The sequence below is a fragment of the Pinus tabuliformis genome, chromosome 9 (assembly GCF_031772625.1).
Source record: "Pinus tabuliformis cultivar Carrire ecotype Pingquan chromosome 9, CPIR1, whole genome shotgun sequence".
NCBI classification, from domain to species: Eukaryota; Viridiplantae; Streptophyta; class Pinopsida; order Pinales; family Pinaceae; genus Pinus; species Pinus tabuliformis.
This window is the reverse complement of record NC_142307.1, coordinates 974561274-974633362: the sequence shown is the minus strand read 5'-3', so window position 1 is coordinate 974633362 and position 72089 is coordinate 974561274. Positions and strand designations below refer to the sequence as shown.

General features: G+C 35.7%; 4 protein-coding genes across 4 annotated transcripts; 2 read left to right on the top strand and 2 right to left on the bottom strand.

The window, feature by feature from the left end:
• The first annotated feature begins 38507 nt into the window (after positions 1-38507).
• Positions 38508-39032, top strand: LOC149151977 (uncharacterized). The gene has a single exon (XM_089443333.1). The coding sequence runs from the start codon at positions 38508-38510 to the stop codon at positions 39030-39032; it is 525 nt and encodes a 174-aa protein (XP_089299459.1).
• A 10056-nt stretch (positions 39033-49088) lies between these two features.
• Positions 49089-49604, top strand: LOC149151976 (uncharacterized). Its single transcript, XM_089443332.1, has one exon. It carries the CDS (start codon positions 49089-49091, stop codon positions 49602-49604), a length of 516 nt encoding a protein of 171 aa, XP_089299458.1.
• Positions 49605-63047: 13443 nt separating this feature from the next.
• LOC149151975 (E3 ubiquitin-protein ligase RHF2A-like) lies at positions 63048-64046 on the bottom strand. The gene is made up of 4 exons (XM_089446143.1): positions 63738-64046; positions 63536-63598; positions 63289-63397; positions 63048-63173 (listed from the first exon to the last, which is right to left on the bottom strand). Exons 1-4 carry the CDS (start codon positions 63863-63865, stop codon positions 63117-63119), a joined length of 357 nt encoding a protein of 118 aa, XP_089302269.1. The 5' UTR covers positions 63866-64046; the 3' UTR covers positions 63048-63116.
• Positions 64047-66381: 2335 nt separating this feature from the next.
• LOC149151974 (uncharacterized) lies at positions 66382-68572 on the bottom strand. The gene is made up of 4 exons (XM_089441387.1): positions 68344-68572; positions 68096-68250; positions 66679-67142; positions 66382-66517 (listed from the first exon to the last, which is right to left on the bottom strand). The coding sequence occupies exons 1-4, from the start codon at positions 68570-68572 to the stop codon at positions 66412-66414; spliced, it is 954 nt and encodes a 317-aa protein (XP_089297513.1). The 3' UTR covers positions 66382-66411.
• Between the last annotated feature and the right edge of the window lie 3517 nt (positions 68573-72089).

Sequence of the window (72089 nt, the reverse complement as noted above, 5' to 3'; positions counted from 1 at the left end):
GCCTTAATTCCACAATCTGCTCCTTTCATATCACCTGATAATGAATTGTGTGGACTGCCTGATCCGTCCAAGTGTTTGGATAGCTGCCGCATTTACATGCACTGTAATTAACAAGCAGTGATTGCACCCGCATCCGGGGATTTACGTGAGATATATTAGTGGACTCGTTTAGCATTAAATTATCTAATCTTTTCTTTATTGCAATAAGGTTGTGAAAATAAATCTTTAATAATCACATGTTATTATTATATTTAATTTATATTTTGTTAATTAAATTCCAAAATTTAGTGTGAAAGCTAGTTTTGATGACTCAGCAAATTAAAAATTTAATAAAATTGATTTAATATATATTATAACATTTTATTTCTCCTTATATTGAATGTCGTTCAGTTTTAACCCATTATTTTTTTTTTTAAATAATTAACAATAAATGTTGTTTTTTCATTTTTATATGTAGATTCCAAAATATTGCGGAAATTTTGCTGATACCGTTTAACTTCATTATTCATGAAATTTCTGAAATATTAAAAAATTTAACATCAATCATTAAAAAAAATTAATCCAGTTTCTAGTTTTTTAACTGTGATTATATTCACAAAATAATTTTACATTTTAATATATTTATCTCATTTTTATATAGCTAAACCAAAGATAAATATATCAAAATCATCTTAGGTATTAATTTGATTTAAATGGCAAATTTAATCAAACAAAAGTTTAACAGATTATGACGAGCTTAATCAACCTGGGCCAATCTAAACCGAAGATAAATATATCAAAATCATCTTATGAATCTGATCGCGCGAAGCCAGTAATAATTTTAGGTATTAATTTCACCTCTATGGTAAACTAAGTCAAGCAAGAAGTTCAACCGGTTCTGACAACCTTATCGCCCGAAGGCAGTAATGATTTTAGCTACTAATTTCACCTCTATGGCAAACTAAGTCAAGCAAGAAGTTCAACATGTTTGGACAACCTTAGTCGTTAATCTTCTAAAGTTAACCCGCACTAGCTTGTTACTGTAACTAATTTGAATATGGCAATGGTATAGAAGTTTATTATTTCATATGGCAATGGTATAGAAGTTTATTATTTCATGTTAAGTTATCTGTTCCATTAAAATCATTAGGTATTAGTAAATTTTCAAATTATAAATTATTATGGTTGTTTGTTTTAGTGAGTTTTTTTTGGACTTTAAACTATAAGGTATTTGTATAGGGATTACTTATCAAATTTGTGATTTTAACAAATTTTTGCCAATTTTAAAAAAATTAAACAGGAAAAACCAAATTGAAAAACTTCCAAAAAAATATTACTAATAACAATCCTATACTCAAAATAATCTATTCCCAACCAGATAGATGTGAAAATCCAACCCCTCAAAACAAACATAGCATGTCAAACATAGCGTGTCAGATTAATTGGTTCAACTTTGATGTTGAAGTATCACTATGAAAAAGAAAGGAAGAGTGTCTTATGATCTTCATTCCTCTTGGAGCTCGGAGTTTGGACCATCCAGGTGTAATCTCCATTTTCTCGCATTGCACTTCCTTTTTTCATGCTTGTACAGGTTCCATCATGATCATGAATGCCCAACACAAAGCGCTTGACTCATTACCTTAATATTTCCATTGGGACGATATCTTAATCTGCCACTTGACACAGGTCCTCTGAACTGAGTTAAGATTAATGGGTTTAATTACGTCATGTTAATTCGAGTCGAGAATAAGGCAGCATCTGAATACTGAAAAAGTTGAGAAGTACGCTGAATAGAGATTTAGCTGGGAGAGACGAGCGTTCAAACCCGAACATATGATTGATGAACCCCAAATCGGAATTGGACCAACTACTAGCTTTAAAACGATTCCTCATGTGTTGTGTTTTTAATTGAGAAAAATGGATACAAGTGTGACGGATATAGAATGAAGGGTAAAGTTAGAGTTGAGATTAGGCATCCAAGTAAACGGATAAAATTTTCTCCGATCTCTGCACAGACACTGCTTATATTAAAATTCTCAGCACAGACACTGCTTATATTAATATTCTCAGGGTTTAAGCCTTTGATCTCCTTTACTCAAATCAATTCTCGGGCTTCGATCCTTTGGCCTCCTTTACCCTAATCATTTCAAAAGCTTTGGCAGGGATTTTGTTAGGCATTTTAGTATATATCGATGGATGTTATCTTACTGTACTTCTGTGTTGAGTAGGTTGATTTTGAAAATAAATTTAAATTCTCTATCATTATTCACATATATGTTTACATATTATTTATAAAAATTAATTTAGATTTATTTAAATCTGGATTTATTATACACATAGAGATCAAATTTCTTGAAATGCAATCTTTTTCCTCAAAATATTAATCCTACTTTATTAAATCTAATAATATTAATATTATAATATAATATTAATAATAGTAATATTAGATTTAATAATGTTTTCTACATGGTATGATAATAAATTGATAATAAAATTACATTAAATTAATATTTTCAAATATTACAATTTTAATGTGAAAATATTTATCTTTAAATATTTTGATATATCTATAAGCTATGTTTTTTTTAAGATTCAATTTAAGAATATTTAATTAAAAGAAATATTAAAAGATATTAGAACATAACTTATAGTTAAATTATATTGTAGTTTTATTTATTTACATGATTAATTTCACTTTATATGGAAAAGAGCTTAAATTTTTTATTTTTATTATTATTTTATTTAAAACATAACATACTTACACATCCCTTTATATTAATTTATATGATAAACCATTGTGCCGAATCAAATATAATATATTTTATATTTATATATATATATAAAATAAAACTTTCAAGCGCCTAACAACAAAAGTTAACCAATAAAATATAACGAGTAATCCTTACTTATTAAAAGAGAGTGGAACTTCGAAGTCTACAACAACACGTTGGCTACTACATAACATGCAAATGGAAATGATAGCAATAGAGGATATTCATAGGTGGGTTTCTGTCCAGCAATTTTCTGGAAGCGGCCCCCATTCATAAGTTTGGAAAAACCAGTTTCACAATCACCATTTATGTAGTAATAATCTGATGTAACCCAACCAAGCACTGGCGATGGTTTGGCGAATCATCTCCTCCCACTTGTCCGCTCCTAAGATTTTCATTGAGCTCCCCTGTCATGTCATAAAAATGAACTTTCATTGTTATTGTTAATCGAAACAATCCGACCGATTATATATATGTTTTATTCCAATGAATGCATTATAATATCTTTCTATCGTCAAATTCGACTCATGAAGTCGATTCTGGTTACTTACGTTGAGAGTGAGTGTGGAGTGAAAGGCTTCATCTAAGCAGAAGAAGTTTGAATTCATGATATGCAGTGGAAGAGATTCCATAGCTCGCATCAGCTTCACCAATAAGCCAGCCTCCTTGACCATCCATTCGCACGTGATATATTCCCCCTTCCCCAGCATTACAGATATCTGCCTGTTCTCTTCCCAACGGCATCAACCATCAATCAACCAAACTCCTTTCAAAATTCAATATAATTGTTGAATTAAACTATTGCCGGAAGAACAAGAAAGAAAATCGAATTTCGGTTAGCCAAAATCAGTTCAAGAGCTGCAAAAAGACCAGATAGTTTTGTTTTGTTGGTTTGTGTTGCCTTTTTTTTGGGGGGCACCATTCTGGGAGGACAGGCAGCGTCTCTCTCAAACTGAAGGCAAAAGTGGGAGACGTAGCAGTATTAAAGTTATTTTAGAAGTTATTTTATTCTAAAACATCAATATTTCAAGCATAACAAAGTTTATTTCACACTGTTAATATTTCAAGTTTAACAATGTTTTCTATAGAGTCAATATGTCAACTTACCACATTGTAGAGAGAATAAAAACTATTCTAGCTAATCACTCAAATTAAACTCAATTGACTTGAAAAATTTAGACATTGGGCAAGGGAAGAAAGTCTGTCTCTTTCTCAACCCTACAGCAAGAGAAAAGTTGTTGGTACTAGGTCAGCCTTCAATATAGATTCCAGAGCATTAATATGTCAACTTACTAAACTTGAACCTGGGTGAGGAGGATAAAAACTAACAACTATTTGGCCAGACAACCTAGAGTAAATTCAACGGAAAATCTAAATATCAACAAAATAATTTCACTTCTATAAATAAAATGGTTTTAACTAATCAATATCCAGTAATTCCCAATAATTAATCAATATTCAGTAATTCGCAATAGGTAATCAATATTCCATAATTACCACAATTATTAATAATACATTATAAAAAATTTAACCTCAAATTTTTTGGTATCTAACACTTTATTTTCACAACATTCAATAATTGCCACAATTATTAATAATACATTGTAAAATATTTAACCTCACATGTTTTGGTATATAACGCTTTATTTTCAGAACGCTAAGAGACCACCGAAACTTGTGCAAAATTAACTATAATTTCATTGCTCTCTCCATAATTTTCTAAATATTAAAAAATCCACAAATTAAACTATAATTTCATTGCTCTCTCTAAAATTTTCTAAATACTAAAAAAATCCACAAATTAAATTCAGCAGTGTAAACATGACTTCCATGCAAAGAGAGCAGATGTTTTCAAACAAGAAAGTGCTGCGTGTGAACACGAAGTTCATACAAGAAAACCGCAATTTCAAATCATTTCAGTTAATAATTTTCGCTCTTACCGTTGGTCAAGAGTTCTCAAATAATCATAATTTTTCAACCGACGGGCTCTATTGCTGTTGTGGGCTACGCAGTTGAGAATGGATTCCAATGGGGATCCATTTTTGAAAAAGTGAATCGTGTCTTTAAAGATTTGAACGCATTAAGATACGAAACGCCCAGCTTTACTAAGATACATATTTATTCAATTTTCTATTCTAATAAGTTACTATTCACGGAAGTGGCGTGGAAAATTTCTTACAAAACGAGACTTCGCACAGCTTATGTTGGAAAAAAAATAATAAGGAGAATGGACTAAGGAGAGCATAAATAGTGAGGATAATCATTGACGAATTTTTATTATAGACTTGGATTGGTAATATGATTGCATTGCTCGGGATTATTTTAATTTAAAATTGTTTTAATATTATTTGAAATTTGGTCAGAAGTATAGGTTTTTTAACTCAAGGAATTGTGTTTCAAGTGTACTCAGACTTTTAATCAATTCAAGGTGGAGATGCGCACTTGCTATTAGATACGATGCATGTGATAAGTATGTGATCGATCGATAGGTGGATTCGTTATGATGGCCTGCTACTACTTGGTTGTGCATGAATAGGTTAGGTCTATGCTGCTTCATACTCTTTACCGCTCTAGTTTGTGTATCCCATAGCTTGTACCTTGCTGTTTAGAGGCTCTTATTGGTCATGTGCAAGTTAGTTTACTTTTTTTTGTTAGGTCTAAGTGTCAATTTGATCTCCACCGGCCTTGTTAGAGATCGTCTGCTTCTTAGGCTCGTCCCCCGTACAAATCTCAGAGAATCGACCTAGCCCCAGGAGGGACAAGCGGCTTTGCACCTTGTTTTATAGTGCTGAAGGGCGAAGACCCCAGTTGTGCTCCCAGCATCTAGGCTCTTAATTGTCATCTAAATATTGAAGTTTTTTATGTTTGTGCTCCTGCCATAACAGCTTGGAGTCCATATCATGGTTCAGATCACGCTGCGGTACTATTGATTGTTATTGCTCCAAGAACTGACCGAACGCTAATAGGGCATTTTCTTTTATAAAGGCCTCTCAGACGCTTTCTATACGTCTGCCTTGAATTAAATGACCTTTTCTACCTACGCGACACTTCTCCTCTTTTTGGTGCTCGGCCGGTTGTACCTTTCCATATAGATTTGGCCCGTCAACCGGCTTTGAGGAGACATGCTTAAGAGCCCTTACTGATGCCCACGAAGTGAGGGAATGAGCTTGGTGCCGAACGAAGTGAGATCCACCTCGATAGCTAGTCTGCGGGCTGGTAATCATCCAGAGCTAGTTCGTTGGCTGCTTCCTTGACCAGACCATTAGGCCGGCTCTTAATAGTATTGGTGTGGTGGCCGTAATAGCTACTGTACATCTTTGTGGCCGCCTCCAAAGCCACCTGTACCACATAATGAAATTAGTTTCTTTCACCTTCAGCTCCTATACACGCTTAGATAAGGAAGTATACTTACTTATGCTAATACAAAAGCTGGTAAACCTACTAAGCAATAGTTGGTGCGCTAGCAATGCTTCAAAGTTCCCACCCAATAAGAAATTGATTCCTTCTATGAATCTTCCTCTCAAGCAGTTGGTAAGACTGAATCGTATTCTGGAAAGGCTCGGCCGGACCGGATCTGAGTACGGGTATGTCTGACTTCAACTTCATAAGTAATTGAGAAGAAGAGCAATCTCATGAAATAAAGAGTCTCCGCCCCCACCCCATTGTAGTCAGTTAGTTGGTTCTGGGGATTAGATTCTATACGTCAAATTCATGCCCCACCCCCAACTATATAAAGAAAGCCCAATGGTGTCTGCCCGGGATGACATTGAATATATTCGTGCCGGGGCTTTTGGCTCTTCCTAAATGGCACGTGTGGATAGCTAGCGGACAATGCCGCTATTATAGCAGTCAGTAATTATGCGCTTTTCTGCCCTCGCCGACGAAGTAAATAAGTAAGCGACTGCTGGTCATGATGCGCAAGCAGGCTCGACCATAAGGCCCGTAGGGATTTATCGCTCACCTTCCCCAAAGAAGTGAGGGACTCGGCCGAGGTTACGAGGTCGAGGAGAGGAATTATATATACGTAATTACGCATCGAGAAACGGAGTAAATCGAGTAAGTGTTAGAGATTGATTGATTGAATGGCTGGCATCGTATGCATGATACAACGTTCTTACCCTTAGACCTTACTTCATTTGGTGTTTACTTACTACCTGCCTACCTGTCCGACCTATTACCCTACCTTGGATCAATTTAGCGCTTAGTAGGTACCACTATTTGACCTCTTAGAAGCAGAAGCAGGACGGAATCTGACTTACCCTTACCTTTAGACCTTCACCCCAGACCCCAGTACCAATCAGCCTGAATCAATACCTACTAGTCTTGGTTCCTTCACTGGAACTAGGCTGATCTGAATCTGATTTCCTCTGTTATTTTGGATCAGCAAGCAGACATCAAACCTTTCTTTACCTTACCTCTTTCTTCACTTAAGTGTTTCCTAATTACCCTATACCAATCGGATGATTCGAGCGCTTAGGCAAGTACGGGACAGCTAAGCTCCGGTAAGGTTGCTTGCTTGTAGGTTAGCTAGTGTGGTTTGTAGTGGACGGTTAGATTGTTTGGCTGTATGGTTTATTTCTTTGTTCCCTTACCTCATGAACAACCTCTTTCCAGCGCACCTACGTTCGCCTTCAGACATTCATTAGAAAGAAGGAAACATATGTTCACCTCCCGTTGGTCATTCTTTATATATGTCATTATTGACCGATAAGATGGCAGAGGTTTTCACATCTTTCTCTCCTATTCTTGCCATTTTAGGAGGCGGAGGTTTTTGAACTTTTAGCTCCTATTTTTCCATTTTTAGGACTGGAGGGACAGAGTCACTCACTATTCCGATGGTGAGGGGCTCGACTGATAAGGACCGGCAACGGGGCTCGACTGATAAGGATCGGCAACGGGGCTCGACTGATAAGAACCGGCAATGGGGCTCGACTGATAAGGAGAGGAGAGGAGAGGAGAGGAGAGGAACTTTAGTTGCTCGACTGATAAGGATCGGCAACGGGGCTCGACTGATAAGGACCGGCAATGGGGCTCGACTGATAAGGAGAGGTCCGGCAGGGTGAGGTAACGAACGCTCGACTAAAAGGCCGCCATTGCCCTTTTATTTACTTATTTGAGAGGGGACACCCAATAAGTAAATTGAAACTTTAGTTACTCGACCATAAGCCCCCCCACCCAATAAGTAAACCCAAGAGGAACTTAAGTTGCTCGACCATAAGGTCCATCAGGGGCTCGACTGATAAGGAGAGGATGCGCAAGCAGGCTCGACCATAAGGATGCGTAAGCATGCTCGACTGTTAAGGATGCGCAAGCAGGCTCGACTGTTAAGGAGAGGACCTTTAGGTGCTCGACTGTTAAGGAGAGGAGAGGGAGAGGTGCCGTTAGGCCGCTCGACCATAAGGGACGGAGTCACTCACTATTCATATGGTGAGGGATTTATCGCTCGACCATAAGGACCGGCAACGGGGCTCGACCTTAAGCCCCCCCACCCAATAAGTAAATTGAAACTTTATTTGCTCGACCATAAGGGAGAGGGAGAGGGCTGCCATCGAGAGGAGAGGGGTCACTCACTATTCATATGGTGAGGGAGGTCGATCAACTTCTCTCTTCGCAAGCAGAGATAGATATCAAGAGGTTTCTATCTACCTCAGTCAGATGGATAAGGAAAGACGTTGGGAAGGAGTCATCTATATGCATGCAAATCCGTCAATATGAAGAGCATGCCGTGTCCGCGATCCTTCCTTGCACTAGGAAGCGCAAGCCCCTCCGAGACCTTTCCGGGACACTAAGAGAAGTCCCCTCCTAGTCTATCATAGTGACTTTTTCAACAATAGACGCAAGATCTGCATCTTTATCGAACATATATTCCAGCTCCGATTTGATTAAGGAGTAGGCTTATTTCCCATGGATCAAATTAGTTTTCATTATAAAGAAAAGGTAACAAAGATAGAATACGAGCTCGTTTAATAGCGTTAGTCATTAGACGTTCTTGTTTTGAAGTTAATCTATTCACTCGGCCGGATAATATTTTTCCTTGCTCACTAATAAATCGACTAATTAGGCTCATATTTTTATAATCGATCCGATCTCCCGACCTAATAGGTGACAAATGTCTACGAATTGGTTTCAAATATCTACGAATTGGTTTCAAACGTCTGCGAATTGGTTTCAAATGTCTATGAAAAGATTTCTTGGGTTTATCCATAGTTTGTTTCATGAACCTTTTGAATACTATCTATTCCAAATCTTTTAAAATATTGTTCCATTAAAGATCTTGTTGAAATACCATTTCTTTTTATATTTGTGATTTATTCCTATCCATGGGTAGGAGTAGTACGTTTAATCTCTTTTTTTTTATCTCTCCATGAATGGTATGCTTGTAACAATAGGGACAAAATTTATTTGATTCCAATCGAATAGGTGTATTGCGTCGATTTTTCCGAGTCGTATATCTAGAAATCCCCGGGAATCTTTTATAAACACTATCTTGGGTACAACTAGTGCACTCCAAAGTAATTGTTACTCTTATATCTCCGCTCTTGGCCATAAACTTACTCTGAATATTGGTTTTGCTTTTCGACCTCAAAAATAAAAAGGGAAAAATGGATAGAAGTTGATAGCCGGAGATCCTACGGTGAAACATTTGAAAGTAAAAAAATGATTGATCAGGAGTGAGTTTTCAGTTTTACTTACAAAATTGAATGTGGAAAGAATCTTTAGATCGATATTTCTACTTGAATTCTACCCCCTTCCAGTCCTAAACTTAGATCCTTTTTGGGGCTGAATGCACTAATTTCTCCAAGAGGAAGGAGAAGTCAATCTAGCACAATCTTTTTTACCTTGGCTTTAAGGGGAGGAAAAAAATTTTAAAAAGGAAAGAATAAGAGCATCTGGAAAAAAACGATTGATTTCTATCAATAGGGTGGCTAAAAAACTGACGCATAAAATAGCTAACACAGGCGCTGTGGAAAGATAGGTCTTTAGATCTTGCATTGTAAATTCTCCTTATTGATCATAATGTGTAAGTGATTCAACCGTATCAATAGTTATGAATCCTAGAGAAAACTTAGAACTGATGAATATATATATATATATAATGTGATCCGGGCTGTGGTCCTATTTATAGAAAAGGAAAAAGATGTTTCATCACCATAATTAATAGCGATATTCTAGATAATAGACCTTACATGTATAAAGTCTTTTCACTCACGAGACCGAAGAGAAATGAAGGTGGAAAAATGTGGGAAACATATTTCGAATTCTATAAAATAAAATTAAAATAACATTGTCTAATGATTAGAAGCGATGTAGTGCAGCTTGGTAGCGTGTTTGTTTTGGGTACAAAATGTCGCAGGTTCAAATCTTGTCATCCCTACCTTTCCCTTCTTTTCTATGAAAAGAAAGGAATGAAAGATCATTTGATATCGATTCGACGGGAACATAAAATAATTGAATCGTATCAGATGTGAAAGTGTTTTTCTCTAAGAGTATCAATTAAAGGTATTTTTCCTTCATCTCCGAATATTAAAGAAAGCGCTCTTAGTTCAGTTTGGTAGAATTTAGGTCTCCAAAACCTGATGCCGTAGGTTCAAATCCTACAGAGCGTGATTCTGTTCCTATCAAATCCAACCCTCAAAATTATCGATAATTCATTCCAACTGGAACGAGCAATGGAATCTGACCTCCCAGGAAAAGTAGGAGGCCAATGAAATTGGATGATATTCCAGGATCAAATATCCAATTGATCACCACGTCGGTATTGTGAATATGCAGTTACGAATAATCCGACCAAAGTTATAGGAATAAGGCCTAACACAATTCCGGATGGCAAAGCCTCAATCATTTCTATTCAACGGAATAAGTAGGGATAATAGCTATATTAGATAGTACCCTTAATTTGCTATGAATCTCAATGATCAGAAATTTATATAGAGGGAATAAACAAAATTATTGAAATTGAAATAGTGAACTGAGAGGGTTTCCCCTTCCTTCATTTTGAATAAGTTGTATCTTGCTCGAACTAATGAATAGGACTAGGGTGAAAATTATAGAAGCCAATAAGAAACCGAAATAACTAATTATAGTTATAGTACGCGTGGAAGGACTGAATGAAATATGGTTTATACATATCTTCATGAGACAATTACCTAAATTTTTCTTTTCGTAACCTTGAGATCAGAATACAAAATATCAATTGTCCCAATTCGTACCAATTATCCTATATCTACTATAGGATATGTATGAATGAACATGGATGAGAGGAGATCTATAGTAGAAATCTGTTCATTATCCTAGAAATCATTCATCGAGCAACTAATGAATAGCACCGGCAAACCCCTTCACAAATTGTCGAATGTAATCTTCTTACAAGGTGAATGAATTCTCAATCAGTATGATTGGATCACCTGGCATTATCTTTTTACTAGTAGCTATCGGTCCAGAGACTGGACAGGAAGAAAACTCTCCACAGACATAGCCAAATTTTTGTAAATTTCACGTTTAGGTGTAAGAAAGAATATGAATATCCAGTTTTTCCTTTCATCTCTCGATCTTATTGATCCAATCATTCGACCCTCTAGACGGATTAGGTTTTTCCAATATTAGTTATTAGAGCGAGTAGAGCCCGATACTACAGAAATTCCACCTATTGAAAAGAGTAACTTGTAATTTCACATACCTAAAATTGACTAGGTTCTATTGCACTATCCACTTGGTTTTATCTAATAAGTAACACCTACTCGTTAATACAAGGTACTATATAATAAGTCTGTGGCATAACTCCATCTGTGTCGGATACTATTGGAAAAGCAACATACATCTACGTAGCACCAATGATCCCCGTACAATTTGAATTACTAGGTTCATCTACACGGGCATAATGTCATGTCGGAATGAAAAAGGAAGAATATAAAAGAATAATATTCTGGATGAGTTTTATTGATAGTGATTGATGTCATTTGCAAGCGGCACTCATCCTCTTTTTCGGTTCTAAATCCACCCGTATGCAGAAGCTAATTCCAATCGAAAATTTCCACTATGCTATTGTTACAACATCGATTGAGGGAGTTGGGGTTCCTTACGCCCGGACGGACCTCGGAACATGCAATATTCTCTTCTTTCTGTTGGGATTTAGTTGACCAAACAGAGATAGAATAACTGCTGGCAGGAACAGAATCATTCTATCTCGTTCCTTCTCGATACTCATCAAAATTGTATTGATGTGTCAGAAGAAAGCTAGCTATACTGGTCCAGTAAACTTTAAAGATACCCTTGGTATAACATTGACAATCAAACAAGGATTGGAGAAGATATCAGTAGTTTTCCGTTCCCTGATCTCTATCTTTCATGGGATCAATTCTCCCTTGACTGACTTTACAATAATATATGGAGCTGAGCATGTCTGGGAATACGGGAGAACGCTCCTTTGCTGACATTATTACTAGTATTAGATACTGGGTTATCCATAGCATTACCATAACTTCTCTATTCATTGCAGGTTGGTTATTTGTAAGCATGGGTTTGGCTTATGATGTGTTCGGGAGCCCCCGACCAAATGAGTATTTCACAGAAAGTCGACAAGAGGTTCCATTAGTAACTGGCCGTTTCGATCCGCTATAGCAACTCGATGAATTTACTAGATCTTTTTAGGAGGCAATAATGACTATAGATAGAACTTATCCAATTTTTATAGTTAGATGGTTGGCCGTTCACGGGCTAGCTATCCCTACAGTTTTTTTCTTGGGATCAATATCGGCAATGCAGTTCATCCAACGATAAACTCTATACTAAAGGAAGAGGAAGTATGTAGATATGACACGACTGAACCCGAACGACCAAAATGTTGAATTGAATCGTACCAGTCTCTACTGGGGGTTGCTACTAGTTTTTGTACTCGCTGTTCCATTCTCCAATTATTTTTTCAATTAGGAACAATGATAATATTCTCACTCCATTCGAAGAGATCCAATATGCATAATTATCTATGCTATGACTGTTTATGTCTCGAGTATGACCACTTAAGAAAATGTGAAAGGGAGTAAGAGAAATGGCCGATACCAGTAGAAGGATCCCTCTTTGGTTGATAGGTATTGTAACTGGTATTATCGTGATTGGTCTACTGGGTGTCTTTTTCTATGGTTCATATTCCGCATTAGGGTCATCCCTATAGTAGGGGAAATGCACTTACTGTCTGTGGGAAATAGTATACATGCGAAAGTGAAAAATCGATAAGGCCTTACCCTTCTTTGAAGGGTAAGGCCTTATCGAAATCTCTTTTTGAGATTCTTTCTATATTAATCTGAATTAGAAGAGAAGATTCGTACAAATAAAATGACTCTGTCGTTTACTTCATTCAATACCTTTCAGTCAAGTGATGAGCCAATCTATTCTTCCGCTATATGATCAGAAAATTTGGATCGATCAAATTTAAATATCTGTCGAAGGAACAACAGAAAAACGGATAATATTAAGTACTAAATATTTGCTCATTTATCTGATGGAAGATTATGCGAAGTTTTTGTAAAAACCCGAACTATGAGAATCTAAATGTGCATATAGAATATTTTCTTCTATTTTTTTGGCTTACAAAATAAAAGAGGAGGAAAAACACCTTTTATTCATTTCCTCTCATTAGGAACAAACCCTATCAAAAGTTTTATAGGTTTTTTTTTATGAGTGATATTGCCCCTTACTTCTCTATTCTTCCTTCTTTAGGAATTTTCAGTATAACGTAAAAAATAATCTTCAAATTACGAAGGAATTGACCAATAGGACAAGATCGGAAACCCAATTAGTTCTTCGAATAATGAAATAGGAGAATGGGATCAGAGAAAATAGGAATCTTCTCCAAGATTGCTTAGTTATTCTCCTCATCTCTCCTCCCTACGAGCTATCTCTATTTTCCGGATCGTTTGGACAAGGAAAGGAGGGAATGGCATGTATATAGTACACGATATAGCATATCGGGGATCGTTCAACAAGTTGATATGTTCCAGTGCTTATGGAGTCACTCCCCATTTCAATTTTATTCCAATTTAGATCTAAATGAACATTTTATCAAGAATAAATAAGGGAGAAGAAGGATAAAAGGCTCCGAAGGGGTATTAATTTTTGAATCAATAAGTAAACTTCATGTTAAAAAATCTATGGACCTAAAGATTCATCTCAGCCAATTGAACTTTCTCAAATTGTTTCTTCTTAAGGACCAAAAATATCTGTGCCAGAATGACAGATGCTAAGAATAATAAAAGACCTTTAACACGTAATGGATCTTGAAGTACTATCTCTGCATCTCCTTGACCAAATCCACCCAAATTAGGGTTATTCGTTAATGGCTGATCGACCTTGATCAATTTGCCTTCTGAAATAAGAAGCTCTGGTCCTGGACGTACAATCTCAACCACTTGCCCACCGTCTGATGTATTATCGATAATTATCTCATATCCACCCTTTTCTTTACGTAAAATTTTGCTCACTCTTCCTGTTGTTGAAGCACTATAGACCGTATTGTTGCTCTTACTCCCGTCGGGATAAATTTGTCCTCTTCCTCTATTACCACCCACATATATGGGATATTTCAGGAAGTGAGCTTCTTTATCAGTAGAAGGATCTGGTGAAAGGATGGGGAACACAAGTTCACTATATTTTTGACTGGGAACAGGACCTATTACAATAATGTTTTTTTTATTGGGACGATAGTTCTGAAAATAAAGATTACCCGTCTTTTGTCTAATCTTAGGGGAAATACGATCCGGAGGGGCTAATTCAAAGCCCTCGGGTAAAATTAGAACAACTCCTACATTTAAAGCCCCTTTCTTGCCATTAGCAAGAACTTGTTTCATCTGCATATCATAGGGGATCTTAACAACTGCTTCAAATACGGTATTGGGAAGCACGGACTGTGGAACCTCAATATCCACAGGTTTTTTTGCCAAGTGACAATTGGCACATACAATACGTCTAGTGGCTTCTCGGGGATTTTCATAACCCTGCTGTGCAAAAATGGGATATGCATTCGAAATGGATGTCCGAGTTATGATATGTATCATGACCAGGATGGAAATTAACCGAGTCATATTTTTCGCCCATTCATAAGTATTTCTATTTTGCATGGTTCAATTATTGGTTCCAAATCATTTTTGGGGTGAGAGTAGGTAGCTATCATAGTTACCTGTCAAAAATTCTGCTACTATATTGATTCAACCAAACCTAAAAATAAGAAATCGGAATTCTCGCACCAGTAGAAGAATGAAGGGGAGGAATAGCTAATTCCTGAACACAGAAAACACTTTATTATTCTGTTTCAATTGTTTCGGTCGGAGAAAGCAACCTACGTATTCTTTATTCATTCATCGAATGATAAATTACTACAAGTGAAGGAGATATACGATTGAAACGACAAAAGATCCAATATTTAAGAATCGTATCTAAGATGACTAGAAAAGTTGAAACAAGACCAGATATGATTCATTCATTATTGGCAAATCCATAACTTTCGGAGATCGAATCGATCATCAGTTCCCAACCGTGGGGTGAATGAAACCCAATACATAGATCGGTTACTAAAAGAATTAGAAAAGATTTCATTGTATCGCTCAGACTATAGAAGAATTCTTGGATCCAAGAATTGATAATAGCGAGTTTATTCTTACCCAGAATGATATAAGCACTTATAAAAGCAAAACCTATTAGATTTGTTAATAAATGTGATATTATCTGGATACAATCTTCATTGTACATTTTGACCAATTGGATCGTTTCTTTGTGAATCTCTATATGAAGAGATTGTGAATGTGTTCCCAAAGAATCTTGCACCATTCTTTCTAACAAGAATAGTTCTTCTATTTTCTCAAATCTTCCCAGAGCATTTTGTTCCTGGAGATAATCAAAAAAATTCTGAGATTTAACCATATTCCACCAATTTGTAACCCAAGGCTCCAAACCCTTTCGTAATGAAATAGGAATTACCCAGGCAGTACTACTAAACATGTGAGATATCGTACGGAAGCTGATGCTTTATATTCGGACACTTGAAATTCGTGAATCGCTAACGAACCTGATTCACTTGTCAGTTCTGTCCGAAATCTAGACAAAGTACGAGTGATAGAATGAGGTATGGGATCCATAGATTGATCTATTGCGTAATTGTTTGATCCCGATCAAAAAAATATACTCGGGAAAAAAGTAAAAGGTTTGTTCAAAATGGGTGAGACGGAGCATAAGGAGATCATTCCAAATCATTTATATATGGACCAATTATCTATTAATTTTTTTCATCTTCTTCTTTTTTAGAAGAATAACTTGAAGTAACATAAGTCTTATTCATTGCCAAGATCTTTTGAATCTGATCACTAGATCCTTTACGAATATTTCCCCAGTTATCTCCAAAGATGACAAACGCTCTTGAAAAATGAGAGAACGACAAAAAGTCATAATTGGATCGTGATGAGAGGAAAAAAGCGTTTTAGTTTTAGGGAAACCGGACCACTCTATCTAGTAATTGTTGTTTCTGAGACATCATATTCATCTACTGGTACCAGTTCTATTTTAACTTATTGCTTTTTCTATATTACCTCTTTCTATACTATTTCATAAAAATAGTATATTGTTCGTAAAGATCCTATATCGTTCCATTTTCATACAATGAAATATTTATTGAAATTTCCTGATTGGATATTTATTCATGTTCCTTTATCCTCGACATATATTCAAATTTTTTTACATTTGAATGTATGTCGAGGATAAAGACACCCCCGATTTCAAAACCCTTCAATGGATACACGCAAGAAACGGGCTGATTCAACGGCTTTCTGTTCGATCTCCCTTAGGTTCACATTATCACTAGTACGAGTTAAAGGAATGTCTTGTCGGCCCTTTATTTCCATATAAAGAACACGACGAGGGGAAATACCTTCTTGAATTTCCATTTTGATCATCTGAATATCCTTCATAAGAAATCGTGGGAAAATACGACGATTTATTCCGGGAAATCCCCAACGAAAAAGACATACAATTCCTTTTTTTTTTTATCAAACTTATTATAGCCACTACCCACATTGAACAAAACTGTGCACCACAGATAAGAGCTAATGAACAGACCTGTGATACCATAAAAACACATTACAATTCCTTGTGGAACAAAGAGTATTTGCTGAGATGATAATAGGGGTATCAGGTTCTCACCAAAATAACTCGAGATCCCGACTAGGAAAAATCCTAGTGAACCCAGAAAGAGGATACAAGCCCAAAAGAAATTACTTCTTTTTCACGACCCTGTTATAGGTTCTATCCAGAGCCATTAGGAATTGATGATCTTTTAACAATGCCTTCCAAAGGATGGCTTGTCCAAGATGCGGAGCAACAAGGTTCTGTTTCGGAGAAACATAATCATTATGGGAATGTACACGCAGTGGAAAAATTACGTCAATCGATTGAGATATGGTATGCTACCAGTGAATATTTGAGAAAAGAAATGAATTCAAATTTTAGCATGACTGATCCCTTAAATCCAGTACATGTGATGTCCTTCTCTGGATCTATGGGAAGTACATCTCAGGTTCACCAATTAGTAGGTATGAGAGGATTAATGTCAGATCCTCAAGGACAAATCATCGATCTACCCATTCGACGGAATTTACGCGAAGGGCTCTCTTTAACAGAATATATTATTTCCTGTTATGGGGCTCGTAAAGGAGTTGTGGATACTGCCGTACGAATAGCAGATGCTGGATACCTCACACGTAGACTCGTTGAAGTAGTTCAACACATTGTAGTACGTAGAACAGATTGTGGCACTATCCAAGGTATTTCCGTAAGTCCCATTCGAGGTTGAGAGAGGGACAGAAATGAAATTGTTGTACGAACACAAATACCGATTGGCCATGTGCTAGTAGACGATGTATATATAAATAGGAGATGCATTGCCACGCGCAATCAGGATATTGGAGTTGGACTTGCCAATCAATTAATAAACCTTCAAACACAACCAATATATATACGAACCCCCTTTACTTGCAAGAGTATATCTCGGATTTGTCAATTATGTTATGGTCAGAGTACTACTCACAGTCACTTGATTGAATTAGGAGGAGCAGTAGGTATTATTGCGGGCCAATCCATTGGAGAACCAGGAACCCAAATAACACTAACGACTTTTCATACCAGAGGGGTATTTACTGGTGATATTGCAGAACATATACGAGCCCCTTTCAATGGAAAGATTGAATTCAATGAAAATTTGGTTTATCCCACACGTACACGTAATGGACATCCTGCTTATCTATGTCATAATAACTTATCCATTACAATTGATGGTTAGGATCAAGTACAGAACTTAACCATTCCACCACAAAGTTTGCTTTTGGTTCAGAATGATCAATATGTGGAATCGGAACAGCTTATTGCCGAGGTTCGTGCTAGAACATCTTCCTTCAAGGAAAAAGTTCGCAAAAATATATATTCTGACTTAGAAGGAGAAATGCACTAGAGTACCAATGTGTGTCATGCACCTGAATATGTACAGGGTAATGTTCATCCTATACTCAGGACGGGTTATCTATGGATATTATCGGGAGGTATATACGGATCCCGTGTAGTACCCTTTCCATTTCATAAGTATCAGGATCAAGTATATGTTCAACCTTTTGTTGCCAAACATCAATCACTTTTTGATTCTTACGTGGATCAAGTGGAACATAGATCAGGTGAATCAAATTGCTATGAGAAGGAAGAACAAATCTTTAGTTATTCAGAAACTGAAACTGATCAGACCATATCCAACAAGCATCGAGACTCTATTTATGTCTTTTTACCCTAATAATTACAATATTAAGGGGAAAAAGCAAATGAATCGATTCATCGTCTCATTGCAGTGTGATAAAGAATGGGAAAAAAGAATAATACCTTGTCCTGATGCGATTCTTAGAATACCCAAAAATGGTATTCTACAGAGAAATTCCATTTTTGGATATTCTAACGTAGAACATGGAATACCTGATGGGTCGAATATGACAACACCATTTTCCCTAGATTTATCGAGGGAAGGGGACAACTTGCAGATTCAAATTAGCTATTCTATTTCGTATGAAGATGGTGAACGAATCCAAGTAATGAGTGATATAAGTATTCCATTGGTTCGAACTTGTATAGGATTTGATTGGGAACAAATAGATTCTATAGAATCTGAGGCTTATGTTTCTCTTATTTCAGTAAGAACAAATAAGATCGTTAACAATATGGTTCAAATTAGCTTGATGAAATACCCCCCTTTTTTCATGGGGAGAAGGGACAATAAAACAAGTCCAAATTTGATGTTCCATAACAATTTGGACCACACTAATCTTTTATCTTCCAATGGGGCGAGTCAATTATCTAGTAAGCATCAAGGAACTATTTGTTCATTATCTAATGGGGAAGAAGACAGTGGATCTTTTATGGTTCTATCACCATCCGACTATTTTCGAATCGTTCTATTCAATGATTCTAAATGTTATGATACGGGAAATCAATCAAATAGAAAGGATCCTATGAGAAAAATCATTGAATTTTCAGGTCTCTTGGGTAATTTACATAGTATAACCAACCGTTTTCCATCCTCCCATTTTCTAACTTATAAAAAAGTATTATCAAAGAAACATTCCATTTTCCACAATTCTTTCAATACTTTCCAAGTACCTAAATATTATTTCATGGACGAAAATATGATAATTTATCATTTCGATCCGTGCAGGAACATCATTTCCAATCTATTGGGTCCAAATTGGTGCTCTTCCTCATCCGAATCCGAATTCTGCGAAAAAACATTTCCACTAGTTAGTCTTGGACAATTGATTCCTGAAAGTGTATGGATATCCGAGGATGAACCACTCCCCGAATCTGGTCAAATTATAGTAGTTGATAAGGAATCTTTAGTCATTAGATCAGCTAAACCTTATTTGGCTACTCGAAAAGCGACTGTCCATAGTCATTATGGAGAAATTCTTGACAAAGGAGATACATTGATAACATTGATATATGAAAGGTTCAAATGTAGTGATATAATTCAAGGTCTTCCTAAAGTTGAACAATTGTCAAAAGCCCGTTTGAATAATTCAATATCGATGAATCTGAAAGAAAGTTTTGAAAATTGGACCGGAGATATGACAAGATTTTTTGGAAGTCTTTGGGGGTTATTCATAAGCGCTAGGATAACTATGGAACAAACTCAGATTCATTTGGTCAATTAGATTCAAAAAGTTTACCGATCCCAAGGGGTACGAATTGGTGATAAGCATATAGAGGTTATTGTATGCCAAATGACATCGAAAGTCTTAATTTCAAAAGATGGAACGGCTAACGTTTTTTCACCGGGGGAACTCATTGTGTTATCATCAGCACAGAGAATGGATCGTGCTCTGGAAGAGGCAATCTACTATCAAACCATGTTATTAGGAATAACAAGGGCATCTCTGAATACTCAAAGTTTTATATCCGAAGCGAGTTTCCAAGAAACTGCTCGGGTCTTAGCTAAAGCTGCTCTATAAGGTCGCATCGGTTGGTTGAAAGGCTTGAAGGAAAATGTTATTCTCAGGGGGATGATACCTGCCAGTACTGGGCAACATATTCACCGTTCAGGGAAATGAAATGGAATAGATCCAAGAATAGGGAATAGGAATCTATTTAGCAACAAAGTGAAGGACATTTTATTTCATCATGACAAAGTAGATTTTTTTTCCTTTCAAGGCAATTCTCACAAATATCACAATATATTAAAACAACAATTAAAATAGTCTTGAGAAATAGATTTCTTGTTATGTTCATGAATATCTCTTCTATAATAGGAAGAATATCAAATATTCTATGAGTGAGAACGTTTCTATCACGTACTAGACAGACAAGGAATCTTTGAGATGTAATTGATTCCGTTGGAATAATTAGATATTACGATACATTTTATTTCGCTATTTGGGGAGGAAAGCGAACGAGAATGAGCAAAAAATATTGGAACATTGATTTGGAAGAGATGATGGAAGCAAGAGTTCATTTAGGGCATAAAACTAGGAAATGGAACCCTAAGATGGCACCTTACATTTTTATAGAGCGTAAAGATACTCATATTATAAATCTGGCTAAAACTGATCATTCTTTATCAGAAGCTTGTGATTTTCTGTTTGATATAGCAGGTAGAGGAAAACAATTCCTGATAGTCGGTACGAAATATCAAGCAACTGATTTATTAGCATCAGCTGCTACAGAAGCTCGATGTCATTATGTAAATAGAAAATGGCTTGGTGGTATGTTAACTAATTGGTCTACTACAGAGACGACACTTTAGAAGTTCAAGGATTTAAAAAAAGAACAAGATACGGGACGATTCAATCAACTTCCAAAAAAAGAAGCAGCTATGCTTAAGAGACAATTAGACCAATTGCAGAAATATCTAGGTGGGATTAGATATATGACAAGCTTACCCGATATTGCTATAATTACCAATCAACGAGAAGAATCCATTGCTCTTGGGGAATGTAGAACTTTGGGTATTCCGACAATTTTCTTGGTTGATACAGATAGTGATCCAGATCTCGTGGATATCCCAATTCCAGCCAATGATGATGGTATAGCTTCAATCCAATTGATCCTGAACAGATTAACGTTAGCAATTTGTGAAGGAAGGGCATTAAGGTCATTATAGCTATATGAAGGGCTAATAGAAAGTAATAAAAAAAATAAAAAAAGGGGGGGGGGGGGGGGGGGGGAGGACCTGAGGATTTACTGAGTTGGTTGCTATTCCATCCAAGATCTCGTAAGAGGGAATTTCATTTATTGATTTGGTTGGCTGCTCCAAATTGAAAAATATTCTTAATGGAATACCCTTTTTATTATCTCGTGACATCAAAAATTCTGATGAGAGTGAAATAATTGAGGAATCTCTCATTTGACAAAAATAATTTATTTTCTTCTTTAAGTTCATCTTTACAAGGGGGTAATATGGATATGGATATCGTACGATCTCCTATTAGCACACTGAATCATATCTATGAGATATCCGGTGTGTAGGTGGGTTAACATTTTTATTGGCAAATAGGGGGGTTTCAAGTTCATGGACACGTACTTATAACTTCTTGGGTTGTAATTGTTGTCTTATTAGGTTCAGCTACCATAGCTGTTCGAGATCCACAAACCATTCCTACCGGTGGTCAAAATTTTGTTGAATATATTCTCGAATTTTTTCAGGACTTGACCAGAACTCAGATTGGGGAGGAAGAATATGGTCCCTGGGTTCCCTTTATTGGAACTATGTTTCTATTTATCTTTGTTTCTAACTGGTCAGGTGCTCTTCTTCCTTGGGGAATTCTAAAATTACCTTAGGGGGAGTTAGCCGCACCTACAAATGATATTAATACTACAGTTGCTCTAGCTTTACTTACGTCAGTAGCATATTTCTATGCAGGTCATACAAAGAAGGGGTTAGGTTGTTTTGGTAAATATATTCAACCAACCCCAATACTTTTACCAATTAACATCTTAGAAGATTTTACAAAACCTTTATCACTTAGTTTTCGACTTTTTGGAAATATATTAGCTGACGAATTGGTAGTCGCTGTTCTTGTTTCTCCGGTACCTTTAATAGTTCCTATACCTGTAATGTTCCTGGGATTATTTACGAGCGGTATTCAAGCTCTGATCTTTGCAACTCTAGTTGCAGCTTATATAGGTGAATCCATGGAGGGTCATCATTAAATCACTGTCCAATCAGATAGAATATTTTCTAAGTATCGTACCAACACATGACTTGATATGTATGGTAGAAGCAAATCAGATTTCTTAGTAAAAAGAGCTTGGTAACAAGATTTAAGATCAGTTAACTACTTCTGTCCATTAGATCTCCAGATAGAGTGGATCCGATTGGTCCATTTGTATAGAAATATGATAATAGGATCGAACAGGTTCACTAATCGGAGTTGTTTGAGTAAAGAATGTACTGGCGTAGAACGATTAAATTTTTGTTCCCATTAAGGGGAGAATTTTTTCGAACGTGTTTACTTTGTATATAGTTCGTTTCATATATTAATCCATTTATATTGATTATAAGCCTTATAGATTATATGGATTAATATCACATCTATAGATGTGATATATAATGACTTATAGGAATCAAAAGAACATATGTGATGTCTTTAATAATTGTAAGTATTTAATTACTGTAGTAAATAAACTGAACATTACCTTTTAAGTTTATAAATTTATTACTTTGATTAAAATTTTACATAAGGTAAATGTCTTGATAATGAAAATCATATGATCCTCACATGTCAGGTAGTTTGGATAGACAATTACTTATCCCTAACTATTTCTTTGAAGATTTATTCTCAAGGAAAGGAAATCAAGAGGGTATTGGTACTTAAGATGAAAAGAGGAAAAGGAAAAGAGAGATTTATGTGGTGATGAGTAAGACGGATCTCCAAAAAAAAGATAAGTATGGTTAAGACCAGATCGCTGTGACAAGTAGGACTCATAGTCTTGCAGGAAACATCATGCATGTGAGTAAGAGCTAGGGGGAGACTTGGACCTCAAAAGTCTCAAGCTTGGGAGGAAAATCTAATAACTTAGTTGGGAGGAAAATCTGATAACTTAGTTGTTTTGACTTCAAACAGTAGACAATGGTTATATGTGGAAACAGATAAGTATTTAAACTCCGTGTAATTATTTATGTTGTGAGATTAAGGTTGCGAATAATGTTGAAGAATGTTATTTCTTTAGAGAAGTTAAGCATGTTGGCCCGTAGCAGCGATTTGTAAACTGTGTTCTAGTATATACAACAACTAATATAAACTTTGCAAATCTATAGAAAGAATAGCGGAATTCTTAGAAGAATAAATCTTAAGTGACTACCATGCAAAAATTTTAAAAGGAAATATAGAAATCAAAAAAAGGGAATTTCCACATAAAACTTAACTAGAAATAAAAAAAAAGGAATTTCCACATAAAACTTAACGTGTCAATGGCATTAACAGTTTTGGTAAGAACTACTTAATATTACTAAATATTCAAGTATATAGAAACAATGTTGTAAGGAGCAAGAAATTGAATTTAAGGCCAAACGATTTTTATGCCCAATCTACATATTTGCTCAGGAAATTATCCTAATATAAAAGAAAAATATAAAATATAAAAAGATGCAATATATAAACGTTAACAAGATAATTTACCACAGTTCCCCGGAAAAAGAAATTTAAAGAAAATAAGAAACCCCAAATTAATTACAGGTCCATATGACAAGAACCCTCCACGGCCTATAGCAAGCATAAACTATGATGCATGGTAATGATAGGACGTGGGTCAAAACCCAGGATACTTCCAGAACTAAGCACAAACATTATAGAACATGACCGATAAGATTCCAAAGAAATTTTGAAAAGCAAAACTTCAAATAATAAAAGTGGAGAATAGAACCAAACAATTGATAAGCTTGAATTTTGAAAAAAGAATGATGGAGTTCAATCTAGGGTATTAAAACCCTCCTCGTGTTACAATTGAGGTAGCTATATATTTAAAAAAAATTACACAGTAAATTCAGAAACTTCTATAATAGGGACTTTCAGTATTAGTAATTTCTGATAAAATTGTATCAAGTACATAGAAAGCAAAACGATAGATTAGCCACATACCTGGAAATCCAATTAATGGAGAAATGGATCCGAGTTCTAACTCAAAAGTTATGTCCTTAAAAGATTTTTTTTTCTAAGTAATACTATTTTATTGAAAGGAAGCAAAGTAAAAATATATCGAGGCTCCGGCCTGTGCAGTGCAGGATAGAGTTATACCAAAATTCTAAAAAAAACTGACCTCAACTGCCCAACGAGGGGAAACCAGCCCAAGTGAGTCTCAAAACATAACTTGAAAGACCCACACAGTGGTCCTGATTCAAAATAATCAAAAACATGCTAGACAATTTGATAATGAACAGAAGAAAAACCTCAGACAGCATGGTCATGAAACCACCAATGAACAACAAGGCAACAACTGGCAATTGGATCATAAGTCTGGCTGGACCCCTTGAATGTCCTCAGGGGTGGGCTCTTCAATAATGCAATATGCGTATTCATACCAATCGTCATCTTCTGCAGACGTGCCACGCGGTATGCCACTGGTTGCTTATATGCCTGATGAGCTACTCGCGGCTGCATGTTTTCCTGACGTGTCATCTCGAAGTATTTCAACCGCCTTCATGCCATCCTCTCGATCTACAGTATCATCCTTGCTTCCAGCCGTCTTTGTTTCCTATCGAATACCTGTTTGCTCTGCCATCTGTTGCTTGCGTGGTTCATGCTCATCCTTGTTGCTCTTAAGAGCCCACTGCTGATTGTCATTGATCCTTTTCTCTGGTTCACTGAAATGGAATTGAGCTCCCTGCTCAGTTTGTAGACTCATTTCCCTAGTGAAGGTAATAGAGACTATGGCTATGATAATTGGACAAGGCAAAGTACTCTTGAAGCGAAATTGAGTTGAATGGTAAGAGGGGTGAGGCGGAATGGGGAAATTTTAGTTTGGGTAGCAGCGTTCGATCTTTGGACTCCATTAGCCTGTGACCTGCCTCTACCACTACGGGTATCAGGGTATCTGCTTGAGAGAGGACTATGGGAATGAATGATGGAGGGGAAGGACGAGGGAGAAGAAGAATCAAGGCTGGGCATTGCCGGGGGGGCGAATGCTGCCGCCTCGACTACCTCCTCTTCTACTACGCATGCGATGTCAAGTGCGCGCCATGATGGAATTGATTTCTGAGTTTTCAGTTGGGGAGATAGAGATATCTCGAGGATTGAAGTGGCTATTCAAAGGAAGAGAGGAATCTTGAGCTTGATTCATCACACAATGGGGAATTTGGGAGAAGTGGAAGCCATTGCCCAGGTCAACCCAGCTTCGGATCTAGCAGTGTTTTTCAGTGATGGTGCGCGAGCTCAACTCCACAGCTTGGGGGGGACAAGAGTAATTTAGCAACCGGGATGAATGAATTGTGATTAACCAAGTCCATGGCCCTATGCTTGCTGCAATTTTCTCGACCAAAGCACCAAAGAAATTGTGCTTGTAGGTTGACAGGAACATGCCATAAATTGGCATGAAAGGGGACGCGGGTGGCCATGTGGCCAAGCTGCCTGCCATCCTTCTGTCTAATCATCATTAATTGCATCATTAACACCCACATCTGGGTACATCCTTAAAACATTTTAAACACAAACCCCTACAGAAAATAAATTATGAAAAAATGGGAGCCACAAAGCCCAACTAGTTCATAAACTAAACTCTCAAGAGGTGCTGCTTGGTAGCATTTCAGAGAAAATTCTTACACATACCCAGAAACCCAAATGGGTAAAACGATAAACCTTGACAAGGTTTCGAAAGGTGCACCTCGCATAACCCTTCTCGAGTGATAAGGTGCCTCTCCAGAAACCTGTTAGACAAAAAACAGTGACATATATCTAGCAAAGATCTAAGAATAGATTAATGGTGTTTCAAAATAAAATCTCAGGAAAACTACCTGTACCTGCCAGGGCCGCGAGCTTGAAACATTTCATCGGAACAATGGAACGTTGGATAAATCGACCAACCACGCCACCTGAGCAAAAATGTAGCAGTAGAGGAGGAACAACTGTAACATTAAAAAGAGATAAGTGAACCATAAGATTGGTCGCTGTTGAGATTTTCTGTTTAGAGCAAAATAGGAAAAATCTTAGCTGATGACAACAATAGAATTCAGGTCCTAGATTAACTCCAGTTTGTTGGGAGGGAGTTAATGCCTCCTATATTTGATGTGAGGGAGTTAATGAGGCTGATAGATTTTCTATGCTATATAACAGGCAACCATTCGGATGGTTTGCTGAGAGAGTGTGAGGATTTCATGATGTAATCTCCTGATTTGATTAATAAATTCCTGATGCCTATGTTTTGTGGACGTAGCCCAGATTGGTTGGGTGAACCACGTTAAAAATTGTCTCCTATGTGCTTGATTGTTCTGCTGTGTTAATTCTGTGTTTATTTAATTTTTCTGTGCACCTGATCCAACAATTGGTATCAGAGCATGTTGGAGGTGCTGCCTAGAGCGCTGGCTGTGCTGGAGCTGCACTGTTTGGAGGTAGAGCGCAGGAGTTGCTGGAGCGCTGCTGTTGCTGGCGTGGAGAATTTTTTCTCTGGTTGCTGGAGCTGTTGGTGCGTATTAAATTGCCGTTGCTGGTAGCATAAAGGTATGCGCAGTCATGTATATAAAAATAAAAAACATTGATACATATATTTGAACCAACATGTATATGTATTGAAAAAGCGTGGATATATATGTTTTTTGGAACACGGCATGGATGTATTGAAAACGGTGTGCATTAAATTAAAAACCAAAACCTGCGTGGGTATATATATTGCCAACAGTGTGGAAATGGATGTATATCATAACCAGCGAAGGGGTATGTTTTTTTAAACAACGTTGATATATCTTTGAATGCGTGGTTATATATATAGTTTCAAACCGGCGTGAAATTGTTATCAAAACCTGCATTAATATATATTATACCAACAGCTCGGATATATGTGAAAGAACAGCGTGGTTTTTTGTTTTTCACTGCTGCGTGGGTGTATTGTATATCACTGCTGTGTGCGTGCAATTGGTTCGGCGTGGGTTTATAGCCGGCGTTCAGGTTCATAATAGTTTTCCTTTTGTTTTTGGGAAGTATTGAACGCACTAAAATCGCACCAAAGTCACCATTTAGGAACAATCCTTGGCATGAGAGCACGTTAGTGTTTATCCAGTGCGGCATTCCTGCGGAAGAACATTTGATCTCTGCATGAATATTGCAGATTTCTTTTGTTTGAGACAGAAGTTAATAAAACAAATTTTTTGTTTGTGGCGGTGGTCTTTATATACTGTAATTTTTTGCACAGCAATAAGTCAGTTCTTTTTTAAAGAACGTCTCTTACTTACTTTTTGAGAAGTGCATATGGCAGAAAGTTGTTTTTTTTTTTTTATAAGTGCAAAGGGTAGTTTTTTGTTTTAAAGGCAAAGGCAAAAAGGCATAGGCAGTTTTTTTTTTATTGCTGGTTGGATATTTGGAGATTACTGTGTTTTTTGCTGACATCATATGGAGAAAACTCAAAGTGCCCGTTTTGAAATTGAGAAATTTAATGGCAAGAATAATTTTGAGATCTGGAAGGTGAAGATGCACGATCTACTGGTTCAACAAGGTGTGGCACAAGCACTGTTGGGGAAAAACAAAAGGCCTCCTTCCATGACGGAGGATTGGGATGAGATGGACGATAGAGCTCTGAGCGCAATTCGGTTATGTCTGGCGGACGATGTTCTGTTTAACATTGTGTCAGAGAAAACCGCCGCAGGCTTGTGGTCGAAGCTTGAGAAGCTCTATATGACGAAATCTTTGACAAATCGGATTCTCCTGAAGCAGCAACTTTACGGTTTGCGGATGAAAGAAGGTACCTCAATTGCTGATCACCTGAATGTTTTTAATACCTTATTGGTGCAATTAGACAGTCTAGATGTGAAATTTGATTCAGAGGATAAGGCGATAACTTTATTATGTTCATTGCCCGAATCCTGGGATCACTTTGTTACTTCCATAAGTTTTAGTACATCAGATATCCTTGAGTTTGACGATGTTGTTGGAGCCTTGTTGGCTGAGGAGACGAGGAAGAGGTCGAATGCAGACACCTCTACATCAGAGGTAATGATGGCCAGAGGTCGCTCACGAGAGAGACACTCCGGGGGAAAGCATAGCGACTCTCGCTCAAAGTCCAAAGGAAAGAAGCCCAAGGTGAAGTGCTGGCATTGTGGCAAGGCTGGACATCTGAAAAAGGATTGCTGGAAGCGAAAGCAGGCTGCTAAAGAAGGCTCTTCGACAGAAAAGAAGGAAGCCAACACCACAGATACAGGTTCAGTATCAGGTTCAGGTATGAGTGATGAGGTATTGTCTGTTAATGTTTCAAAACATGATCAACATTGGTTGTTAGATTCCGGGGCATCTAACCACATGTGTATACATAGAGATTGGTTTAAAACATATAAATCAATTGATGATGGTGTTGTGTACATGGGTAATGATGTAACATGTAATATTGTGGGAATTGGGAGCATACAACTGCAAATGTTTGATGGGACAACCAAAATATTAACTAATGTGAGGCATGTACCAGATCTAAGAAAAAATTTGATTTCATTAGGAGCACTTGATTCAAATGGATATAAAATTGTAATTCAAGGTGGAGTAATGAAAATTTACAAAGGCATCTTACTAGTTATGAAAGCTAAGAAAGTAGGAAATCTATTTCAGTTAGAAGGTAGAACTGGGTCAGATCATTTGTTTGTGTCTGAACATGACAGTAGTTCCATTCACTTATGGCATCAAAGATTGGGGCATATGAGTGAAAGAGGATTGAAAATTTTGGCTGACCGAAAGTTACTTCCTAATCTAAGATCTGGAAAATTGGATTTCTGTAAACATTGTCTGTTTGGTAAACAAAGTAAACAAAAGTTTTAAACAGGCAAACATACTAGTAAAGGCATACTTGATTATATCCATTCAGATGTTTGGGGTCCAGCCCCTACAGCGTCATATGGTGGCTCGTCATATTTTGTATCGTTTATTGATGACTTTTCTAGGAAAGTGTGGGTCTACATGTTGAAAAGGAAGTCTGATGTTTCTACAGTTTTCAAGCAGTTTAGAGCATTGGTAGAAAATAGCACTGGTAGAACTATAAAATGTTTAAGAACTAACAATGGTGGTGAGTTTTCCTCCAAGGAGTTTGACAGCTATTGCAAGGATGCAGGGATCGAGAGACATAAGACCACGGTTTATACTCCTCAGCAGAATGGAGTTGCTGAACACATGAACATGACTCCTCTCGAGAGAGCAAGGTGTATGCTGAGTAACGCCGGGTTGCCGAAGGAGTTGTGGACAGAAGGAGTGGCAACAGCTTGTTATGTGATAAACCGATCTCCGTCAATGGCGATAGGCTGCAAGATTCCGCAAGAGGTATGGAAAGGACACCCTTGTGACTATTCTAAACTCAGAGTGTTTGGTTGTGATGCATATGCTCTAGTGCCTAAACATCAGCGAACTAAGTTAGATCCAAAGTCTAAAAGGTATATCTTTGTTGGGTATGGTGTTGGAACAAAGGGATTTAGATTGTGGGATCCTACTACCCGCAAAATCATCATCAACAGAGATGTAAAGTTTGATGAATCCTCTCTTGTACAGTTAGATGTAAATAGTAGATTGAAACAGGATGATGTATCTGATTTCTAGCATATTCAGTTTGACAGCATTTCTAATGATAGTCATAACGACCATAGTTCAGATTCTAGTCATGAACAGGTTTCAGAATCAGATTATGAACAGGGTTCAGATGGAGGGCATGAACAGGTCTCAGATGGCGGTCATGAAGAAGTTCCTACAGATGATAGACAGCCAATTGTGGAAGCACCAGAAACATTCTTAAGGAGGTCTACAAGGATCAAACGTCGTCCGAGAAGGTATGATGATCATGTTACTTCAGTTGCTTTGATCGCTAATGATGATGAACCTTTGTGTTATCAGGAAGCTGTAGAAGGTTCAAATAGTGACAAATGGAAAGCAGCCATGAAGGAAGAAATGATGGCCTTAGGTAAGAATGGTACATGGGATCTGGTTGAGCTTCCGAAAGGCAGGAAAACTGTGGGGTGTAAATGGGTTTTCAAGCTGAAACGGGGTGTGAATGATATGGAAGACAGGTACAAAGCGCGACTGGTTGCAAAAGGGTTTTCTCAGAAAGCTGGTATAGACTTTCATGAGATATTTTCACCAGTGGTTAAAATTGTTTCAATTAGAATTGTGTTAGCATTAGTGGCTTTGTTTGATTTGGAGTTGCAGTAGTTAGATGTTAAGACTGCATTTCTACATGGTGATTTAGATGAGGAAATATATATGAAACAACCGGAAGGGTTTGTTCAGCATCGCAATGCGAAATTTGTCTGCAGGCTCAAGAAGTCATTATATGGCCTGAAGTAGTCGCCTCGGTAGTGGTATAAGAAGTTTGATTCTTTCATGTTGAGTCAGAAATATGTAAGAAGTGAATATGATCATTGTGTTTACTTTAAGCAGTTAAATAATGGCATGTTCATTATCTTAGTGTTGTATGTTGATGATATGCTTTTAGCAAGCAAAAGCATTGAAGAAATCAACAGGTTGAAGACTCAGATGGCAAGGACGTTTGATATGAAAGATCTAGGAGCGGCAAGACAGATTTTGGGCATGGAGATTTTCAGAGACAGGGGCAATGGTAAGTTGTGGCTATCACAACAAAAGTATATTGAGAAAATACTTTTGAGGTTTGGTATGAACAATGTGAAGCCTGTGTCGGTCCCTTTAGCTTCCCATTTTAAGCTTTCTTCCAGTTTATGTCCTAATACAGATGAAGAAAAGGATTATATGTCTCGAATTCTATATGCCAATGTAGTAGGGTGTTTAATGTATGCGATGGTTTGTACTCGACCAGATATTTCACATGCAGTTGGGGTTGTCAGCAGGTACATGGCAAATTCGGGTAAAGAACACTGGTCAGCAGTGAAATGGGTGCTTCGGTATTTGAGAGGCACAAGTAGTTATTGTATAACTTACAATAAAAGTAGTGAATCTGTTTGCGGATATGTTGATTCCGATTTTGCAGGTGATTTGGATAAGAGAAGATCAACTTCAGGGTACATCTTTACTCTTGCAGGCAGAGCTATCAGCTGGATGTCAAAGCTACAGAACATTGTTGCTTTGTCCACTACTGAAGCAGAATACATTGTTGCTTCGCATGCTTGCAAAGAGGCGGTTTGGTTGAAAGGTTTGCTTGGTGAGTTTGGTAGGTTACAAGATAACATCAGGTTACTTTGTGACAGTCAAAGTGCAATACATTTGGCTAAGAATCCGGCCTATCATAGTAAATCAAAGCATATTCCAATCAAATATCATTTTGTAAGACAGGTTATCACTGAAAGGGGAGTTTCTCTTGAAAAGGTGCATACAAAGGAGAACTGTGCAGACATGTTCACGAAACCAGTTTTGTTGGAGAAGCTACGCTGGTGTTTGGCTTCTCTTGGCTTGCAGAAAAGATAAAATAATAATAACATGGCATCAGGGGAATTGTTGTCAAGGTGGAGATTGTTGAGATTTTCTATTTAGAGCAAAATAGGAAAAATCTCAGCTGATGACAACAATAGAATTCAGGTCCTAGATTAACTCCAGTTTGTTGGGAGGGAGTTAATGCCTCCTATATTTGATGTGAGGGAGTTAATGAGGCTGTTATATTTTCTATGCTATATAACAGGCAACCATTCGGATGGTTTGCTGAGAGAGTGTGAGGATTTCATGATGTAATCTCCTGATTTGATTAATAAATTCCTGATGCCTATGTTTTGTGGACGTAGCCCAGATTGGTTAGGTGAACCACGTTAAAAATTGTCTCCTATGTGCTTGATTGTTCTGCTGTGTTAATTCTGTGTTTATTTAATTTTTCTGTGCACCTGATCCAACAGTCGCAGCCATTAGCTATTCAAGCTGATGAACCAAAACACAATGCGATATTACCTGACAGTGTAATTGACGAATGTGATAAGGGTTTACACGCTGTCGTTGGATGAACCCAAGTCGTGGAGGATTGTCGATGGAGCGATTCTTCGAAGGAAAGATCGAAAACGGGAGAGAAGAGAGAAGAATCCAGAGACCTGATCCCGCAATAGCTCGGAAGGCCAAATGCATTGTATTAATGACAAACCTTTCCATATGTAATTATCACATAAATTAATCAATGTGTGTTGTGGTAATGAATACATTCGTTAAAGAATATACCGTATCCACTGTGGTAAAAGATTCATTGATTCAATGCTTTAACATTACTATTTTGCATTTTTGCATTATAGTTTATACTTATAGATTTGAATTAATAGTTTATTTTATTTTATTTTATTATGTGAATTTATGGAGACATGACAACATAGTAAGGATAATTATTAAGTATTTTTTATTATATTGTTGGATTGGTTATATGATTGTATTTCTAGGGATTATTTTAATTTAAAATTCTTCTATTGTTATTTGAAATTTTGTTAGAAGTGTAGTTTTTTTTCAACTGAAGAGTGTGCCTCATGATACATAGTTCTGGTTAGGATTGGACCACAAGACCTGTGAAGACCAAACTTAAGTGTAGATTATTAGAGTAATATGAAACAATGTTATTTATATAAATAAACTTAATAGGAAAAGTTATCATAATTTCTCAAATTAATAATGGGAACAACTATCACTAGCTGATAATACTGTCACTCAAGAAAAAATAATGTAATATATCATTGTGTTGATAAAAAAAATTACTATCTATTAAATATGTGAAATATATCTATATATATATATATATATATATATATATATATAAATTAATATATATTTATTTTAAATTTGAATATATTATTAATTCATTTTGAATATTTTTATTTTTATTTTAAAAAATTAAATTTCCGTTAATAGAATAATATTCATAGACACAAAATTATCACAATTATAACAATATTTATCATTATCAGAAATTTATAACTATTAAAAAAAAAAACCGTTCTTCGGAACTATCAAATATAACTTTTCTTTCAATCTAAAACAAAACAATGTGCTTTTGCAAACAACATAAAAATCATATGGTTTCACATCAATAACTAGAGATTTAAAATTTATTTCAAATTTAATATAACATACCATTGTCTAAAATATAAGATATTTGTTTTCCCTTACCTTGATTCTGATTCTGAATTAATTTTTATTTCTAGCATAAACGATTTGAAAATATATAAATGGTTATGTGTAATAATGTAAAAATCATATGGTTTCACATCCATAACTTGAGATTTAATTTGTTTTTCAAATTTAATATAACATACCATTGTCTAAAATATACTATATTTGTTTTTCCTTACCTTGATTCTGAATTAATTTTTATTTCTAGCATAAACTATTTGAAAATGTATAAATGGTTATGTGTAATAATATATTTTCCTTTGAATAATTTCGTTTGTTATTGATTTTTTTTCTAAATTTTTATATAATATTAATATTAAATTATTTCGAAATAACGTTTACCTGAATAAATATAATATTAATATTAAATTATTTCGAAATAACGTTTACCTGAATAAATAGGTAAGATTAACTTGTTAATTGTTTCAAATTTTTATATAACATTAATATCAAATTACTTGGAAATAATGTTTATATTAATAAATAAGTAAGGTTAATTGGCTGATTGTTAAATTTTATTGAGATATTAAATCTCATAATACTATTTATGTGTCTTGCATTTTGATTTTGAATGAGTAATATACCCATTAATTTGAATGAATCTGTACGTATGTACTTCATTAATTTTTTTTTCAATTTTGAGAATATAAATCTTCACACACGCTATCAAACAAATATTATCATTATCCATCAAAGTTTTCGTAAAGATAAATTTAAATAACGTTTCAATTTTGAGAATATAAATCTTCACACACGCTATCAAAAAAATATTATCATTATCCATCAAATTTTTCGTAAAGATAAATTTAAATAACGTCTAAAACAAAGGAAGAAATTGCCAAAACGTTCCAAAACATCCAAAACGTTCCAATATAAATCACAGATAATTGCACAGAGATCTTTGAATCAGTAGGATTTACAGTACTTACTTCCAGTATCTTTCCCTGGTTTGTCACTTTATTTGCACATTTCTTCATGTCCGCCCCAATTAGCATTTGTTTTCGGGGTGGTCATCTCCGAAGGAACTACTTGAGTATGATCAGGCTTGTTACAGCTGGACAGTGCCTGGATTTCAGCTTCAATCTCCTGGACCTTCTTTTGCAGATCTAACACATAGCTGATAGCATCCCGAAATGTCGATTGTTTGTCCATCTGTTAACACGCACAATAATTATTTTACTGAAAAGTTAAACCTTAAAGCAAAATCCAGTACAACTAATTTAATTCCGAGAGGAATAAGTAGTGGAAAATACAAACCTTACTGATCTTGGGAACTACAGAACGCAATTTAAAAGGTGTCTCCTTCAGTATCTTCCTTCGCTTTCTTTCGGTCTGCAAATTCTTGGACGCTGGACGCTCCTGCTGCATACTACCGTCAGACTTACAAGTTTTGGTAGCAGGTTTCGATCCTGCGATCTCCGCATCGTTGTCCTCCCACTCCAACAGCCCCGAATTTTCGTCCATATCCATCCAGAGCTTCCCATTTTGATGATTCGTTGCAATATCTCCGCTACAAGCCGAGGTCACAGCATTTTGATCTGTTTGGTCCTCTACTGTTTTCGGCTCCGAATAACTACTTGTCTGCCCTGACATGTTTTCATAAAGCTCTGCAGATCCATTACTGCTCATATCCTGCAGAGCAAATCCATGATCAAACCCATATGGGTTTATTTCTGATATTCTTAACTCTCTCAGACAGTCAAAACCATTGAAATCCATTTACAGCTTTCAAGCATATATAGTTTCTCAATGGTGCATGAAACAGCTTTCAAATTTTTATTGAACCACACATTTTTATTGATGACATTGTACATAAAACAACTTTCAAACATACATAATCCTGACCAAAATTATAGTCGCCCAAAATATAACCACAGGACCTGCTGAACCAAATCTACTTCATTGGTGCATTAATCCAGTCTGGGCTTCAAAATATTTTATTTTTAAAGTCTGATATTCTAATTGGTCAAAGCTTCTGTTTTCAAAATTTTAAATTACTGATTTTCATACTGTCTACCTCGCATTACGCTATTGTACTCTACTTCCGTTGTACTAGTAAATTATGTTTCTAACATCTCAATCATTCATGTTGTTAAGAGCCGATACTCAACGAATCTCTCAGTAATTAATTTTAATTTTAATGCTTTTTCCCTGTGTATAGTGGTACAAGAATATGACAACGGGTTATTTTAAGAATAACATACAAAAAGTTGAAGCTGATAGACAATGATTAACATATGGGTGCTTATTATGTCATAACAAAAGCATATTTACTTTTTCTCTCCGACCACGAGATTAGGTTGTTTTCAGACGTTTTAATTTGCAGTAGGTTGTTCGTTTGGATAAGGTGTAATTTTAGGTTTAAATTTAGTTGGTGAAGAGTTTTTGTTTGTGTAATAGGAGCTGTGTGAAATTAGAAAACTAGTTTCTCTTTTCAAGGAGTTTAATAAATTAATTTGATTTTTATAAGATTATTTATTCATTCTTTATTTTTATTTTGAAGTAATAGTGGGAATTGGTTAAGGTTATGGGATAGAGTTTTTTTTTTGAGAAGTAAGAGTGGGAATTTGTTAAGATTATGATAGAGAATTTTAGAAAAGTTTTTTTCAAAGTAAGAGTGCGAATTGGTTAAAGGTTATGGGATAGAATTTTCTGAGGGGTAAGTGTGGGAATTTGTTAAGATTATCGTAGAGATTTTTAGGAAAGGTATTTTGAAATTTTTAATAAGATGGTATATAGTTAACATTTTGAGTATTTTCAAAAATAAGATTGGATGATGTTTTTCTGTTATTTGATGGTTATAAGAAAAATGTAAATTAAAAAAATAGAGTTTGTTATATTATAGTTATGCTATAATTAGTTATCATATGTAAAATATTACTATTGATATAAGATCTGGTCAATCTTCTCTAAATGTTTTGCAGAAAAATATAAAAGGTATATAGATAGAAGGAGAAATAGGTATATAGATAGAAGGAGAAATAGAACAAAGCTTTTCACTAGCCAGGACACATCCCCATTTATGCTTAAAAGGTGTTCTGGATCTCCATGCTATTGATTTTCTTTTCTTTTTCCTTTATCTATGTAGCTTTATTCTAAAATGAAAAAAGCTACACTAATGAATAATATTTCTCATTTAACTAGTGAATTCTTCCATGTTTTTTTGGAACCATATCACTCCTCTCCTCTCCTCTTATGTCCAAGTATAAAGTCCATGGGCCGATTATTGTTTGATTGGTCAAAGCTTCTGTTTTCACAATTTTAAATTACTGATATTCATAGTCTCTACTTCTGTTGTACTAGTAAATTAAGTTTCTAATGTTAAGCAACATCCCAATCATTCATGTTGTTAAGAGCCATACTCAACGAATCTCTCAATAGTTAATTTTATTTTTAGTAATTTTTCTCGTGTATCTGTTATCACCAGTGGTACAAGAATATGACATCTGGTTATTTTAAGAATAAAATAACAAAATGTTAAAGCTGATAGACCATGATTAACATATGGGTGTTTATTACATCATAACAAAAGCATATTTCTTTTTTTCTCTCGACCACCAGATTAAGTTGTTTTTGGCATAGTTATTAAGTTCAAATTCGAATTTGATTCGATACCATAAAAATTCGAATGAAAAAAATTTAATTTGCAAAAAAAATCGATAATAGATATCATAGAAACATTTTTTTATTAATTTTTTCTCAATTTATTTTGAATTATGAGTTAAAAATAATCAATATTATTTTGTATTAATGGAGAAATGGTTACATAGTTGTAATGTATCTCCTTAGTTTAGGATTTGTTCCTAGAGTTTAGGAGTTTGTTTACAACTACCTGATTTCTAGTGATGTATTTAATATTGTAATATTCATTTGATGTCATGGAGAGTGAACAGAGAGAGAGTCTCTTCTTTGTTTGAGTGCAGTCTCCAGGTGCTGTACTCACTTGTGAGCTGCAACTCCCTCTTTTAATTCAAGTCTGATTTTTATCTTGGTATCAGAACATAGGGTAGAGATAGCCTTAATTTTTTCTTAGGGATGCATCATTGATTACATAGCTGTAGTGGTAGTGGAGCACGTGGGAGTATCTGTAAGATCAGGTGGACTACAGTAACACCTGGAGGGAAGGGTCTCAGATGACTGATCATCTCTGAGCCGAAGAAAGAGTTGGCGCCCAATTTTTTAGCAGAAGCAGGAGTTGGCGTGGATTTTTCGCGCACAGCCGCGCCAATAAAGAGAAGAAGCACGACGGTCGCGGGTTTTTTAAGGAATAGTCGCGCCATTGGCATGGATTCGACGGGGATAATCACGCCAGCGGGCCAGAAAGCTCCATTGGCGCGGGATTTTAGCTGATAATCGTGCCAAAAAACGTGACACGCATGGATTTTTTCCTGGTGCGGATTCTTAGCTGTTGAGTAGTGCCTTTGACTAGAAAGAAGCGCCAACCTCTTTCTCTTTGAGAAATCTGCAATTTTTTGTAGATCAGTCTTGCCCGGTGGTGGCACGTGGAGATTTCCGCTCGGTGGCAGCAGATTTGATTTGCCCGATGGTAGCGAGTTGGGGTTCCTTGATCCGCTCGGTGGTAGTAGATCGGACCTGCCCGGTGGTGGCACATTGAAGTTTTTGATCTGTTCAGTGGTAGCAGATCGGATTTGCCCAGTGGTGGCACATTGAAGTTTCTGATCTGTTCGGTGGCAGCAGATCGGATTTGCCCGAAGGTGGCACATTGAAGTTTCTGATCTGTTCGGTGGTAGCAGATTGGATTTGCCCGGTGGTGGCACATTGAAGTTCATGATCTGTTCGGTGGCAGCAGATCGGACTTGCCCGGTGGTGGCGGATTGAAGTGTTCAGTTGGATAGAAATGAATAACAGTATAGAATCATATCTCCACGAGTCTAGCAAACTCGATGGAACGAATTTCTCCAACTGGAAATTCAAAATGTAAACTTTGCTGGAAAGTGTAAATGCATGGTCGATAGTCATGGAAGATGAGCAGAGATCTGGAACAGCGACCCAAGAACAAGACTGGGATAAAAGAGAAACAAAAGCAAAAGTTATATTGAAGATGTCCGTTAAGAACAATATTATCCCACATATCAGAGATTGCAAGTCGGCCGTTGATATATGGACAACCATCAAGAACTTGTACGAGACACAGAATACAAACCATGTTCTGTCACTCACAGGCAGGCTGTTTGCATTGAAGATGGAGGAGAATGAGTCCGTTGCTGGATTCATGGCCAGAGTTAAGGACCTGAGTGACAAATTGGGAGCTATCGGAGAGAAGGTGTCTGACTCAGATCTGGTCATGCTCACATTAAATAGAATGACTGATGAATACCAGATGTTCATCATAGGGCTGTCAGCAAGGGAGAAAGCCCCTTCATTTGATGAGCTGACAGCGATTCTGAACCAGGAGGAGGAGCGACGACAGAATTTAAAAACTCAGTGCAATGACCTTGCTCTAATGGCAAAAAGGAGACAGTACAGAGGGAAGCAACACTAACACTAGCACCAGCAACCGCAGCAGCAACAACAGAAAGGAGCCAACACATTTCAAAAGAGATCATTTAATGGTATGACTGATAATTATGTTAAGAATTTTTTTTTACTGTGGAAAACCTGGTCATCAGATTAAAGAATGCTATAAGAGGCAGGCAGATGAACAAAGAAGAAAATAGAGAAATCGTCAGGATTGTTTTGCTAGGGAAGAGGAGGACCACAGCCACAAACTTCGACTATTTACAGTTGATGGTGCTCTTTCAGCTTCAAAGGGAGATGAGGACGACATATGGTATGTCGACTCTGGCGCATCCTCACATATGACCAGTAAAAAGGACTGCTTCGAATTTCTTGAAGAAACTGCATGTGGATCGAAAATTTATCTAGGAGATGATAGTGGGTATGAGATCAAAGGATATGGTGACATTCCTGTGAAGCTACCTAGTGGTGACATTAGACACCTTAAAAATGTATTATATGTTGCAGGAATTAAGAAAAATTTGGTCTTTGTCTCAATGATTACTGACCAGGACATGCAAGTTAAATTCTTTAAGAATAATTGTGTCATTAAGGATAGCTAGATGGAAACAGTTGCAACATGAGTGTGTGTGGGGAGCCTGTACAGATTAGATGCAAAGAGTATGCCACGACAAGCGATGGTTGCAGCTGGATCAACAGTCGAAAATCTCTGGCATCAGAGATTCGGCTATCTCAATTTGCAAGACCTCATCTTACTTCAGAAGAAAGGTATGGTCGATGGACTCCCTGTTTTTCATAATGTTAAGCTGGAATGTGATGGATGTGCATTAGGGAAAATGCATAGAGAAGAGTTCCCTTTGCATGTTAACAGAAAGGAAAGAGACATCTTAGAACTGGTGCATACAAACATCTGTGGACCTATGCAGACTAGGTCTTTAGGAGGAGCATATTACTTTCTGTTATTTACAGATAATTGCACTAGATTTTCATGGGTGTACTTTCTAAGTAAAAAGAGTCAAGCCTTTCAGTACTTTAAAGAGTTTAAATCTATGATAGAGAACCAAACAAGAAAAAGGATAAAGATTCTCTGCTCGAATCAAGGGGGAGAATACAGGTTGGGAGACTTCATGAATTTCTGCAAGCATCATGGGATTGTGCAGCAATTTATAGTGCCACACACTCCACAGTAGAATGGAGTAGCAGAGCGGAAGAACAGAACTCTTGTGGAGTGCGCGAGGAGTATGCTTCAAGGTAAGGGTCTATCAAATGGTCTTTGGGCAGAAGCTGTTAACATTGCTGTATATTTAAAGAATAGGAGTCCTACTAAATGTCTAGGGTTCAAAACCCTTTTTGAAGCATTGTTTGGACTCAAGCCAGCAGTTAGTCATTTAAGAATATTTGGGTCAAAAGCTTATGCTCATATACCTAAGGCAGATAGGAAGAAGTTAGACCCCAAAGCCCTAAAATGTATATTTGTTGGATATGGAACTGAGTATAAGGCATATAAGTTATATAATCATGTGACTCACAAGGTTTTTGCGATTAGAGATGTTATTTTTCATGAAAAGGTTGAAGAAGGAAAGGAGGAGTCTAACAGTGATAGCCACATTCCATTGCTGATAGCATTAAACAGTGAGGAAGATGAAGAGCAGGAGCAGAAACAAGAAGAAGAAGTAGCAGATAATGTAATAAATGATGATGCAAGCCCAGAAAGTGCTGAGGTAAGTCCCCTACCTAGGAGATCAGGTAGGAAGACTTGACTACCTGCTAAATTGAGAGACTATGCTTTAATGTCTAAAATTTTAAACATTGTAGAACCTGCAAATTATGACGAAGCAAGCGAATCTGATGCATGGAGGGCTGCAATGCATGAGGAAATTGAGTCAATATACAGAAACCATACTTGGGATTTAGTTGAGTTGCCTAAAGGAAAAACCCCCATAGGATGTAAGTGGCTGTATAAACAAAAAATAAATGCAGATGGGAGTATAGAGAAATTTAAAGCTAAACTGGTAGCAAAGGGTTACTCACAGCAAGAAGGAATAGATTTCGATGACACCTTTTCTCCTGTAGCCAAATTAAACACAATTAGAATGCTAATTTCTTTAGCAACAAAACATAAATGGCAGCTACACCAGCTAGATGTTAAGTCTGCATTTCTAAATGGTGACTTAAAGGAAGAAATCTATTTAGTACAGCCTCAAGGTTTTGTGAAAAAGGGGCAGGAACATTTAGTGTGTAAATTGAGTAAGGCACTTTATGGTTTAAAACATGCACCCAGGTCGTGGTATGAGAAAATTGACTCATTTTTTATACAGCATGGCTTTCATAGGAGCTTGAACGATCCAAATCTGTATACCAAGTTAAATAAACAGAGGAAAATTATTTTGATTTCTTTGTATGTGGATGATATGATCATAACTGGAAATGCTAACATTCTGATCAAAGAAATCAAGCAAAAAATGTCACAAGTGTTTGAGAAGAAAGACCTCGGAGACCTTCATTACTGCTTGGGATTGGAGGTATGCAAAGATTTTGGAAAAACTTTTCTCACTCAAGGGAAGTATGCCAGAAGCTTGCTGGAAAGGTTCAGAATGGAGCAGTGCAAATCAGCAGCAACACCATTACAGCAGAATTTAAAGTTAAGAAGTGACGATGGCACTAAACAGGTGGATGCCACTATGTACAGATAACTAGTTGGCAGTTTGATATATCTGACGACAACTAGACCAGATCTGGCATATTCTATTAGTGTGTTGAGCCAGTTCATGTCAAAACCACTCGAAAGTCATTGGATTGCAGCAAAATGTGTGTTGAGGTATCTTAGTGGTACTTGTAATTATGGCATTTTATACACTGACATTTCTGATGTTACTCTAGCAGGTTATTCAGATTCCAATTGGGCAGGTAACCTGGATGATCGAAGATCTATCACAGGTTACGCATTTAGTATTGGATCTGGGGTTATAGCGTGGAGCAGTAAAAAGAAAAGTAGTGTAGCTCTATCTTCAGGTGAAGCTGAGTACCAAGCATTGTGTGCAGCCACATGTGAAGCTATCTGGTTGAGAAAACTTCTCAACGATGCAGGAGAAGGACAGAAAGAATCAACTAGTATAAAAAATGACAACCGGAGTACCAGCAAGCTTTCATACAATCCAGTTTTTCATAAAAATACCAAGCATTTTGACACTCAGTTTCATTTTGTTGGAGAAAAGATACAGTCAAAAGAAATATGTGTGGAGTATTGTAAAACTGTGATAACTTAGCTGATATTTTTACTAAGCCTCTACGATGTGTAAAGTTTGAGTTATATATAGGAATGCTAGGAGTTCAGGATAAGCCCTTCTCCATTAAGGGGAGAGTTAAAAATAATCAATATTATTTTGTATTAATGGAGAAATGGTTACATAGTTGTAATGTATCTCCTTAGTTTAGAATTTGTTCCTAGAGTTTAGGAGTTTGTTTACAACTACCTGATTTCTAGTGATGTATTTAATATTGTAATATTCATTTGATGTCATGGAGAGTGAACGGAGAAAGAGTCTCTTCTTTGTTTGAGTGCAGTGTCCAGGCGCTGTACTCACCTGTGAGCTGCAACTCCCTCTTTTAATTCAAGTCTGATTTTTATCTTTATGAATATTTTTTTATTAATTTTAAATAATATAACAATCTGAGAAATAAAATTATCTAAAAAATTTACTATTCTTCTTTTCTCTCCAAAACATCAATCCTTCCATAACTAAAAGCTAATTACTTAAAATTAAGTTACTTCTTTCCAAGATTGAAAAAATAAAAATTTCTAATATTAATTTGACCTTCTATTTTGTCCTGGCTTTCTAACTTTTTATTTTCCCTCTTTATACATGTCATCAAAACTGTATTTATTTCTATTCATAGAATCTTATAACAAAGAAAGAATCAGCTAGTTTCACTTATTTTCTGTTTTTTTTTTTTCTAAATTGAGAATTAGAAAAACAGATTTTTTCTAATTTCACTGATATTTTCAATTTTTATTTTCTTTTTTTCTACGGGTCATTTTTCTTCTTTCTTTATATACCCCATCCCGCTTCTATATCTCTTTTCAAAGAATAACGAATGAACAATCTTTCTCTCAGTCCTTTTACTTACCGGCATACATTATTTTGTGATGAAACATTTATTCAATGAAACTTGGTTGGAAATTTCTACTGATTGCAACTGTGTTTGTACCATATCTGATGTGTTGGCTAAACATCGATGACCAACCTAGATTGAGTTACAAAGTAACGGCCTCCTCCTGTCTCACTCTGCCTCCCTCATTCGGTCCCTTACGTGTTGGGAGGAAAACCTTGCGACTAAAACCCTCTCAACTGGTAATGCTTTGGGGTTTGAATTTGTATTATTTACATCGATTTATTTATTTATTGTTATACTCCTCGTAGAGAATTACAGAGATTACGACCATCTTCTATCCAAATATACAGGTAATAGTTCGACTGACTTTGAAATGGATGACTGTTTACTAACCCTAACTCCTTGTCATTTTCAGATTTTCCATATATGTTCAGAAGGCATCCTGTGCACAGAATTAACAAACTGCATTAACCACATGATTAACCTTTAATGCAACGAATCGGATTGAATTTCTGCGCACTGTTCGACGAACGCACTGAATCGGCGAATTTCCGTACTGTTTGCCAAAATTCATGGTTTTCAGATGTTTTAATTTGCAGTAGGTTGTTCATTGGGATAAGGTGTAATTTTAGGTTTAAATTTAGTTGGTGAAGAGTTTTTGTTTATTTGTATTGGAAGGGGTGTGAAATTAGAAAAATAGTTTCTGAGTTTAATAAATTAAATTGGTTTTTTATAAGATTATTTATTATTATTATTATTATTATTATTATTTTAAGAGTAAGAGTTTAATAAATTGAATTTTCAAAGCCAAAGCTCGCTCACCTTTTAGGTTTCAGTAGGTGATTGTTTTCTGCAACTTAAGAAGAGGTTTGAATTTGGCGCCAAGTTTTGATTTAGGGTTCTATGGCGGGTCGTGCACAGTCAAGCTGTCACAGAGGGAGGCAAGGAGGCAGGAGGGAAACAGTTCAAAACACCGATGGAAAAGATTTCAGAAGCAAGAGGCAAGGAAACAGTGGGAAGAAATGAAGTCCAAAATCAGGAAGAAAATCAACAGAAAATAAGTAAAGAAAAGGAGAAGGAAGGTAGCAGCAGAAAAATGCCTCATACGAAAACTACGGGAGTCTGCAAACCCAAATTGAACATCATCCCCGGGTCATATTAAGTGATCCAGCGATTCAAGTGCACAGGGACAATATGAGAGAACATGCGATCATCTGCAAGTTCATGGGGTTATGGCCAATGGAGAGGGCTTTATACATCTGGATTAGGAGCCAGTGGAAGCCAAAGGGAGGAATACATTTGCATATGGGTTCTAAGGGCTTCTTCATGGTGGTGTTTGCAAGCCTAGAGGACAAAGATAGAGTGTTTGAAGGGGGGCCTTACTTCTACATTGTGACAGGAATCTACATGCAGCCATGGACGATGAATTTTGTTCCGAAACGTGAAACATTCACATCTGTATTGGTTTGAATAAGACTATACTCATTACCTTTGGACTACTATCAACCAGAGTCCTTGAAAGCCATAGGGAACAAGGTGGGGCATTTTCTAAAAATTTCAGAGGAAACTTTCAAAGGTAAATATACTTCCTTCACCCGAATATGTGTGGAAATGGATCTATCTGGAGCCCTTTCGGAAGCCATAATATTAGAGGTATGTGATGAAGAATGGGTGCAAACAGTGGACTATGAGCACATATGATTCAGATGCTACAAATGAACATGGCCATCTATTCAGAGACTGCTCCACAAACAACTTGGAAAGCAAAGGGAAAACCTCTGTGGACAATGATCATAAGGTTTTTACCAAGGTTGGGGGAAAAGGGAAAGGGGGTAAACGATCACACAAGAAAACAAGCGAAGACAAACAAACAAGACACAACAGTTTCAAGGTCCTAGAGGAAGTGCAGGAGAATGTGGAGACAGTCCAGGTCAAGGAGAACAGCGTTAAGGAGTAGGACATAGAAGCTGAAATGGAGGATATCCCAGTGAACAACCAGCAGACAAAGGAGCTACAAAGTTGCATGGAGATCAGCAAGGACCATGAGATGAGTCCAAGTGAGGCAGGCACGAAGGATTACGAACTACAGGGGATTTTAGACAGGGAAAATCTAAATCGAGAGCAATTTCTGGAACAAGGAAAGAACAAAGGAGTGGACTCATTGCCAAAAGAAGATTATGATCAAGTCAACAACTCTATCTATGGAGGGCACAATCGAAGGGAACTGGTGTCAAAAGAAACCATGAAAGCCAAGAGCAGAGTGGAGTCAAAACGATGGATAACCCACAGACACTATCTCCAAAAAACCCAGGGAGGAAAACAGGGAGGAAAAGACAAAATGAACTGCTAAATGAATGTGGTAAACTACTAATTAACTAAGTTAAGATGAAAGATCTTACTAGCTATTCTTTTACCAACCTTTCTTAATGAAGTTTACAACCTGGAATATTAGAGGTTTAGGTAGTAGAAGGAAATAGAGAAATCTCAGTAATAGAATAAAAGAAGAAAAACCAGAGATGGTGTTTATTCAGGAGACAAAATGTTCAATGGAGAAAATAAGAGAAATTCATAACAAATGGTTAATCAAGTATGATTATTTAGAAGTTAAATCTAATAACACTGCAAGTGGGATTCTCACGCTGTGGGATCCACAGAAACTGGGAATCCTGGATGCTGAAGCATCCAGGAACTATCTTTTTGGTGTGTAGTCCTGTGGGTGACAAGGAGACTTACATTCTAACTAATGTACATGGCCCTCAATAGCAAGCAGATAAACTCAAGCTTCTTACCTCCTTGGAAGGTCTCAGAGCATGCTATCCCAATATACCCTGGATACTTACAGGTGATTTCAATATGATAAAATCTCTCTTGGAAAAAAAAGGAGGCAATAGACAGGTTGGGAGAGACTCTGAAGCCTTCCAAGGTTTCCTCTTTAACATGGGACTAGTGGACATTGGGACTACAAATGGAACCTTGACTTGGAACAAAAAAAAGGAGGGTTTTCCCAAGTGGCATCAAAACTAGATAGGTTTATCATTTCTGAGGATCTCCTCCTTACAGGATCAGCCATCACATCGTCCATTCCGCCCTTTGGAGGCTCGGATCATTGGCTAGTTTAGCTAGAAACTTCTATATGAGAACTCCAAGAAATAGGCCTTTCAGAGTCAAAAATACCTAGCTCTCTCACCCCAATTTCACTAGTAACATTGCCAAATGGTGGAAGGAGGATTTTAATATTTAGGGTACTAAGATGTACATGCTCCAGCAGAGACTCAAACACATTAAATCCAAACTTAAGGATTTGAACAAAAAGTAATTAGGTGATATCATCAAGGCTAGAATGAGTGCTGAGCAGAAACTCCAAGAAATCAATTAGATCAACATCATAGATGTCTTCAATGAGGAAAGAAAAAAACTAACTGACTCTTTGCAGGAAGGGAGGAGCAGTGCTTACAAGGGGAACATTTTGGAGACAGAAATCCAGAATTCAATTGATAAAAGAGGGAGATAGGAACACTAAGTTCTTTCACAAATCCACTATGGCCCACAGGGCACATAACAGAATCACAAAGCTAAAGGATTCTCAAGGTATTGAGCTTGTTGCTCACAAGGACATGGAATCAACCCTGGTACAATGCTTCTCTAACATTGCAAAGGAGCCATTGGAAGATAGATCTAGGTTCATTGATAAGTTCACCCAACACATTCCTAAGTTAGTCACCATCGAGGACAACCACAATCTCAATAGGCCAGTCTTGGAAGAGGAGGTCAGTGAGGTGACCAAGGAAATGCAAAGTGGAAAAGCACTAGGCCCATATGGTTTCAATGTTGATTTCTTCAAAGCCTACTAGGATACAGTCAAACACGACATCCTCGAGGAAGTGGAAGACTCAAGACAACACAAAAAGGTTTTGAAATCACTAAATGTGACCTTTATATCTTTAATCCCCAAAAAGGAAAATGCTATGACTCCAGATGGGTGTAGGCCCATCACCTTATGTAATGTGGTGTATAAAATCATCTCCAAAGTGATAGCCAACAGGCTCAAGCCACTGCTACCTTCTCTCATCTCAGAAGAGCAAACAGGCTATGTGGAAGGAAGATAGATTTTGAACAACATCATCCAAGCACATGAGGTGGTACACTCTCTCAAAAGCAACAAGAAAGTAGGTATGATCAATCAATTGGACCTTCTAAAAGCCTATGAAAAACTAAACTGGTCTTACATTAGAGCCATTTTAAAAGCCTATGGATTTGACAAAAACTAGATAAGATGGGTTATGGCACTAGTCGCCTCGACCAGTTTCTCCATTCTGCTTAATAGAGCTCCCTCTAATACTTTTACACCTTCCAAAGGGCTTAGACAAGGCGATCTGCTCTCCCCCTTCATCTTTGTCCTCATGATGGAATGGCTTGGTAGGGCAATCAAATTGGTAAATTTTGAAGGTAGAATTCAGGGGATCAAGCTCACCCCGGATGGAGAGGCTAACACTCATCAACAATTTGTGGATGATACTGTGCTGCAGAGTATACCCATAGTTAGGGAAGCAAAGGCAATCAGAGATATCTTAAAAAATTTCACTATGGCAGCAGGCACAGAGGTAAGCCAAAACAAGTCCAAAGTTTTTTCTTTAACACTAATATTTCTATTTAGAGAAATATTACCAGCATTCTTGGTTTTCAAAGGGACTAGTTGCCTTCCAAATACCTTGGCATTACTCTTACAGACAAACCTTTGGGTAAGCAAATATGGGAACCCATTTTAAAAAAGCTTAAGGACGAAATTAGCAATTGGACTTGTAGAGCTTTAAACTTTGCAGGGTGACTTGTGTCCACTCAAGCAGTATTGTAGGCCATTAACATTTTCATGTTTGCAGCTATCCTTTCTCCTCAAGGTATTAAGGAGAAAATAAGAAGCATTCAAAGAAACTTTCTGTGGAGTAGAGGGGAAGAGAAAAATAATTGGGCTCTAGTTGCTTGGGACAAGCTCTACAAGCCCAAAAGCCATGGTGGTTTCGGGCTGCATGATCTGGAAACTCTAAGTCAAGCCTCGGGAGCAAAGCTTTGGTGGCATTGGATCAAGAAGCTGACAGCCCCCTAGGCCAAGATTTGGAAACAAAAGTATGCCAAGCACTGGCAGGAACATGATCACATTAGAATGACAGGACAAATTGGGGGTTCACAGATATGGAATATTGCATGGGAGAACAAATGTATTGTTCAACAACATTGTTTTTGGGAAATTCGAGTAGGGGACCGGGCTCGTTTCTAGGAGGACAGCTGGAAACAAGAACCCATCCTGAATAGGAATGAACTGGCAACCCTCAAGAGAGACACAGACAGAAGAGGTCTTCTATTAATAAAAGATTTTTGGGATCAAGGGAGGGATAAGGAAAAATGGAGGAAATGGAAGGACCTAAGTTACAATGAAGAGAGCCCTCTGAAGGCCATGGCAGAGGTTCTTGCCATGGACTTAGAGCAGAGAAGGATTCTGGTTTCCTCCTCACCTAACCAATTAATATGGGGAAAGAACAATGAAGGAAACTATAACCTCAAAGAGGCAAAACAGGCAATCACGGGATTTAACTTTGCAAATACTGAGAAGGTCTAGCATGTGTTGTGGCAAACTCCTCATTGGATGAAAATAAAATTATTTATTTGGCTAGTTCATAAAAGGAAAATCCTAACTTGGCAAAACCTTCTTAAGAAAGGTTTCATTGTCCCCTCTAAATGTCACCTTTGTGGCTCTCATGAGGAAACGATTGAACACCTTCTAAATCTTTGTTCCTTTTCTGCTAAAATTTGGGATTGGATGGCCTCAAGCTTCAGACAAACTGACAGAGATAGGATTAGCATATCCAACACTTTAACAAAATGGAGGAAGAACATCTCAGAGAATGAGATCATCAACAAAGCCTGGATGGTTGTACCAAGCTTTGTCATCTGGAATATTTGGAAAGAACACAATATGTGGATCTTCAAAAATAAAGCCAGAGAGCCCCTGCTTGTAATCAATCAGATTTTAAAACAGCTCAAGGAAATAGTTAGGAGCATTCTGAGAACAACTCCCTCGAATCCTCCTTTGCCTCATGAGGAACACATTATTATTAATTTGGGTCTTCAATCCATCAACCCTCAAGGAATAAAGAAGGAAGTGAGAGCAATAAACTCTGGGGATTGGGGTTGGCAGCCCCCTCCACAGGGATTTTTCAAAGTAAATATTGATGGAGCTTCTAAGGGCAATCTCGGGGAAGATGGCTTTGGGGGTGTCATCAGGGATCTTGAGGGGCACACAAAAAACATTTTCCATGGCCATCTGGAAAAGGGTACCAATAACATGGCTGAACTTTTGGCTTTAGATCAATGTTTGGAGATCCTAGTGGAGGCAAATTTACAGAATGTTATCATTGAAGCAGATTCAGAATTGGTCATCAAAGCAGCCAATAAGTCATTCAAAATGGAACCTCGGCAGATAAATTGTTAAAGCACTGGAAGTTGCTGCAGGTTTTTCATTGTATCCACTCAAACTTACAAATCCTTAAAACATTAAGACTTGTTCATGTTAGAAGGAAAGCAAATATGCTTACAGATAGGTTGGCCAACGAAGGAGTGGCCAATAAAGACAGGGAGTCTCAGCATCCATGGGAGTTGCTTCCTGCTGGGAAGCTGCGAGAGGATTGTTTCACGCTGGCAAATGCAGATTGGGATTCATGGATGGACAATGTTGATCCATAGGACAGGGGTGACAATGCCATTTCCTAATCCCTTTTTATTTTCTGATCATGGTTACTCTTCGGGTTCTAATAATGGTTACAGAGATTGGATTGCTGATGTACAGTTGGCTTAGCGGATTTCTGTTGGCGACTCCAGGTGGTTGGCTTGGAAAGGTCGGGCTCAGAATGGCTCGCAGGATCAGATGAAGGGTCTTCGATTGGCGATGCCATGAACGCAAAACCACAAGTGGTATATTGTGCAGGCTTTGGATGGTATCTAGTTTAGTGGAAGGAGCATGCTATTCCACTCAAGGGGTTACACGTGGCGTCGTGATGAGAGAGGATACCACTCTCATTGCGCGGCTAACCTCTGTGCATCTGGGACACACGATATCTCTGTGGGCCATTGGATCAGGCTACCTGTTTTTATGGTTGGGATTGGGTGTGTGGGTTACTCAAGGCTCTGGATCCGATGGTCCATCGTGCGACACTCTGTGGGCCTGGCTCTCTGCAAAACCAAATCCCATTTCCTTGAATGGTTATCGCATGGTGGCACTTTGTTGGTTTCTAGTTTTTTGGTTAATGCTAGTGATTCTAGTCAGGTGGCGATGTGTGGAAATGAGGGTAGAGAGGAAATTGCTCTCATCACGCAGCTAATCCCTGAGTTTCTTGGCCATGTGATATTCACGCTAGCTGTTGGATCAAGCCCTTGTCTTCCATGCTGAGGATTGATCGAGCTAGTTGCTTGCTGTCCGTTGGTTCAGGGTGTTGGTGTGTTGAACGTGGGTCTCATACCCGTTTTCTCAATCGACTCTCCATTTTGTTGTTGTTGAGTCATTCTGGGGGTTGATGTTAGCGCTTCTTTGGCTTGTTTTTTCGGTCCTGTAAGCTTCCTTGCCACCCCTGCTATTTGGGGCACTCTGTATATTATGTAATTTCCTTTGATTAATAGAAGGTTCATCTCTTATAAAAAAATAGATTTTAATAAATTAAATTGGTTTTTTATAAGATTATTTATTCATTTTTTATTTTTGTTTTTTTCTAGAGTAAGCGTGGGAATTCGTTAGGGTTATGGTATTCATTTTTTATTTTTATTTTTTCTTAGAGTAAGAGTGGGAATTGGTTAGGGTTATGGTATAGAATTTTTTGAGAGGTAAGAGTGGGAATTTGTTAAGATTATGGCAGAGATTTTTAGGAAAAGTATCTTGAATTTTTTAATATGATTGTGTATAGTTAATATTTTGAATATTTTCAAAAATAAGATTTTATGATGTTTCTATGTTATTTGATGGTTATGAGAAAAATGTAGATTAAAAAGATAGAGTTTAAAAATAAAGTTTGTCATATTATGGTTATGCTATAATTATTACTAATTATTATACACTGAAATTAGTTATCATATATAAAATATTACTATTGATATAAGATTTTGCAGAAAATATAGAAGGTATAGAGATAGATGGAGAATTAGAACAAAGTTTTTCACTAGCTAGGACACATCCCCATTTATGCATAAAGCGTATTCTGGATCTCCATCCTATTGGTTCTCCTCCTTTTTCATTTAACTAGTGACCTCCTCCATATTTTTTTTGTGGAACTATCTCATACCTATCCTCTAGTTAGTCCAACTCTCATGAGATTAACATCTTGTTGTCTTAATATAAATAAAAATTAAACAACTAGTATTTTTGCTCACAAAGAAACTTGAATTTGGGATTAGGTGAACCAACACAGCTTGTTAATCACGAATAGCCAATCTACTTTGTTACCTACTATTTTGTAGGATCATCAAACTAGAGGTAACTTCAACTTTTTATATTATTGTGTTCTTTTAAAAGGTGACCTTTCTTCTTCAACTTTCTTTCTTCTTTTCCGAGTTGATCAACTTTAGAAATCAAAAGAAAGACCATACATAAGGAAGATACTTATGGTAACAGGTTTGGCAAGAATTCAAATCTTAGAATTGGATGTTAGCTAAGTTGCAAAATAAAACCTTATAATATAGTTAGACAAAAAAGATCTCTTCCAACAAAATTTCAATGGTAAATTTTCTATAATTATAAAAGACAACTAAATATTAAAGAGATGTATAAATCCTTTCATGTTTAATATTAAGTTAATAGATAATATTTAAAAAAATAACAATAAAAATTAATATTAATTATACATAAAATATTTGATTCTCATATATATTTTTTATTAAAATATAAATCTTATATATAATTTTCCATGTATAAATAACATTAAGAAATAATTAAAAATATATAAAATAAATTTATATCAAAATATATAAATTTATTAAATAATATCAACATAATATACTTAAAAATTAAGACTTAAAATATAATATAGTATTATTTATGAAATTTTAATATATATATATATATATATATATATAAATAAGAAAACTAGTGTTGCATATTTTAGCCATAAAACATCTGATACTCTATACTCATAAAATAATATGTTTCTATATATATATATATATATATATATATATATAGATAGTCAAGATTAGAATAAACTTTCATGAGCTCCATAGTGAAACGAGTTGTTAGGCAGTTCCTAAAACACCATGGATGGAAAGAATATGCTATCTATGTGAGAATATGAACATCCAGGATGAAAATCACTTCCTCTTAGAGTGCCCCACCTACAACCACATTAGATCTCAGTTTCATAATCTTTGTTGCAATACTAACCTTCGTAGCCTTTTAGGATGTCAAAATTATAGTGAGCTCGGGAGGCTTCTCTGCAAGCTTTTTTGAGCATAGAAATAAAATCCTAAATCCAACTAAATAATTCATTTTCTTTATGTCCGATATACCAAAATTTGGTCTCAGTAGACATTAACCACCACCACCACCATCATCATCATCATCATCATCAATTTATTTCAAAAATAATTGGAAAAGATACTTAGATTCTAGGTTGTAAGAATTTGTTGGATCTGATCCATGGAATGCCAATACTACTTTCACCTATGACAATCGTTTTTCAGGATTCCCTCAACAAAAGGACATAATGCCTGTAAATCATCATCATAATCATCATCACTCACCTATGACAATCATCCTTTAGAATTCCCTCAACAAAAGGACGTAAGAGCTGTAAATCAACGAGATGCAAAATTTCTCTATCCATCGGAAAATGTATCATATTGATCGTAACCGCTAGTATATTAATCATATTTATATTTTTAATCAAAATCACTAAAGTAAATATAATTATTATATTTTAAATTAAATTCTCTTCTATATAGAAAAGTTAAATTTTAAAATTAAATTTATATATATATATATATATATATATATATATATATATATATATATTAAAAAACTAATTTTTAAACCAATAAATATTTTTCAAAGAATAAAAGTTATTTAATAACCAAATATAAAATTTTAGTTTTGAAAATGACATGAACATATAACTTAGTCTAGGGTGCCCCAAATGATTTCACCACCTCTTCATGCTCCAAATGTAGGATGCATTTGGTTTTTCAAAACTACACATGACCAAATCACATTCACATTTTGGTTCCTTTTCTGACATATTCGTGTTTATGTTTGAATTTAATTGGAATTTTTGATAGGTCGCTTTTGGATGGTTGACAATGCTGTTCTTTTTAGGCTATTGAATCAATAAGATTTTATTAAAAATTTTACCCAAATTTGCCACCAGACAAGCCCAGTACCCAGTATCATGGATAAGTGATCTTGCCAAAAGAGAACGTATCTTGAAAATTACTACCTATATCAAAGTCGGATTTGGATTCTCACAGCTATCGAAAACAATGAGTAACCATCACCTAAAATATATTTGGAACCATATATATTATGATTTTAGAAATAGCTTCTATATTTTTAGTATAGTGCAATATTTACAAGTAACATTATAATGAACATTGAGTTGAAGACCTGTGACATAAGGATAATTTGTTGGACTAAACACCATGTGTCTTTGTTATTTAATAAGGCCACATAGTTGGCATTCCATGCCGCTTAGTTTAATTATTGAATTTTGAAAAGTATGAATCAATTTTTATATTTTAGCTACTCTTGTTTAATTTAAATATAATTCAATTATAGTGAAAAAACAATAAAAACATATAGCTTTATATTAATAAAAATTACAATTAAAATAACAAGATAATTGATGATTGCATTCTTTGCTTAGGTAGAGATTATAATAAATCTATTTGTGGATGACTTTTTTTATAAACGTAAATACCATATTTGTTCATTTTATCCATTATTTGTATAGATTTGTAGGGAAAATTTATATTTTATTAGACAAAAGGTACGACTTTCTTCTAAAAATTCTCTCATGGGAAAAGACAAATGTATAGTGTTGAGGAAATAGAAGTATTTGAGTTGACAACAAAATTTTTCCAAGGAATATGGTAATGTCATTGCACTCCTGTTTAACATATATTTATGAAATTTTTAGGCTATTATTTTAAATGTGGTAGAGGTCATTTAACAACTCACAAGTTATTAACCATTTGCAGTGTTTCATCCAACTTGCCTTAATGTTAAAACATAAAGGTATAATGTAACAAATGAGATTTAACAAAATCATATACCATGTTTCAAGTGTGAAAGTGGCATATTTTCACTTCAAAATCTATTATCTACTTTTGTGTAGGGAAATTCAACTAACAATGTTGCAATTGATTGTTATGATTGTGCAAACAACATTCATCTTTGTTCCAAAATTGTAGTTATCTTGATAAAAAAAAAATTGGGAGCATTATCTGAACCCAAAATTATTAAGAAATGTTCAAGAATATCGAGAACTAATTAGGGTAAATATTGATAATATGGCACCAATGTCCCTTTTTATACCTATAATTTTCAATTATTGACATGACTCAAGAATTATTTTGTAATTAGCTCTTTTCTCTAAAAAAAATTCCTTTTTAGAATAAAGATATGTTGATGGTGCTAGACCCACCAACATGTTAGGGAATCTCCCCGGTAAGAAGTCCCAACTAGACCTCAAACCATTTTATGTAGGAGTCCCAGCAGTGGGGTATTACGATATTGCCTTGATTGCGGTTAGTTCAAAAATCCCTAAGGGTTAATTCAATGGGTCGAGCCATCATCATTAAAGCACCTTTGTTATTGAGAGGTCAAAGGGGGTTTACAAATTACATAGAAAACAAAATTCCCCAAGGGTTAGTTCAATGGGTCGATTCCTCATCATTAAAGCACCTTTCTTATTGAGAGGTCACAAGTCCAATTATCTTGAAACTCTCGGGATCCACAAGGGTTAACTCGATTGGTCGATGAGTCCTCATCATTAAAATGCCTTTGTTATTGAGAGGTTAGAAGTTTAATTATCTTGACACTCTCTAGGCCAGACTTCATGGCTGAGGTGGAAGAAAGTGATCCATTGAGATATATCTTCCTACTACAAATATTCCATGGACATGGTAGTCATTGATCTTTGAGATCCATGAACCACATAGAAAAAAAAAATATTGTTAGAAATAATTCTTGTCTGAATACTCTTTCCAGAAAAAAGATCTAAATTATAAAAAAATTATAAAGCGAAAATATTACATCCATATGATAGGGTTGTAAATGTTATTAAGGTTTAAGTAAAACTTCCCTTCCATATAAAGAAAAGCTAGATTGATGTACATGTTTGAAAGATAAAGAATCAAGTTTTATTGAATAGCTTCTGAGATATATAGATAAATAGATGTAGATTATTTTTATGTACTCCTGAAACTATAAAATTAGATGTTTTTGAGTGTATGGAGATAAATTTTATTATATATAGGATATCACCTATTTGAATTGGTGGAACAATTACCAATATCATGTATTTGAATTATTGGACTAGTTGGAAACTCAATATTGTAGTACTTAATTTTGATGTGTGTGTTTTGTTAGTACATAAGCTTGTACATGGTGTTGCATGTACTAATTTTTAATGTGAGTTTACATGTTTTTATAAATATAATATATTTTTATTAATTCACATGTGATTTGATGTCTAGAATTTTTTAGTGTAAGTATATTTAATTTTGATTTTAATATAAGTGACACTTACCTATGAGATGTAGACTCCTTGTGGAGAGGGGTTGAAGATGGAAGCCACTTTCGGGAGAATTAAACTATCCCAAGGGGAATCCAAGATGGATCGAGCTTCACATAATCTTGGTCATAGCATCCCATTGTGGATATATTATTTTTTCCATTCAATAGATAGGATGACCGCATATTAGGCTTAGCACACAATCATGGTGATAACATCCCATTATGTGTAGATCATTCTTACATCAAATAAATGGGTTGCACACCACATGGGTAAACCCACATATCTCTCTCTCTCTCTCTCTCCCTCTCTCTCAAATAGATGGATTCGTTGTAGCTTAGGCTAAACCCACCTCTCTCTCTCTCAGACACTTAGTTTATTTATGTTAATTATTTGATGAAATTTTATTATTAATTACATCTCTCTCTCTTAGTCTCTATGGCACTTAGTTGATTTTGTGTTTATTATTTAATGCAATTTTATTACTAATTACTCTCTCTCTCTCTCTCTCTCTCTCTCTCTCTCTCTCTTAGACACTTAGTTGGTTTATGTTTATTATTTAATTTATTTTTATTACTAATTACATGTATGACTTCTATATTTGTTGTTCAAGTATATAATTTTATACAATTGTGTCATAGATGTTAGATTGACATTACTATTGACAGAATACCTTCTTTGCTAGATAATCATTCGTAAATCACTATAGTTTTATGAGTTAACTGTTTAGGAAGGTAGATTTTGTAACTAATATTTTGAAATTGTCATTTAACGGAGGTGTATGCACAACATTTTAATCACCATAGTTTTATGACTTAAATTATTAGGAAGGTAGATATTGTAACAAATATTTCGAAATTCTAAAATTAATATTTGAGTATGTACAACATTTTAAGAGAAATTGTTTTTCATCTTCATCCCTCTTAGTATTACAATGATGGCAAATTCTTCTTAACTTAGGATCTCTTAGCAATTGAAAATGTATTTTTCACTATGAAGCTTGTGAGAGCTTACTTTTATTTTAACAATGCTGAATTTTTCTATACACTAGTCAAAATAGAGAAATACACATTATATATTAGGGTTAGTTACCTCCTTATAGTATCATAATTTTCTTTTATCAACTAATTCTTTATCTCACAAAAATTTCTCTTTAAGTTTAGATATAATAATATGTTTAAATTTTTCATAATTTTGTATGATGACCTATTCCTTGGTTCCATAATAATTTAGCTAGAAGATGGTATTACGCCACCATCACTTGGTTTGAAGGTGGTTAGTTTGAATCAATCCTAAGAAGCCTTTTATTTTCCATGTTATTTATATCTTGTTCATGTACATTATTACATAGCGATAATTGTGCTTTCAATCGAGGAAAGACTTGATTCTATGACGAATATATGATTAGCTATATTGCTTTTAATTTTTATATTCTAAGTTATTGAATACTTTTGGATTTACTCTATCTTTTTGCATAATTATCTCCATATGTTGCAACCCCAAACTTGAAAACTATATCAAAGAAGAAGAGGGACTAGAATCTCAATGAAGAGTTTCTTATTATCCTATATCCAAAGATCCACTTGTTTAGAACTATTTTCAAGTTCATAATGAGCCTTCCATCCTCCATTTATCTTTCTCTAAATGCTACAATTCCAGTGAATATCATGATGAAGATTGATTCCTAGATATTTGTATGAAGTCATTTCCTCTAAGTTTTTGTTTTCATTGAAAAAATTAGCATAAGTCATCTTATTGGATTTGATTATAGTAGCCTTCATTTTGTCATTATTAGAAATCATACCTGTACTAGAGAAGAAATATTTGAGAAACTTTAGTTGCTTGTTGAGATGAGATAGATGCCTTACCATAAGCATAATGTCATCAATGTAAAGAAGAAGGATGATGAATATATTAGCTAGAGTAAGGATAACAAGGCTTGTTTTTCCAAACAAGCCTCTAGCATGTTGATGAATATGAAAAAATAAGGGACAAGCACTATTTTTGCTTATTTTCTATATTACAATTAAATTATTTTGACTAGCCTTCAATATTCATAAACCTGGAAATATCATTCTCATACAACCTTAGCCCAACAAATGTCAACTCAAAATAATATTTTATAATCTTATTCCAAGCATTGTACCTAAATACTATGTCAAAATATTTTATATAGTCAACAAAATAACACAAGAGATTTCCTTTTTAAATCTAAGACTCTTCCACAATGATACTAAACATAATAAGATGGTACACAATTGAATGATACATCTTAAATTTTGCTTAGGACTTATCTTTTTTCATGACTTTCTATGTAGATGTAGATTTTGATCGTGTTTCTTATTAAAGCCCTGGTTAACAACTAAGTTCAAGAGACCCCAGATGTGGGGATGCATATAGGCCTTTCAATTTTTTTATTTTTTTTTCTTAGTTGCATTAGTTATCTTTTCCTTTTGTAAGTTACTTAACTCAAAAATCTATTTCTTCTCTAGAAAAACTTTCTTTCCCTATATAAATTATTTGAATTTTGTCGACAAAATCAATATATTTATAAATCCTTTTAAGGTAAAAATTCTTTCCCCTTAAAAGAATCATACTCATTTATTTAGTTTTAAAAAGTTGAAATTTGTTTCAATTTTTTTTAATTTATAAATTATCCATTTCCGTTTTAATCGTCCTTTCTACTTATGAATAAAATATACCAGTCTATATATATATCATTGTTATTATTGTACAGATGAAAATATAATATCCTAGTAAGATTATTAAACAGATAAATATATTACAGGATGAAAATAATTAGTGAGACATTTAACTAGTAAAAATATTACAATTTGTTGTTTGTATATTTTTGTGGTGGTTGTTGAAGAAATTGCAGAATCAGAAAATATTACAAATTATTGTTTGTATATTTTTATGGTGATTGTTAGAAAATTGCAGAATCAGAAAATAATTCATAATGTCTATTTTATTGACAGATGTTCTGAATTAAAACAAAATTCATCTCCAATATAAAATTTGTTAAAAAATAAAATAAAAAAGGCATCAAGATAGCACACCATAATCCATGTCGATTAGAAAAATCTCGATTCTCAAGCGAGCAACAAACCTAAAGTATAATCCTGCAAAAACCTTAGAAAGACCAAGGAAATAAAATATATATAATCCCACAATGAAGAAAAATAGATTAAATGAAATTAATAAGGGATAGTGAGGAAGTAAATAATAGTGATAAAAAGTATTCTAAAAGTGCTATCTTATGATTCTATATTACAGAATATATATTAATCCATGTGCGCTATTTTAAATATTTAACTTATTTTATTAATAATTACATTTAATTAAAATAAGCATAATCCATAGGACACTAAATGAAAAATAAAATGAAATCTTTCGTCATCACAATGATTTGATCTATCCTTGGGAGAGATAGTTGTGTGATTCGAACTGCGACTTCACCACTTACACTAAGTGCTCAGAAAGTATATCTCATTTGACCTCCATCACGAGCTCTAATTAAAGTGGTGAAAAATATACACGCTTGTCAATATAATAGATGATTAAAGTTATACAAAATATACATGTTTCCCAACATATTAGATAAAATAAATAAATATCATAGTGGGTCATTCAAGAAGAAACTTACATTAGGACTTTGCATGTTTCTAATTGATTGGCATAGAGAGGAATTGGAATTTTCGTAAAGACAAGCTTAAATGGGTAGAAGACAAACATAAGATATGTATTTTTTTAATAGTTTTTTATGACATTAGAAATAATAATAAGATATTGGAATTTAGCTATTTAAATTGTATGAGAAATGGGTCTACTCAAGCACAATATATGGAAAACTTGTTTGACCTAAATAATTCATTACAATTTAAAACAAAACATGTTTCTTTGAATTCTATGATGTGGCTTTTTTTTGGGATTAAATATGAAAATAAGGATTAGTAGAAAAAAATAAAGAATACACATTATTAATATTTGTACTTATATTTGTACTTTTAATTGACTATTGAACAAAACATAGTATTTGTAGCAAATTGTTGTTAAAGGGAAGGAAGGGGAGACAGAAACAAAACTTAAGACTTACAAAAACTGGGAAAGCTTGGTGGAACACTTTCACCATCAGAAACATTTGATTTGTCTTTAAGAGAAATAGTTGTGTGAGTCTAGATGTGCCTTAACCACTTAAACTGAGCACAATAAATACATATCCTATGTGACATTGACCACTAACTCTAATATTCATTGTCTTTATGGACATGTCATTAACATTTATGCCTAAATAAACCATATTTCATGAGCTCCTTCATTTAAACACATTTCCAATGATCATTTATCTTTTCATTTAAACATATACATCTCAAGCGATGAACTCTTAAAATTAAGTATTCAAAACCCATTGAATTGAATCCACTTGAATTTCAACGATTAGATCTAGTGTATTAACATTTAATATAAAACATCTTTGCATGGATTTTTTTTTTTTGGAATTTGTTCATGTCACATTGTATTAGTCATGTGGCAAAAACTCTATACACTCCTACCCTTATACACTCCATACATCAATTTTGATACCATGTTTCACATGGTGGTCTAATTTATAATACATGTTATCTTTTAATTTCTAAATAAGCACTTTTCCTTGTGGCTTCATTACCTTCTCACTTATTGTGAAAGTCAATTCTTAGACTCCAATAAGTTGAGGGCTTGGATACTAGATTGTGAGTAATATATAAGTTGATATAAGGATATTTGAAGAATATGATAGAAATGACATCTCCAATCATTCATTTTCCATCTAGTCAAATAGACATTGGCGGAAGGTGATTTGATTACAGAGTTAGGGAGGTAAACGTGGATGAGAAAAAACTAGAGGGAATGGAAAATAAAATGGAATATGAATAAGATCAGGTAAAAAAAAAATGTAAGAGATCAATGAGGTATAAGATAGAGAAATGAAGGGAAATGCAGGATACTTCGACTTTCCTCTGCAAATTGACTTCAAACTTGAAAATTAAAGACACTAAGATAACCATGCAATGGATTCTAAAAACCAATTCTAAAAATTCTAAAAATAAATTTACATGATTTATATGATTAAAGGAAATATATGAATACTAAAAAAGTTATGTGATGCTTTTTACTCCTAATATCCTGAATCAAATTTATAAGTGCATCAAATTTGTAAGTGAATTATAGCATGATCAATATTTTTATTTATGTTTAATCATAAAAAAATCTATAACAAATATTGTTTTCAAATCCATCTCAAATACGTCTACAAACATAAAATTAGGAGAAATATATATATATATATATATACAACTCAAGCTAAAACCAAAAAAATTAAAAAGCCTCGAATTTAATGCAAAAATCCTTATAATATTAAGATCCTAAAATACACCTTAGTGTCCTCAAAACTCAAAGAAAACGCATTTTGAAAAAAGAAGATTCAACCCATTTTTTATTTAACAAGTGCTGCATGCAGTCGGTAGTCCCTACTGTAAGCGAATGGCCTCCCTCAAGCACAAATGAAGCCCTTTTCTGATTTGTGCACCATTTCTCGTGCTTTCGGCAAAGAAGCTAGCTGACATCAATTCATGTGGGTGTTGCGCAGTACGCCTTTAAGGTCCTTTAAATCCAGAGAGAAAATAGAGCTTTTCCTTTAAGGTGCTGTTGCAATTGTGTGACAATTGTTGCCGTTGCAAAATAAACGGGATCCGCAAGCACTAACTGGAACGAATTGTCCAAAACTAGTCGTTATTCGTTGATGTTCACTGACCACACCTGATTAATTGTCCAAAACTAGACGTTATTCGTTGATGCTCACTAACGACAGGTGATTAAGGGTGATTTCGCCATTACTCTTGTGCTGGTATCAGAAATCACAGCATGCTTGTCGGGTTATGTTCGGGTTTCACTTGTGCTCCTTGGGATGTTGATAATAGATAGCAGGGTCCTCGTAGGAAAACAGGCTAACTGTTCCATTCCATTACTCGCCGATGCCAATTCCCCATTTCATTTCTTCTGTTACCAGACAGGGGCATATGGCCGGCTGGCCCGAGCAGATTCCAGCTCTGTTTCAAAACTGATGGAAGGCACAAGAAATTTTGGGATCTTGGATGGTGATGGGGACAATTCGACTGTTCACAACCGGGAGGGAAGGATTCTTGTAATGGGAGATCTGGCCTGGCCAAGACACACGGAAGAGCCCGTCCATGTAGCAAAGACTCTGATGTGGTGGACGATCAACAGAGGAACTTCAAAACTTGTGAATGGAACAATGAGAGCTCTGGGACGAGCACGGTCATGTCTGAGGGCAAGAGGAAGAATATGTATTATAGGTTGCTTTCTGTGACCTCCACCGGAAACCCAAGCGGCGCAGATATAATTGTTAGATGGAAGAACCGTGAGTATCAGCAACAGCAACAACACAAGTCTGTTTTTGGGCAGATGAGATGCCATTCAGAGCGGGAGTTGAAGGGCATCCTGCCCGCACATGTGTTCGCCAAGATAAGAGTCAAAATCGTAATGCCTCCTACAATGCCAAGGCAAATGATAGTGCCATACGAACTTGATAAGCTCAAGTATAGAATTCCCATTACTAATTGCATCAGTGAAAGATAAGTCCACCAATGGATGCTCTGTGCCACAATTCATATTATTCTCTTGAAGCAGCAAATCATAGAACTGTACCAGTGTTATTTTATATAAGAAGACATGTGCTTCAGTCTTATCATTGTGATTTGGATGAAGAAAGGCCACTTTGCCTGAACCCCAATTTCATTAGAGACATGTTTAAATGATACCTAAGGGAAGGATGCTCCAAGACAATCATTGCCCACCTCAGAAGCATGCCTATATAGTATATGCATACGCAACCATATCTAATATCCACGCATGGTTGAAGGAATTCTGTAATTGAAAGTTCAATTCACTACACAGATTTCTCAGGGGGTCAATGAAATGATCCAGCTATTCCAAACTCTTCTCTTCAATAAATTGAAAGAAGCAAATAGCTTGCTACAAGTGAAATTTAGAAGCAGGCCTGGTGCTGGATATTGTCCTATGGAGTGAGGAATACATGCCATTACAGTGCAGAAAGTGGATTGAATTATGGGAAAAATGGATTTTCTTAGGATTCTATTCGAAACTTACTGAAAAGGTTTGCTTCTGTATTCACACTTGCAGACTCATCAGACTTCTGCATAATCAGATAAAAGTCAAAATCGTAGCATTATGCGCTCCTCAAGCTCTGGATCATCACTATTTATCCGAACCTGCCAGTTTTTACAAAAGATAAATCATCAACTTTAGCGCACCTGAACATTTTGCCAAGTACGCAAAACAATGACCAATATCTCAAAATCAATTATATAAAATGTGATTACAGACATTGTGTAAATCCAGATCTTCAAAAGATATATGGGAAAAGATTGGAGCATTCTGAGGCCTGCTCATTCTTAAGGACCTTTCTTGTTCCGTGGCTTCAAGTAACTCTTGGCTGTCAGGAAAAGAGCAATTAACAATATATTATGATACCCCGATCTCCATTACAATCCAGGTGAAAAGAAAACTTGACAGTATTTTGAAATTTTCTAGATCAGGCTTAAAGTGTAACTATTTACAATTTACAACAAACCTGGCTGGGTCCTTCAAGCTGAGGAGCTGCCAGCACATAGGGCACTGCTTGCTTCTTTGAGCCCTGTAAGAAAGAAGCTTAACTTCAACAGATATATAATTATAGGTAATCTCAAGAAATAAGCCAGAAAATAAATCAGTGTTCTCAACCCCGAGATCAGGTGAGGCAAACTTAAGAAACATGTGGAAGGAGAAGAACCCACCCTGAACCAACACCCCCATGATGATAGAACCCAAAATTCCAGGTCTCTGGGTACATAGGTCCATTGAAACAGGGAATGTGAAATATTGTGTAGGGAAGCATCATACAAACTGAATTCATAACAATCATTCTCCACTGACCATAATGTAGATCCTAGACTACACCAGGCAATGACCTATATTCAACACCATAATTTAACCTTTGACCATGGTATGGATAAGGGCATGAGAGAGCCCAGGTGGTGGACTAATTTGAGGCAGACTTGCCATAGAACCACTAGATTTTTCTTTTGAATTGGTGAGAGACAGGGTCCAAATCAACGTTACCAGACTCGACTGGGATAATAACTTAGAAATGCCAAAGAGCAAGATTTAACTCTGATTCCAGAAAAGCTCGGGTGTTTGAATTGAGAAAATTAGAAAATTAACCAAAAAAAGTAAAAAAGAACAACTAAATTTCAAAAAAGAGAGAGAAGCGGGGAATATTTTCCATTAATATGAAATTTTACAATCTCTATATGATGCGATTTTTCATGTATTCGTTTCAAAATAGATGATTGCATACTACAAAACACCATGGATTCTGGGCAATTGACAGGTCCATTGATTGACTTCTGTGAAATAGGTACAGAAAAACAAGCAAAATGAGTGTAAGGATTTTCTGTCTTTTATAGACAGATGACAGTTTCACGAGTGTGTGACTTGCCAGTCTGAGTTATCCTCGCAAGTCAATATCACAAGAGTATGACTCAAGGATGGGTCAATACACTTGAGGAGCTAACTGAACTTGCTTTCCTCAAAGAGCAGAATAAAACTCAGGAGTTGACTCTCACTCGGCAGAGTTTGGTAACACCGATTCAAATGTACGTCCCCCACCTTGTTAGGTGCCCACGATCGGGCTTGGCTTGAAGGATAGACATTGCACTAAACCAAAACCGTTTTCTTGTGTATCTACTGAAGTACTGATTTAAGCACGTGGAGGTAGCAAGGATGACAAAGATAATTTTCTCTCAAGCAAATCATGTCACCAAAACTGTTTGAGTTTGTATGATTCATTCATACAGTATTGATAGAGTTTGTGATTAAATTGGAGACTAAAATACATCTTCAACTAACAATTGCTTCCCTCTGATGTCTGAAAATAACGTATAGACAATACATTAAACCCCCTATGTCTCATCCATCAATTGAAACTGCAAACCCAAGTGAAACCAAAATTGGGTTCAGAAAGAAACTCACCATTCCAGAATGCATTGTAAATGGTACTCGTGTTTACAGCTTGTAACCTGGAGGAACAGGATCCGTTTTACTCAGGAAAAATCATTTGAACGAATGAAAATTGACAACCATTAATTACTTTTATATATCAAATCAAATCAACGCCTATGCGTCATAGGTCCTGACATAAAACAACAATAAGATATCATGGAAATTTGCAAGTCTGAACAACCCTCGAAAAAGTTATTAAACTCTAAATTGCTGGGAGTACTGAAAACAGGTCGAAAGTAGCACCTGAGGAAACAAGCACTTTGTATAAGCATGAGAGGCCCTCGAGAAGATTAGAAAACTCGCCCAAGAACCAGTCAGGAAATTTACCTGCAGAAAAATATTCACCACACTGGTGGAATCAACTCGCCCAAGAACCAGTCAGGAAATTTACCTGCAGAAAAATATTCACCACACTGGTGGAATCAATTAGTTTGTTCTAGGCATGCAACTAAAAAAACATTTGCTAGAGTTAATTTTGTAAACAAAAAGCCCCGCTTACTTATGTCGGACCTCCGTCGCCGTGTTGGTCTGCATGTAGCAAAGGGTGTCAGTGTACTGCAGTCACCCTCAACACAACCACCAAAGACTTTAACTGAAAAGAAGGTAGTGTGTCCGCTCATGGAGAGGCAAAGACCATACCTGGAATTAACAACAGAACTTGATGCCTACCGGGTTATCGGATTCCGAACGTAGGTCCCCCGGGGCGGTTCAATTAGTCTCATCCCAGACCGTCGACAAGGTATGGAGCTTTTCTTCTTAGCGATTGCCCTTCCGGACGAACAAAAAGCAGTAGATTCTAATCCTCCTCGGCTACGCGGAACATCCTAGGCTGCTATGGATGGAACCTCGGCTATCACATGATGGACAGGAACAATCGGATCAGTCCCAGTATCAACGGCTTGCAAGGGAAGAATACATAATACCAGACATTCAGCTCCAAATATTTCCCGTTCCCTGTTTTTCCCTTCAAACTGTTTCTGTGACCTATAGACAAGCACAAGGCATTTTATTAGTGCTGTAGCATTTCACAATTGAGAGTGATTTTGTTCGTATCTAGATATGATCCAAAGGTACATGCACTGTGGCTCTAACTTAATTACGGTACTCTCTTAAACAAACAGGCACTTCTAAACAGCAGTGGTTTTACTGCAAAATCCACATAATTGATGCCATTTTTGTGCATCATGGCAGATGTTGGACAGTTCGCCTTCCACACAGACACCCCAATAAGTAGCGTAAAACATAAGCCTAGCAAAGAGTATTATAAGATTTTGCCGAGGCAAACAAAAACAGTATCAAATTAGAAAGATGCAACAAACATGACCAAACAAAGTATGGATAACGAAAAGATGTCAAGGCCTAGTTCTTTGGAAACAAACCTGAAGAATCAAAAATAAAAAGTACTAATCAACATAGCTTGCTTACCTTCGTAGGATGGATATCATCAAAAACATGAGCTTGCCCAGCATAGAATATTGTCAACTGGCGACTAGCTGATGTTACACATTTTGGGCTGAAAAAATGAAACAAGCAGTCAAGATGCAGCCACAGTTAAATATATTGCCATGATCTAAGCTAAATCTTGTCAAGCTTAACTTCTGTAGAGAAAATCTCCAATGTTTACCATCCCCCTATATGCACATTAAGTTGTCTAAATTACCAGTATGCACTTACCTAGCTGGAATGCTGGATTCTTGAACACCATTCCCAGGCAAGAATTTTGAACTACCGGCAGAAAGACTTTGCCCACTTGTGTTTCTGGCAGCTGGTGCACTTGGACCATTGTTCATGAGGTTTGCCAAACTGGAACCTTTAAGACCTGTTCGAGAACCTTCATCTGCCGGGGTCTGAGAAACGAGAGCAGGCACTACCGTATTTTCCCTGGATAAATTTGCAGAGGTCTTGTTCTGATAGCTTCCAAGATGAGTGAGACGTGAAGGACAATATACAGCTGATCCTGAATTCATAAAGGCACGGCGTTCCCATTTCTTTGAAGCCATAAAAGCAGCATTCGCAACCATTGATGGCCTCGTTGATGTTTGGCATGTGGCTGTTGGCCTTGGTGGCTGCATGCCCAGAAGAACATCATCATCATGGTGCCTTCCTCTTCTGTCATCTTTGGACTCAAACCTTGACATCTAGCAGGGATTTTCAAATAACGAACAATAAGGAAACAGAAAGCAATCTAGAAGGAATTACACAAGTCACAGAATATAGAAAAAGGTGGATGGTGGTGGTATTTTCTTTTTTCTTCTTTTTATTCATCATATTATTCAAGTGCCAGAGCTGAGAGTTAACTATTCTAACAAAACAGTGCAAGACTTACACTTGGGCCTTGTTCCTTTAAAACGGGGCGGATGACATAAAGAATGGAACCCTGTAAACAGCTCAGGTCCAAACATGAGCAGGTGTAGAGCCTTTGTGTTTAAATGTTAGGGGAGTTGTTTGACCTTTATTAGTTGGTTTCTCTCCATCATCAAAGAGGGCGAATACATGTTCGACCAGCCAAATTGGCCTAAGTAACAGTTAATAGGATATGAAATTCCATGATAAATATATACCACTGTAATAATAACAATTGTGAACAGATTATAAAAGATAATAGCCACAAGCCAAAGAAAGCCATGAAGCATAACAACAAAAGGGTCTTTTGTACTATAATGCGGGAGAATGCCATAGAATCAACCTGAAAATACCAAACGTAAAAGGTAATCTTAGTACTGCAGTGGTCTTTGGTACTAAACTAAAGTGAGGAGGATACCATAGAATCAACCTGGAAAACACCAAAGGCAAGGTAATCTTAGTAGTGGTGTGGCCTTTGGTACTAAAGTGAGAAAATACCATAGAATCAACCTAGAAACACCAAAGGTCATGTTAGTATTGGAGTGAAAGAAGATCAATTGCATCAACTTGGGTTCACAAAAGGTGATGTTAGTACTGCGCTACAGAGATGCTACGGCATCAACAAAGGGGGCTTACACCACAAAGACAGTTTCTAGATTGGCAAAGTTTCTATTGCAGGTAAAATAAACAAAAGCTCTAACTCTGTTCCTAGCCATTAGTAGCGCTGAGAGATAAGGGTTTCCGCTACCTTAATTCCACGCGAACTCTCTGAAGTATCCTGCAAGGACTCTCTAAGGCTCGAAGTGGAAGTTTCCCTCTTCTTCCCTCCTGCTACAGATCTGTTGCTGTCCAAAGCATCCATGCCGCCATGTATGCCTTCCCACTTTCCACACGACATCCTCTCTGCGAAACACACCATCATTTTACATTCTTTAATATGATAAAAACAAGAAACCAAAAGAAAACCTCTCGCTAAGATGAGAGGTAAAGATTAACCTGATCCTGGATCTGAAGAACAAGGAACAGCTGCTGCTACTGCTAAACCGAGATGCCCTGAGAGAAGCCTGCTGCCCGCTGAGGAGGATCCATGGTCGATTTCGTCTACGACGCCTGTGCTCCTGGAGGCCTCCTCATGTCTAGCTGTAGTAGTAGCACACCATGATTCGCTACTGAGGAAGCTCATGCCAAGAAAGTCATGGAACACGGACTTCCCTTCGCCCACCATGATGACATTACGCGGAACATCCTAGGCTGCCATGGATGGAACCTCGGCTACCACAAGATGGACAGGAACAATCGGATCAGTCCCAGTATCAAGGGCTTGCAAGGGAAGAATACATAATACCAGACATTCAGCTCCAAATATTTCCCGGATCGATGTTGAACTACTCTCCCAAGCTGCTGGTAGCTGCCTTCTACAGAGAATTGATAGCCCGAGCGAGAGACATCTGGCACTGGCTGCATGCAAGGCGCTCATGCAGGGCACAAAGAAGAACATGCACACCCTGAACATAAAATACATAAAACTTACGGTAAAATATTTTGTCCCCGCTGAAATAACATCGGGGCACTTGAAGCGTGCAATAAAACTTCCAATTCGCAATTTTGGTTATAAATTTCTTACACCGATATTTGCAGAGATAAATTTTGGTTAAATTTTGATAGTTACAAATTTTTTTGGGTCAAAAAACTGATTAATATATGGTCAATAATTGATCAGGCAAGGACTAATAAATACGAGACATGTGCACAATTTCGTAGCACATGGACATTCCTTTAATATCATGATGTTTTTTTTTTTTTTTTTTTCAAAAGGTGGAAAAACCTATCAAACTCAGTTTTGTCAAACCAACATTGAGGACAGCCATCTTTGGCTGCTATCCGCGAATGTCAGTTGACACATCACCCACGCCACCTGAAATAACCCGCTGGTGGTCCGTAAGGGAGCAGGCTATCACTCCTGCCAGATGCCTCTGGGTCTTGGGCCGTTAACCTGTTTCCTTACGTCCGAGGAAGACGAGCTCTTAGCCAAGCAGAAGCAGTTTTAGGGCGTACTCCAGGCCCTCTTTAATATCATGATGTTGCGTTCATGGAATGGACAGTTATTTAAAAGTAATATGCATTTATTATTGAAATGATATTACGAAGAAAATTCTCAAACTATTATCTCCGTGCCACCTATTGATGATCAACCCTTTTATTATTTTATACACAAGGAAGAATATACGTTTTTTTTAAGTATTGGACTTATTCGACTTGTTTAGGACATGGAAGTATGAAAAAAATATTAGGGGACGATATCCTTTTTTACCTCAAAGATTATTTGAGTAATTCAAATTGATATTATTTTCAATTCTAAGTTTTGGATAATTATTGAATGTAGTATTGATAAAAACATATTGATTTATTATTTGGAAAATAATTTTCTTAATTAAATTTAGTTATATCTAAATTAATATTTTTATTTAAATTTAAAATAATATTAAAATATAGAAAACTCAAAATTTAAATTTAAATTTATTTTAATGAAAATCTAAATGGTAGTTTTAGATTTAAATTATTAAAATATAATAATCATTTTTTTCAAAGTTTTCATATTTTTGTAATCCAAAGAAATATTTATTAACATTTTTTAATCATCTTTACTTAACATTAATAAATAAAATTTAATATTTTTTTAAATTCAATATCTTCTTTAATTTTTTTTAATTATCTTTATCTAACATTATTAGATAAAACTTAATATATTTTTAAATTCAATATTCTTTTTAATAATACTACTTTGGAGTTCACTCAAATATGATATCTTTATATATGTGAATAAGAATTAATTGAAATATTCAAAATACCTACAATTTTACACCAATCATATTTATCACTGGTAAATATTACTATAAATCAAATTGAATTTAGCCTTAAATCATTATTTTTCACTTTAATGGGCTTTATAACCATCCGTAAACCACGATTCAGTAGGTATAGTCAGCAACCATCCACGAAAGATAAAGAAGGGAATATAAAAGAGATGTGAAGGGAAAAATAATGGGTTGATGAGTCTTATGGCCAAGATTCTATTAATCTAATTCCATATTCCATTAATGCTGGAAAAACTAATTCTAATTTTCTGTTAGTGCCATAACTATGAAACCAGGTATCATAATCAGTTTGAATTTAATGAGTTTTATTTGAGTTATTTATTATTGATGTTTCTAATGTGATTCTATTTAACTGTCGAGAATATTGAGAAAAACACTTCTGCCCCACGTCTTCTGCATTAAAACTCCCTAGAAAAATTCAATGAATCCTGTACATGAAAAACCTATACATGATGACATTTCAAGTAGAATCCTGTGTAGATTGGGCATATTCAGATGTAAGATATTCTGATGACATTCATGATGAGGACCCAAGAACAAAGCAAGCACCACCCTTCATAGCCATTGGTTGAACCAGTTGAAGTACCAGTTTACCAGCACCTCCATTGCGAATTGTCTTGTACCCCATTCTGTTATGGCTATTTTGCGAGATAAGTACAGAGTTTAAAACCTTGTAAGTTTAAATATGGAGTTGAAAACCTTCTTGCACCCCATTTTGTTGATTCGTAAAGTCCAATATCGACGACTTTTGGTTAATGACACATTCCATATTTATAAAACGTTGTAAGAAGCAGAAAATTTTATATTACAAAATTTGAAAGAAATGTAAATTTTACATTTAAAAACATGCTAAAGAATCTTAAACACACTTCTGACATCTTGAATTTTTTTAAGAAAAGGTATGACCAGGTATGACCGGGTTGCAGTGGAGTGCAAACCGATTTTTGTGGATACAAAAACAAAGGAATTTTCTTACTATTCACGATCAAAACAAAATAACTTCTAACATTATTTTTTATATTATTATTATATAAATTTGGCTTCCAAAGAGATTGGGAAAATGAAATTGAAGTTTTAATTTTCATTAGCAGATAATTTAACTTTCACCTAGAGCCACTTGAAATGTTGAAATAATGTATATATGAATTTAGTTTTAAAAAATAAGATGTTTTTATATTTTCAAAGTTTATATAAATCTGTTCCATGATTGAAACATAAATCTCTAGTATATGAAGATGACTCAAAGTCTATTTATAATCACATTTCATTTTTATATAAGATTTTAGTTTTGAGTTTTTATTATTCATAATATTAGATTTTAAATTACATATTTTTAAATAAATTTGATGCAATTTTTTCTTGACCATTTTAAATAAGTAAGGGTTATAACATATTAAATATTGGAAATAAATAAACTTTTCCAAAACAAATTCAGTCCTAACTTTTTAGGTATCAAATTGAATTTGAATTTAAACTGGAATTTGAATTTAGTAACTATATAAAAAACTATAAGAAACTTGAATCTAACTCGAATTTTTCGTGTATCTAATCAAATTCAAATTCAAAGTTGAATTCGAATATAATAAATATGTCCAAACCTATAAAAGATTCTCATGCTTCAAAGTTGAATTCGAATATAATAAATATGTCCAAACCTATAAAAGATTCTCATGTATTATATGTCCAAACCTATAAAAGATTCTCATTACATGAGATATACTAGGGGAATCGTTTAGAATTAAATTCTCTAATCTTTTCCTTATTGCATTAAGGTGGTAAAAGTAAATCTTTAAGATATGACATGTTATAAGTTAGATATAAGTATATCTAACTTGTATTTTGTTAATTATATTTCAAAATTCTAAA

Excerpts from the sequence above, each read along its gene's own strand:
- LOC149151977 (XM_089443333.1), top strand. The coding sequence starts at position 38,508 with ATGGAAGATGAGCAGAGATCTGGAACAGCGACCCAAGAACAAGACTGG.
- LOC149151974 (XM_089441387.1), bottom strand. The coding sequence starts at position 68,572 with ATGGTGGGCGAAGGGAAGTCCGTGTTCCATGACTTTCTTGGCATGAGC. Across the intron at positions 68,251-68,343 it reads TTCTTCAGATCCAGGATCAG|AGAGGATGTCGTGTGGAAAG; the intron begins GTTAATCTTTAC and ends TGTGTTTCGCAG. Across the intron at positions 66,518-66,678 it reads GAATCCAGCATTCCAGCTAG|CCCAAAATGTGTAACATCAG; the intron begins GTAAGTGCATAC and ends TCATTTTTTCAG.
- LOC149151975 (XM_089446143.1), bottom strand. The coding sequence starts at position 63,865 with ATGATTGTTATGAATTCAGTTTGTATGATGCTTCCCTACACAATATTT. Across the intron at positions 63,398-63,535 it reads AGCTTGAAGGACCCAGCCAG|CCAAGAGTTACTTGAAGCCA; the intron begins GTTTGTTGTAAA and ends TTTTCCTGACAG. Across the intron at positions 63,174-63,288 it reads AAGATCTGGATTTACACAAT|GTTCGGATAAATAGTGATGA; the intron begins GTCTGTAATCAC and ends AAAAACTGGCAG.
- LOC149151976 (XM_089443332.1), top strand. The coding sequence starts at position 49,089 with ATGTGGATCTTCAAAAATAAAGCCAGAGAGCCCCTGCTTGTAATCAAT.